The sequence below is a fragment of the Onychostruthus taczanowskii genome, unplaced genomic scaffold (assembly GCF_017590055.1).
Source record: "Onychostruthus taczanowskii isolate IOZ18803 unplaced genomic scaffold, ASM1759005v1 scaffold58, whole genome shotgun sequence".
Classification (NCBI taxonomy): Eukaryota; Metazoa; Chordata; class Aves; order Passeriformes; family Passeridae; genus Onychostruthus; species Onychostruthus taczanowskii.
In genome coordinates, this window is record NW_024503457.1 from 7,342,015 (window position 1) to 7,414,103 (window position 72,089).

General features: G+C 40.7%; 2 protein-coding genes across 8 annotated transcripts in view; both read right to left on the reverse strand.

The window, feature by feature from the left end:
- LOC121343206 (interleukin-1 receptor type 1-like) overlaps window positions 1-2,474 on the reverse strand; it is a 21,650-nt gene extending 19,176 nt beyond the window's left edge. For all 4 annotated transcript variants that reach the window (XM_041418176.1, XM_041418179.1, XM_041418177.1 and 1 more), the window contains exons 1-3: window positions 2,354-2,474; window positions 1,567-1,642; window positions 492-761 (exon numbers count right to left, since the gene is read on the reverse strand). The gene's annotated coding sequence lies outside the window, so the exon portion shown is untranslated. The remainder of the gene's footprint in view (window positions 1-491; window positions 762-1,566; window positions 1,643-2,353) is intronic.
- An 11,926-nt stretch (window positions 2,475-14,400) lies between these two features.
- IL1R2 (interleukin 1 receptor type 2) lies at window positions 14,401-56,960 on the reverse strand. 4 transcript variants are annotated; one of them, XR_005953666.1, is made up of 9 exons: window positions 55,282-55,408; window positions 54,929-55,187; window positions 52,669-52,843; window positions 51,091-51,265; window positions 49,923-49,988; window positions 49,044-49,179; window positions 46,698-46,843; window positions 17,488-17,589; window positions 14,422-14,473 (listed from the first exon to the last, which is right to left on the reverse strand). XR_005953666.1 is itself a non-coding variant. In XM_041418182.1 (9 exons), the coding sequence occupies exons 1-9, from the start codon at window positions 56,946-56,948 to the stop codon at window positions 45,286-45,288; spliced, it is 1,248 nt and encodes a 415-aa protein (XP_041274116.1). In that variant the 5' UTR covers window positions 56,949-56,960; the 3' UTR covers window positions 43,976-45,285. The 4 variants fall into 4 exon arrangements, 3 of the variants coding, with proteins under 3 accessions (XP_041274115.1, XP_041274114.1, XP_041274116.1); XM_041418182.1 differs by lacking the exons at window positions 14,422-14,473; window positions 17,488-17,589 and adding exons at window positions 43,976-45,413; window positions 56,917-56,960 and having other exon boundaries at window positions 55,282-55,412; XM_041418181.1 differs by lacking the exon at window positions 17,488-17,589 and having other exon boundaries at window positions 14,401-14,473.
- Between the last annotated feature and the right edge of the window lie 15,129 nt (window positions 56,961-72,089).

The window sequence follows — 72,089 nt, forward strand, 5'->3', positions numbered from 1 at the left end:
AGTCAGACACAAAAAAAAAGTGTCCAAGAATTGTAGTTTCAATTCACACCTCAGGTCTTTTTTTCCGTTTTCTCCAACAAAGACATGACTGAATGCATACCCACTACTCTCATAGCCCACAAGTGGCTTCTATGAAACTCTAAACCTTAACCAAGTCCTGCTTCCCTCTCAGATACACCAACATTTCTTTGGTAAGGTGTCATCAGAGATCTCCCTAAGCTTTCTACTGTCAAACAGGTGGCAAACAATTAAATCCTTCCCCTTCTGGCAGTCATTGTAGGCTAAGATCTGCACATTCAGTGGCCTTGCCTTTCCTCAGCTTTTGATTGTTTTGCATGCTGCTGCCTCTCTCTAAAGCAAGCTGGTTTCACATGTAGCAGTCCATTGCAAAACATTTATTGCACAGGTCCTAGTTAATAATTGCCTTCTACCCAGCTACAAATGGCAAGAAGCAGATAAGTTATTCCATGAAAAAGTAAGCCATGACTTACTTTTATATCCAATGTAATTCACTTCAGTTGCAAATAAGCCACAGCAGTTTCTTCTTTTGAAGCATTTCATATGCAGAAGTGCTGGATTATTAGTGAGGGTCACACAGTGCAGAGCTCAATAATTTAACATAACAGCCTCCAGGTAAATAGCTCTTTTGGACAGTTCATCTGGCAAAACCCTCATACCACAGTCCTTATTTAGTTGCCTTGTATGTGCTTTTCCTGTGACTTGCCAACGAACAGGTCATCATTTTTGGAGTTTCAGTTTACCTGTAAAAAGCAGAGAAAGGGAAAAAACATTTTACAAAACATATCATTTGGACAGCATACACATACAAAACTAAATTTTCTACAGACATCCTAAATGTAAAAGCAAGAGCATGCCCCTGTACATTAGAGTAATGACTTGAAAGAGCAACAAAACTTGAAGTAGGGACTGACCAAGAATTCTAGCAAATATCTTCTGGAAAAGAAGTTTCTCTCAGAAACAACACCATGTTACACATCTGTCAAGCAACTTTGTAAGACAGGTTCAACGACTAAAAGGAAACAAATACTTAAATTTAGGGCAAGACAATAATTAGCATTATAATAAGGGTATTCTGATTTTGACACAATGACCACAAACTTTAGTCCTTGTGTCTCCTTTCCACACAATCCTGCATACCACAAAACTACAGAAAAGTTGTATCTTTAAGACAAACCCATTAACCAGGGCATTCTGGTGAAGCTACATCAAAATGCCATCAAAGAGTATTAACAAAGCCTGCAATAGTTATGTCTTTGCAAGCTAAATTCCAGTTCAACTTTGAGACAGTATTAACTGTTCTAAATCTGAACTTGAAGAAAGTGTACTTCAAGTTCAGGTAACTGCCCCAACTTTTACCAAAGAAAAGCAGGAAGGAAACAAAAACAGTATCTGCAGCTGTACATAACTGGCCATCACTGGTTGACTCTACAACACTGAAGTGCTACCTATTCATTCTATTCCACATCAAACTGGAGACAATGAGTTTATCCAAACCCCAGAGAAAAGGGCAGCCTCATCAATATTCAAATAAATTGAAAACAGTACCTTCTTTCAGTATGAAGGAGTTAATTTCACAGTCCATACTTTGAATACTTTTCTATGTCATTTTAACTCCTGAAACCTGTCAATATGACGTAATAAGAATTTTAATGTGACACATTTTTTATTTAACTCCAAATTAAGTTATTAAGTTTCCAGTATCATTCTCAATGTACTGTTAGGAGGCATTTAAAAGAACCTGAATAGCTCATACAGACAAAATTATATTTATCAAAAACAGTGATGTAAAGTATTAAAAAAAATAATGTCTTAATCTCAGGAGGAGAGAGGAAACCAGTAATACCAAAAAAAAAAAAAAGTAACAGGTGTTTCATTTCTCACAAAAATGTGAATTAAAATATCTGAATTAAGGATTCTGCATTCTAAAATACTTTTGTGCAAGACCTTTTAGCCTGTTTTTTAAGGATCTAAACACATACAAATGTCAATTAACTGCACAGTGCAGTTAGAAAAACAAAACACATCCAGCAACTTGCTCAAGTCCCTAAAGAAAACACCAAAAACCTAAGAGCTGCTGCTGGAAGCACACCAGAGCCTTGATCCAGTAACTTTTAATGGATCTCTCCTACCAAGCTGTGGCTCCCCAGGCTGCTGCCAAGCACCATCAAGGCTGAGACCAGCACAGGTCTGGGAGCAGCTCAGTCCTGGGTTGGACACAGGCATCTCTTTCACCCAAAATCTTGCTCTTGTCACACAAGCAGTTAATAAAGAGCCCGTCTGATCATCGTTATGCAATAAATACAGAAATAGTTTTTGACTACAAAAACTTTACCAGGTCAAGAAGATTTACGGCAAGCATTATCCCGCTTCCTGTTACAAGTACTTCAAAAAATGTGGCAGCGTTAGCTCTCCTACAGCCTTCATTTGTACCTGAGCTTGTACAATGTGACACACAACGAGGAAGCAGACACAAAAACAAATAAAAAATTACTTCCACGGAAGCTATTTGGGGCCAGAAAAGCAGAGAAACCAGCAGTCACAAAGACTGGGAGACTGCCCGCAGAAACATACGCGGTCTCAAAACAGCTGAAAGCAACAAACCCATGGGTCGGTGTTGGTTTTCTGGAAGCCGTCAGCACTGCCCCTCACCTGGCCAAGGCACCCCGATCGCCCGGGGGCGCCGGCCCGGGCTCCCCCCAGCCCCGCTCCCACAGCCAAGGAAGGCAAACGGGCCCCGGCGCGGCAGGAGACACGAGGGAAGGAAAAGCCCAGCCGGGCCCAGCCTGCACCCCTCAGCCCACCCAGCCTCCCTCCCCGCCGCGCAGGCGGTACTAGAAGTCGAGCGGAGCGGAGCCCAGCCCAGGGACTGAGCGAAGCACGGTCCCCACAACACCCACCGCCCTTCCTCACCTCCCCCCTCTCTCCGCCGGCTGCCCCTGCCCGCTCACACTAACAGGGCGGGCAGGCAGCGCTCCCCACTTCGCCCCGGAGCCACAGCCACCGCCCCCAGACCAGCCCCGGACCGCCCCTGGACCGCCCCGGACCGCCCCCGGACAGGCCCGCCGCCGGCTGCCCCTGCCCGCTCCACTAGCGGGGCGGGCGGGCAGCGCTCCCCACTTCGCCCGGGAGCCACAGCCACCGCCCCCAGACCAGCCCCGGACCGCCCCTGGACCGCCCCGGACCGCCCCCGGACAGGCCCGGGTCCGCCCCCGGATCGGCCCGGCGGAAAGGGTCGGGGCGGTGAACGGGAGCTGGGAGCCGGCAGTCCCGCCGAGCCCCGAGGGCGTGCAGGACCTGGCACGGGGCGAGCTGATCGTCACGGTGGCCTCCTGTATGACCTCCTGCGAGGCATCTCCCCGCAGCTTGGCTAAGCCCGTTTTCTCGGGCATCAGCCCGCTCCCTTTGGCCGTCGCTCCTGGGTTTACCTCCCCTTCAGGCTGTGATCCCAGGGCATGCCAGGCTTAATCATGCCTGCTCTGGGAAACCGTCACACAAGAGAAACCAGTCCCTGGCAATCCATCACCCCACTCATGAAGTGAGTCCAGGCACTGTCGCCTCTGTCTGGTATCCACCAGAACAGGCAATGTGAGTGTCTGCTGCCACCTGAGGTTGCTCACCCTCTCTTTTTAGAGCAGAGCTCTATTTGCTTTTCATCATGTAACCTGAACTTGGAAACAGATGATCTTTAAGATTCCTTCCAAGTCAAATGATTCTTTGATTCTATGATTCTAAGTGTTTACCTTTTTTCTGGTTTGGTCAACTATCCCTTCCACTGTGCCAGGATATCACTTTTTTTGGTTCAAACAATAGTTTCTTCCTCCAGGTTTGTGTAGAAACTCTATACAGTTCTCACTGTTTAATCTGGTGGTAAAGCTAAACTTATTCAAACAGAAACTGAATTTTCCAGGGTGAAGTTTCCCTGGAATTGTTTCCTTGTCCAAAGTTTTCAGAACGCTTTTCCCCTGTGCTTGCCTTCATCTCCTTCATTTTGGTTCCCACAAGCTTACTTTTATTCACTCCTCAAAGACATGACTGTAGGGTATTCAGTTTTTGCGTATCCCCCTATCTGCTTTTGTTCAAGATCTACATTCATTAACTTTATTTGCATTCTAGTTGAAGTAAACATACAATTTAATAGGAATAATAAAAATATTGTGTAACAAGAAGCTTCAACTCTAGGTTTGAACAATTTCCCAATGAGTTTGAAAGGACTGTCAAGCTGATTATGAGTTTGAAAAAATGTGGGAAGGCATGCTTTTACTTCTTAAATGGTAGATAAGAACTGTGATCCAGACTCACAGAAACATTACTCTTTTCCAAGTGGGAAGCTTGGACTTTTTGTAGTAGAAGGGTTTTCTTCCCTCTTGGTTTCAACACTAATTCGAGGAAAGAAAGGATTCTCATACTGCTTCTTCCATGTTTTCAGTATCAGGATGAAGGGCTGGCTTGAGCAATGAAGCTCTCAGGGAGGAAAGCTGTGAAATGTTTACCAGCTTATCTGATAATATAAATGGGGAGAAAACCCTTTATGAACTAAAGGAGTAAACTTCTATTCCTGTTAGTGCGTGTTTGTAAGCCTTTGCAAACTCTATTTTAGCTGCACAAAATATTTTTTCATCTGCTTTTGCCTTCACTGGTTTTGAGTCAAGTCTGATGTTAAGGTGACTGGCTCTATTGGGGAAACTTCACAGGATATAGAAATTTAAAAACAAAGATTTTTCTAAGTGTTTATCTGCCCAATATGTTTCTTCACAATATCTAACTAGAGGATAACAGCAATGTTCAAATTAAGCTGCACAAAGTTTGAAAGTTGGTGAGTGGGGGGAGTCAGAAAAAGAAGAGTCTCCCAGTAGCCAGCAATGATCAGGAAAGCTCTCCACCATGTAGCAAGAGAATAGGGAAAATGCCATCAGTCTCAAAGTGTAACAACTTATATAGTGGGTGTCTGGAATATTTGGTAAATACTAGATAAAATGGTTATTTGTTGAAGTGCCACACATCACTATGTCCATATTCTGATAAGTGTCATGACCACACTTTTAAAGTAACTCCCTAAAGTACTGTCTGGCACTCATTTTAGAGAAACTAATCACTGTGAACTGAAAGTACACTTCTGAAAGAACGTAACAAGCAGTACTGCCAAACTGTGATTCAGGAACAAAGTATGCATTTTTCACAGAGCAAAGGATCTTTCCTAGACTTTTTTAAGAATTATGTGAATGAATCAATCGTGAAACATTAATACGATTCCAGTCAGAAATCAGTAATTTTGCAAATTTCTGCTCTTCTTCCACTGTAGAGCTGTTTTCCTCAGTAGTTTTACAACCCAACCTGTTACCTCAATTGCTCCATCAGTTGTCTGAGTGTACTGTGTACTGAACATGTGTACGTGTTCACATATAATTGAGAAAAAAATGTGTCATTGCATCCAGCTGCAGGCGTCTGAGGTCTCAGACCTCTGGACCAATGCCTGTGCTTCTATCAAGACTTCATTGCTGAGAAATCAGTCAGCACCAAGAGACCAGACAGAGGTTTGTGTCATTCAATATTCAGGAGAAACTGTCCAGGGTGAACTCCAGAACAACACAGTAAGACGTTCCAGTTGGCCCTGAAAGGTGCAGCTCCTCTCCCAACGCATCAATCGCTGATGTTGTAAGCAGTGACTGTGTCACAGGAGTTAATTCAAGGACTGCTTGGTAATTCCACCAAAGTTCTCCATGGGGCTCTTTTGACTTCTAGTTTAATATAGGTTATTGTGGAAAGCAAGCCAGAAACACAAATTTATGTCAGAAGGACTGTTTATAATTTGTTAAATCTTGCTACAACTTGCTGCATCACCAAGAGCTACAAATCATTGGAAACACAAACCAGTTCTATGCCTCCTGCAGTCTGAACACACGTACTTTACCACAACAACAGAAGTCGTGGCCACCAAGATACTCATTCTGGAAAATCTTAAATCTGGTAGTGGTTGATTTGCTTATTATCCAAGTTTAAAGTCAAATCAAAATTGGCTACATATCCCAGTAAATCCCATCCATTAATGCCCTCTTGTACAAAGCTCTCTCTTCTTAGAGAGGACAAGGTAGCAACAGAAGCATAAGAAGAGATGGTCATAACAGTGCTTTTAGCATTACTCCTGCAAAGGCACATCAGACCTATTTTTGGACACATGGCAGTAACCTAAAACAGATTATCGTATATTGAGATTTGTTTGTGTAGCATTTCCACATGAAAGAAGGAAAGAGTTCATATTTGATCAGGTGCATCCGTCTGCACTTACAGCATATTCCTACTGAGCAATAGATCTCAAATTGACATTTTAAGTGAAAAGCATGAACATACCAGTTCTCTCAAGAGACAGCTTTTGCAATTAGAATCTGGTTAAAAATAAAAAAATAATCAAGGATTAATTTTCCTTTTTTAAAAAAGCCAGAAAATCTTCCACCAGTTGCACATCATAATCACTTCTTCACATCTTTGCAAGTGCAACTGCTGCTTAAGCAGTTGCAGAGGAGATCTTGGCAGTTATGTGACTGTCACTGCCACACCTAAGCAGGAATGTATGCCAGGAGCTCCTTTGTCCTCCTGCGCCACCCCAGCTCACTTTGGATTTCTTTGCAGAATGCTTCTCTTCTATCCATTCTGTGACTCTTTTCCATGAGTTCTGAGAAAATTGTGGGGAAGTTTTTGGTTTTGCCTTCAACACACAGAAGCTCTATAGCTTTGTTCATTCCCATTGTGACTAAACAGGCCCAAAGTTTTACCACATTACTGCTTCAGTAAATCAGCCATCCTTGTATTACTGACATTACCTGATTAGTTCTGGTTTGAACCAAAGCTGTTCTCAAGGCAGATCCTGGAATGGCTTCAAGATTCTCCTTAAAATTTCCTTGAGGTGGAGACAGTTTTTTGGCACTTACAAAACTCATCAGAGCCAAAGAAAGTAATGCCTTCAGTAGCCAGTAGTTGAGTCATTGAAATGAAAATCAAGTTTCACAACTTACACATCCACCTCAAGATCTTATCCTGCTTTGTGGGTTAGAGCTCTTGGAGTCAGCAGAAGTGCAACTAAAAGGCCGTAATTAATTTGCAGTGAGGTGTGTAAGACAAATGCTGGGGTTTATCCCTCATGTATAAGTGTATATATATATATACACACAGTGAGTTTAGAATGTTCCCATCTGTTAATAACCAAGTCTGTCTAAGTCTGTCTGCTGTTATCATGGAGCAGCTCTCTCACTTCTGCTTTCACAATTTGCTCCTTAGTTTGTACAATGTGTGCTCAGAAATTACTCTTAAATATTGTACAGTAAGGCCAACATGCAGAAAAGAAACCTAGAACTGTGGGCAAAGGGTTTCAAGATTTAGCCTTCTCACCCAGCCAGAAATATACAGCACACAATAAACTCTGGACAAACTACAATGGCTGCATGTCTCTCATCAGATTACCCAGCATCTTGCTAGAGTACCACTAAAATTCACAGAATCATAGAATGGTTTGGTTTTGTAGTTCCAACATCAATACCATGGGTAGGGACACTTTCCACTGGACCAGGTTCCCCATAACTCCATCCAGCCTGGCCTTGAACACTTCAAGGGATGGGACATCCTCAGCTTCTCTGGGCAACAATAAAGATTTTTTCCTAATATGTAATCTAAACCTACTTTCTTTCAGTTTGAATCCATTCCCCCTTGTCCTGTCATTACATGAACAAAAGAAACAAGTAAACTGGAGTAACAAAATGGCCCAAGGAAAGCCATACAAGACTGTTCATCTTTAAATTGTTAGAAGAGCACAAAAGGGACATCCACAATTAGAGCAGACCCTGAAATATGGTAGCTGAAACAGAAAGAATCGTTAAAAGCAGGAACTTGCAGTGGATAGAGCTTTGAAAAATAAAACTTATCTTAGCAGACGCTAGGGTGTGTTGGTGATTTCACTCTAGGAAGGGTTAGTTGCCTTAGAAGCATGTAGAAATTACTGTACCGCTGCTTTTTTCTTCCACTGTAAAACCTCAGAACTGTGTGAAACAAAGGAAATCAAATTCAGAGCTACTTTTGCCTGAGCTTTCACATTCCTTTCAGCTGAAAGGCAAGAAAATCAAAGTAGCAGCTGTTTGGAATATAACGCTTGTGATAAACTAACTCATTATCTGTAGACATTGATTTTCCATGACTGGAGCATAAACCCTTTGTCTCTGGAGAGTATTCTGCTGTCTTTCTAAGGCTGAGCATGAATCACTATGCTAAGTGCTGCCTCAAATGTTTCCAGAGCCTGGGCATAATAGTTCGATTAATGTTTTTTGGGAAGTAAATTTTTTTGTCTACTGGATACATATTTCATGGTCTTGTGCTGGCATTGCCACTGTGCTCTTGCAGATGCCTTGTTTTTGCTAAACTGTTGTAACAAATAAATAGCATGGCCATTGTTAGTCATTTTTAATTGATTAGTCATCAGAAGCTTTGTGCACAAGGTAAATAGGGCTCTGATGCTAAACTAATTGCAAGGAAGTCTTAGGAAAAGCCTAAGTACTTTGGAGTGCTGAGCACAGCTGGAACTACAACATGCTCATTCACTCAATAGTAAGTTATCCTTTCTAGTTTTTTATTTCTCTATTAATAACACCTATCCACTATTCTTTAGTACATGATCTTTAAGGTCCTTTCCAACTCCGTTCCATGATTCTTTGACTATATGTTGTAAAGTCTAAAATACATTTCTTAGCACAGCAATTTGTTTTTGCAACCACTCTGTACCAAAACTACCACAAACCTAGGATGCAAAATTAGGAGCCATGGACAAACTCGACAGACAATAGAAAGAGTCTGATCAGAAATAAGAAGTAGAAATTGGTTTGCAGTTATCTAATTAGCAGTACATGTGGAAGAAGATGAGCAAAATCAAATCACTTTAAACAGAAAACTGCTGTGGCTGTGTCATGACATAGCTTTTTCTCAGTGCCAGAATATTAGGCCTAATTAAGATTGATCAGCCTTTAAAATGGAAATATTTAAAGCCTATGAGACAGATTTTCATTTCCATCCCTGTATTTAAACCAAAAAACCTTACCTGTGGCATCCCTGTAATTCATTGTAAGACACTGATCAGAAAAAACAGGTTTCTCAGTAGGCTTTTAGTGACCAGCAGCACTCTCAACACATAACACTACCAGATGGTTTTGCTTCTTCCCTTTTCCTTACATGTCCTTCAAACACTAACATTAGCTCAAATTTCATAAGAGTCATTTGGAATTCCCTCATCTTACCCAAAGGAGACCAATTCCTTTCAGCACAACAGCTTCTCCTGCATCCTATTCTTGTCCTACAGCCCTCAGCAGGAAATAAAACAGTCTCCAGCTTTCCTTTTGTCAAGAGTGCCCTCTGCCACACTCTTATCCTAAGATCTTCCTTCTTCCAATTCCCCAGCTGCACATGTCAATTCGTCCTTATAACCTTCCTTTCAGGGCAAGCTCTTCAGACCTCTCAGCTCCCAGGTCTCTCAGACTTCCACAAAGCCTGACTTAAGCACTTAGAGTTCATCTCATCAGACGAACGATCTGTGGCCCACAAGAATTGTGAGGAGTAGTTCTCTGCACTGCTCCTCTCTGTCTGCTTCAAAATTATCTCAGCCATAGAAATGTATCTGTACTCAGAATCTTGAATCTGTATGCTGGGGAAGATGAACCCAGTCCTCAGACATTCCTGAGCAGTCTGTAGGATCTCTAATAATTTCTATGGATTTATTTTAATTATTTGTTTTATGATAATTCCTTTTATTGGGTCATGTTACAGAAGAGAAGGAAAACAATTTCCCTTGTGTGTTGCATTATGTTTTGAGATAGTAATTTCTTGTTGCTTCCAGAATTTGTGAGAGCATTTTTTGTTCTCCTAGGAAACTTTCCATTGCCTGAAGACCTGGCAATTCTGCTCAGCCAAAGGAAAGCAAACAGTAATGTGGACTACAGGAGCAATTAACGAGCTGGTTTTCTGTGAGTGCAACCTTTAAAAATGAGTTAGCAAATGCTGGCAGTGATGTTAAGCAATCCCAGCTCTCACTAGTATTATGTTTTCTCCTTAGAGCTGTTCACTATGTGTGTTTTCATTGCTATAAAACACAACTGGACCCCAGCTATAAACTGGCTTTTGAAAATAAGGGGGGACAAGAAAAAGAAAAAAATTAAAGAACAGTCAAACAAATTCCAATACTGCTATTTTCAAGAGCCTCGGGAGCTTTTCTGCTCATTTTCATTAAAATGTCTTCATTTTTCCTCTTGGCATGCATGCAGGGACTGTCTTGCTATGGGAGTAAAGAACCTTCTGTGTATGCTTTTGTCCAGCTAGTCACGTTTTTTCCTGTGATCCTTGATTAATTGTGTTAGCAAGTGACTTGTGATATGAAAGTTACAGTAAAATACTGGTGCTCTGTTTATGGAGCTATTTGGCATGGATAATATTTGCCTGGATTTTGGTAATCAAAGTTAGGTCTCCACTAATAGGAAATACAGCTGCAGATGGCACACTAAGCTGCTACATTCCAAAATAAATGAAGTTAATTTTTTAATTCTTTGAATTTGAATGTTTTTCTTCTCTAGATTTCCATGTACTCTTTTTGTCCTCTATCTTTTCTCTAGATTTGGTGTGAGTACCTACAGAGATGGGCATTGCAGCAATTCCTGCCTGTCAGGGGGTTACCTGACTCATGGGTGTGTAAAGATGGTGACTGTGGCATTCTCAGGATTTGGCAGTAAACAAGGACACAGAATTCAGGAGTTCTGTGCATTTCTTTTTTACAAATTATAACAAAACTTTTACTAATAGTAGTAAAAACAAATATAAATATATGCTAGAAGTCACTACAAAATTACTATGAAAACAAGTATATATATTACAAGAGTAAAGCAAATATAGTTATATTAGAAGCTATTGCAGAACTCCAAAGAGTGAAACAAGTACATACTCACAAAATTTTACCTGTGTGCATGCCTGTAAATATATTATACAGGATGCTACCAGTATGACAGTCACCAAGCCACTCTGAAGAGTGGGTCTAATTGACACTAGAGAAGAAGTTTTATTTCAAAGATCATCCATGTGCATCCCCAGTCTAGGAAATCACATGCAGAAATAAGTATTGCAGAGTTAATTTTGGGTAGGCAGCAAGTTACTTTTTATACCTTTATGGCATAAGTATCTGTGTGTAGCACATCAGTTCCTACAACAGCTGTTACTGACTCCTGTTTTCATGGAAGGTCAGTTTTTGTCCTGCACCCATCAGGGATTATTTGTTCTGCTGACTGCTCCCCATCAAGGAAGTTTGGACTGAGTTTGTCAGGGTCTGAGTTTATCAGGGATGTCTTGGAGCTGCAAAGTGTAGAGCTTAATTAATACTGTAGAATGCAACAAAAATTCAGGTGCTGGAGTCCCTTAATTACACATCTTTCTGATTCTAGTGTCTCTTGCCTTTTTAATTGAGCTTTACCATTATATATATTATTTATAATCATGCTTTTTATAATATTGTATCCCAGTCATGTCTTGTCCCATTATGCAAAGCAAGGCACAAACATCTGTGATGTACACTTTTGCCCTAAAGGGCATGGAATACATGTAAAATTAAATTATATTACCAAGAGATTTATATGGGAGGACAGCCTTGGTAATAACAATAAATGAGGACTCTTACCATAGTCTCCCAAGGGAGACAATGCAGTGTGTTCCAAATCTCCTATTCTGAAATAAACCTCCTTATATTTTGATAATTTTAATTTTATAGGAAGTATTACTGTCTCAACCTTTGTCTTAGACCTCCAAAGCTTATCAGACCAGCCAGACTTATATAAAGAAGAAAAAAAGTTGAGCAGGACCTACACAGACTATCAGAGACAGCCTCGTCAAAATTTTGGTGTTATCATGCTGAGTGAATGGCAAGAAGAGAGTTTGCATTAGTAGGAAGAAAGGAGGGTGAGTCAGATTTCTGACACCACATCTAAAAGCAAGATTAAAAAAAGTGAAGTGAAATATTATTACAAAGTATGGTAAGGCTTGCTTGCAAGTAGAGAAAGGTTTCTTCATTATTTCCTGCAAAAGAGCAGTCAAGAGCTTAGAGAACATATTTGTGACAAATATTTGAACTGGAATCCTTATTCAAATCCATCATTCAGTGTTCAGCATGCTGCTGTGGCAAGGGGTGGAGCAGCATGAACAGCAGCCACAGCTTTGACTCAGAAGTTAACCACTGTTTTACCAATGTAGCTGGAGAGAGAGAAATGTGTCACGCTTTCCATTTTTGTTCATTTCAACTGTACTCTCTGGATTTGGGGGCCAGGGTGTTATTATTTGTCTACATGAGGTATCAAAAAGTTGTTAAATAACCAGGAGGACCAAATGGGAGCAAATATTGTTTGAGGAGTCTTGACCTTATTTATAGCATTCAAATCAATCAAAAAGAGATCATCATTGATGTGGATTTTTGGGGGGCTTCTTGTCTATGCTTTCGCAAAGAAATATTGTGACAGTAACCTCATAACCTCCAGTCAACTAGCTGCTTTCTTTCATGCCATATAATTGCTTTCTTTTACTGTTTTTATGAAGTCCACTTTTGCTGATTTTATTAAATCAACTTTTGCTGATTTTGCTTTTTGCAATACTGACTTGAATGAATTCAATGTAATGAATTCAGACCCACCTCATTCACCACTGCTCACAGCAGCCTTGATGTTTGTCCTGCTCAAAGTAAGCACACTGAAATGTGAAGGTCGATGCCTGTGAGATTGAGCAATATAATCAGTTTAAGAGAACATGCTGGTCACATCAAAGATTCCTCCTTTGGGGCATTCCCTGAAACTGGTATTAAACTGTCTGAGAGGCTGTTAGCTTGACCAGAGTATGATGCAAGAGGAGACAAAAACCTGGATCAGGGTCTAGCATTTAACTGGAGTCACACTTGTAGTTTGACCTGATGGTAGTGTAAGCTATTAAATTGGTAATATAAGCCTCTCATGAGTACTAAGCATGGAGTTTGAAAGTGAATTCAAGTGGACAAAGCAGCTGTGTTTTTTTTCAAGGCTTTTTTAAAATGTATTAAAAAGTTTGACTTACTGTAGTGACCAGTTCCATCCACACATCCAGAATGGCCTCTCCAGGTAAAAGAGTGGCCACGCTTTGAAGAACTGGGAAGGTGATACCGTGCAAGGAAGCATCTCTTCCATCCTTGGAGCAAACAGGAGCAGCAGTTCTGAGCTCTGAATGCTCCCTCCTTATGGCCTCCCTTATGCCAGCAGGTGATTGAACTTCACATCCTCCTGATTTCAGTTTTCTGAGTTTCAGCCTGAAGTGGGGGAAGAAGAGTCAGACCACAGCACATTGCTGGGTTTTTTTCTTAAACAAGTATACACCAAGGGTGGAATTTCACATTACATGCAGGCAAACTGGAAACAGTCATTTTTGTTCACATGATTCAACTGTAAGCGCTGTCTTTATTTCCCCAGCCTTTGTCTGTGTGTTGTTGCTGTGTTGCTCAGAAGCATTGCAGGGAACAGTTGTAGGATGATGGTATACATGGATGGAGGAGCAAACAAGGCAAGGATAAAAAGGGCTGCAAGGAAGAGAACAGAGCTGTGGTTGATGCTTTGTGGGGGGCCCCTGGGACAAGTGAAGAGCTCTGAATCTTGACTCCATGTTTCAAAAGGCTGGTTTATTATATTATGATATATATTATATTAAAATGATATATTAAAACTATACAAAAAGAATAGGGAGAAAAGGATTCATCAGAAGGCTAGAAAGAACAAGAATGGAATGCAATAACAAAGGCTTGTGACTCTCAGAGTCCAAGCCAGCTGACTGTGATTGGCCACTAATTAGAAACAACCAACATACACCAATCACAGATGCACCTGTTGCATTCCACAGCAGCAGACAGTTATTGTTTACTTTTCTTTCCTGAGGCTCCTCAGCTCCTCAGGAGAAAATCCTAGCAAAGGATTTTTCATAAAATATCATGGCTACACAGAGCTAAAGGAAAGAAGCCAAATCTGTACTTTAGAGAAGCTGTCTCCAACATAGCTCTTATTGTAGAACAGACTTTATCTCAATTTTCAGAAAGTTAAGTGCACAGATTCAACAAGTTACACAATTTGTGTTTTCCATTGTTCTTTTACTTAGCAGCAGCTTCTCAAAGCTTTTTTTGCTCTGTTTAGAACAGCTTCTCAAAGGCATTTTTCAGTTTGCTGAAAACATTATAAATCTGACATACTTTTGTGCCGACCAGATGAAGTTGTGTATCCGACATTCAAATGCATCCGGTGGGGAAGGGAAGGAGTGCGATTAGCAGGCTGTGTTCCAGTCAGAGGAGGTCTCCTGGCCTTCCAGAAGGTTCTGTGCGTGGTATGTTCCTCCCTGGACCTCCCCATGACCACTGCTGTCCGTCCCAGCTGTTAACCTCAGAGATCTAATAATTAGGAAAGCCACAGCAGAGAAGGGAAAAGAAACACTGTAAGCAGAGTTGTATGGTGGCATTGATAGAGTGCTGTGAAGGTGCTACTGTTAAAGGAAACTTTCAGAGGGTTACACAAAAGCAGTCATGTCTGTCACATCAAATATAGGACACAGTAGCAATCAGTGCAGCACTAAGGCGGATTAGACTGCAACTGCAATGTTTCTCAAAAGGTGCCAGCACACTGTGCTTGGTCCTCTGTCGTTTGCCAGGCTTCCTGTCCTCTCCCTGTAACACTCAGTAAAGGAAGAACTGTCATGGTCATAAACAGTAAAAGGATCATCAACACTTGCACATGTTTTTGTTAAAGGAGTGCTTTAACATTATCCATTTTTTTTCAGTTCAACATTTTCAGATATTTTATAGTATTTGTCAATCTGAGTCAAACAGGTTGCTAATTTCCTGGTTGTCTACAATAGATACAAGTTGTTCACAGCTATGCTCAACTCTGGGCCCACATATGCAATATGAATGTGACCCATGTGCAGACTAGCAGCTGGGGCCCTTGGGCAGATACTGCTTTTCATTCCTAAAGTCATATTTCTTGAGCATCCCCCATTCTGAAGAGATGGGAGCCACTTGTACTCTGTGAATTTCATGTATCTCATCTTTGCTTGGCCTTTCATAATTTTTAGCGTTTAGTTGATATTAGGTTTCTTGATGTCAAGGCATACGAGATAGGTAAGTTTTACTGGCAGGTTTATGGTGTGCCCTTCCTTTTTTTTTGTCAGTGTTGTCAGTAGCTATAAAGATGTATCCAGCACAGTAGACCACAATTTCTTTATTGAATTGTAAGTGCCAGTTCTACATTCAAAATTGTGTAGATATAGGCTAGATTATTTTTATCTGTATGCATTATGTTACATCTATCTACATTACATTTATCTGACCTTTTTTTGCCTACTTTCTCAGTCTTGGGAGATGGAGATTATTATCATAGTCTCTGTTTTCTTTGATTTCTAATCCCAGTCATAGTCTTCTTTCATGTGCAGTCTCATTCTCTCCTACTCCAAAGCAGGTGTCTCCAGTCTCCCTGTTTCTGGATTCTCCCACAGTACAGCTGTCCATGAGCTCCTTCCTCCCCGGTGACTATCATTCCAAATATATCCAATCACCTCCTCCTTCAAACAATACCTTCACCACACCCTCCCTGTATTCTCACCAGTTCACAGTTTCCTCTTCTCTAGTTCCTACACACATTTATTTGTCTCCCAATCCCTGTATACCTGTCTCCTGTCAAATTCTCCCCATGTTGTTTCTGTCTACTTACAAAAGTGGCTAATACCAGTCTCCCTGGCTAGACAATCTTCACCTGTTTCAAAAATTCATTCTCTTTACCAGGTTCTCTTTCCTAACCACCTTTTTTTTTTTTTCTGTTCCTTCAAACTGCTCACCAGAATATGAACCGCTTGGTCCTAACCCAGCTTTTATGGGAGTTAGTTCTCTCCTCAGTCTTAGGCTCCATATTCAGTCTGCCCCAGATCTCCTACTGTGCAGGCACACCCTTCAACCTCTTCTTTGAGATTCATCATGTACTTCTTTCACTCGTTTCCCTCTAGCCCAGGTGTAGGCCCCTGTGCACTCAGGGAGATTAATTCCTGCTGCCCACTTTCCAGCTGTGGGATTAGCACCAACATCTGAGGAGAGACCATGTTTACTTGTTTTAGTAGTAGTTTTCAGCTTGATTATCATGTAGTAAATACAAGGAGATGTCCACTTTTCTTCTTAGACTGGAAAGTCCTGTTGCTCTGCAGACTTTTTCTGTCTCTCAGCACTAAGAGTCATAAAGCAATGGAGCATGTTCATTAAGGTTGAAATCTTCAGAACTGTAGGTTGCTAAACCTCAAAACTCTCTTGAAAACCATATTGGGAAATTTCTCATTTTGTATAAAAGCAGTAATTTGACATTTAACATCTGACATCATCTCACCCTATTTCTCAAATACATTTCATACCTGAGCTAACAACACTGATATTTTGTGGTTTATTAGGTTCAAAGTTCCTCATTTCTTGTATGGATGAAATCAAGATTAAACAAGTCAGAGAAGAAGGGGAAGACAAACCTGAGGTAGAAAAGAAGAGGAGAAAATAAGTATTTTGAACTTGTAAATAATTGAGGTTATAAGTGTAGAAATTGCCATGTGTGCCTAGTTTTATCAGAGAAACAATATAAACACAGAGGAATAAGAATGGATAAAACAAAAAAAAAAAGTTTAAAGAAGTTACAGAAAAAGGTATAATTACAAGAAAAAACCCCCCAAAATATTCAAAATTTCATTAAAAATAGCTGAACATATTAAAGATGATGTTTAAAGAAGTTACAGAAAAAGGTATCATTACAAGAAAAAAAACCCCCAAAATATTCAAAATTTCATTAAAAATAGCTGAACATATTAAAGATGAAAAAGTGGAATTTCACTTTACAATTAAAAAAATAAAAGGGGGTAAAGTAGAAAACAACGGAAAAGAGGGAAAGTGATGACTGCAAAAGGAACATTGATGATGTTTCTGAAGTGTTTCAAAGTATTGCCTTAAAGCTGCAACTTTCTGAGAAGCCACCAAAGGACATGCTTGAAGAGGAAGCGAGGCATGTGCCTTTGTGGTTAGCTGACCCAATTAGTGATGGAAATTTTCCTGATTTAGTAAGAAGGATAGATGCCTTTATAAATCACTGTCTTAAATATAAGCAGCAGTTTACCCAATTTAACAACAGAGCTGTGATTCTTTGATGCTTGGTTGTACTTTCTGTTGAAGACAGCTTGTTGGGGCATCTTTCTCATACACAGTGCAAAGCAAGCTAGTATTTTTGTGTAAGTGCTCACTTCACAATATCTTTACTAAAAATAATTTACTGTTTTCACTAGGCAAAATGCTTTGTGAAGTCTTACAGATCAGATTCATTGTTCATTTTGAGCAGGTCAGTACTGAATAAACAGCTGAGCCATCTTCAAATGAAACTGGGTTCTTACCTTAATTTTACAACAAAATGCGATGAAGAATGGCATCATTTAGTCTGAACTCAGGAGGACAGCAAAAGTCTGCTCAAAAGGATTCAAAAGTTCTTCCTTTGTCTACCAGGGAGCATAAGGTCAAAGTTCCATAATTAAAACATAAACTAGGCAGTCATTTTAATCTAGAATTTCTTTCCAGAATTACATAAAATCACATTAGACAATATTTTTTGGCAAAGAAATTATATCATTTTTGTATAATATAAAATGCAGCTGTTCAACAGGGAGGGATTTTGTCCAGGTCATAATAGGCACTACTTAAATCATGCTGTGACGTTGCCAGTATTCAACTAGTTTTGGCTAAACCTTGAAACCTGTGCCTGAAATGATTGCCATCATCCCGACCCTTATATAACCTTTTCCTTCCCCACTTTATCCTTTTCCTCTCTCTTTCATGCCTTACATGTTATAAACCTATGCATAACTTAGAAATACTTATAAATCCATTAGAAGTTGGAAACTGTCATTTTCACTGTATGAGTGTATCAAATTATTAGCAGTTAAAGTTGTTATGACATTTGTGGAGATAGTGTTGGCTTTACCTCTTCACATTTCTCTCCCTCATTTCCAGGCAATTGGAAAAATATATAACAATGAAGGGATGTGCTGAAGATTCCTGTTTTATCTTCTTCTGTGTGTGGCTGGGAAGAGAAGATGCTGCCAAACCATCTTCCTCCGTTGTCAAGTTCTGCATATTTTTAGATTAGAACAATAGCATTCAACTTCAGAGCAATTCTCTAGCTGCCAAAAAAATTGCCAGTGTGCTTAAACATTTCCCTAATTCTCACAATATTTACATCCTTTGCAGGTAATTTTTTAGTTCTCTTACAGCTTCAGAATTGGAAAAGAGCCCCTTGTCTTCTCACACTGTGCATCTCTGCCCTAATGCAGGGGCCTGGAGGTGCCCCCAAGCTGCCAAGTGAGTGGCACTCCCAGGCTGATGCTTCTTCCCAGTGTGCATCAGCTCACTCTTCCCTGTAACCTGATTCAGCCCTGTGAGGGAAACAGAGGCTTCCTGAGAATTTCTGCCTCTAACTAGGGAGAATATTTGCACCTCCTAGCAGTTATATGTATATATACCTTACAAAGCTGAGCAAAAATCTCTGCTGTGTCCAATCCTGACAGAACTGACCATTCCTAGACTGGCTAGGGGTGGAATGTACTGGGTTTACATGGCCTGTTTTGGGGGTGGGGGCGTGCACAGAGGTGACTTCTGTGAGAAGCTGCTGGGAGCTTCTACCATGTCCAGCAGAGACAGTCCCTAGCAAAGATGGACATGCTGTTGGCCAAGGCTGGGCCAGTTAGAAATGGTGGCAATGCCTTTGTGATGACATATTTAAGAAAAAAATCAAAACAAACATTGTTTGTTTCTTCTTTAAAGAAGAGTGGTGTGAGAACATGTGAGGAGAACATCCCTGCAGACACCAAGGTCAGTGGACAGGGAGGGGGAAGAGGTGCTCCAGGTGCCTCCAGAGCTGATTCCTCTGCAGGCTGTGGTGATGACCACGGTGAAGGAGCTGTGTCCCTGAGCCTGTGGGGATCCATGGGGGAAGCAGAGATGCACCCACAGCCCGTGGAGGAGGTGCCCATGCGGAGCAGGTGGATGCCTGCAGGAGACTGTGATCCTGTGGGAGTCCTGGTGGAGAGAGGTGCCCCTTGCTCCCAGGCTGGAGAAGCCTGTCCTTGGAGGAGTTCCACCCCATGGAAGAGTGACCATGCTGCAGCAGTTTTGGGAGGACTGTTGCCCATGGGACACACTCATATTGCAGCAGTTTGCAGAAAACTGTTGCTTGTGAGATGGAGCCCCATCTGAGAAGTTCATGGAGAACTGTCTCCTGTGGAAGGCACCCCATGGTACAGCAGGAGAATGACTCCTTTCCCTGAGCAGCAGGAGAAGCCTTGGGTGATGATGACTCATGATAATGCCCATTCCCTGTCTCCTTGTGCTGCTGGGGTAGGAGGTAGAGCTGGAAGGAGGGAGCAGAGGGGAAAGGGGTTTTTAAGAGCTTATTGCACTTCTCATTATTCTGCTGTGATTTTGTTAGTAATATATTCACTTCATATCTCTAAGTTGAGCCTATTTTGCCTGTGATGGCATTTGATGAGTTATCTCTCCCAATCCTTATCTCAACCCATGAACCCTTAGTTAAATTTTAAGCACTTTTTAAAAAAATATCTGCTTCATTGCCCTGGTTTTGGGTGGAATAGAGTTAATCTTCTTCTTACTAGCTGGTAGAGTGCTGTGGTTTGATTCAGTGTGAGAACAGCATTGGTAAGTCCCTGATGTCTCAGTTGTTGCTGAGCTTACCCCCAGTCAAGGACTTTTCAGTGTCTCCTGCTCTGCCAGAGAGCAGGTGCACCAAAAGCTGGAGGGGGCCCATGGCCAGGATGGCTGCCCCAAACTGGCCAAAGGGATTTCCCTTCCACAGAACATCATTTCCAGTACATAAACTGGGGGGAATTTGCTTGGAGGGGCTGACAGCTGCTTAGGAATGGGCTGGACATTGGTCAGCAAGCGATGAACAATTGTATTGTCCATCACTTGTGCATGTTGGGGTCTATTCCTCTCTCCTTTCCAGTACTATTGGTTTTATCATCATCATTAAAAGTAGTAAATTTATATTAGTATTATTATATTAGTAGTACTAGTACTAGTAGTAGTATATCTCTCCTTTTCAGCACTGCTATCTTCATCATCACCAGCTTTTTTTTAATTATTAAACTGTTGTTATATCAAACCACAAGATTTTCTTTTTTCCGATTCTCCACATCCCACTGGGGGCGGAGTGGAGGAGCGAGCGATTGGCTGCTTGGCACTCAGTTGCTGACTGGGGTTAAACCACAGCACCCATTTATTCCATTTCCTGTGACACCATGTTTCAACTTATTTAGGAGTTTTTCTGCTAAATGTTAAAAATAACTCAAAGTGATGACTGGACTCCCTTTGATCACACAGGGGAGAGAGGGAGAGAGCATGGACAAGCAGGCAGCATTCTGACACTCAGTTATCTCAAAGAGTAATCTGAAGGAGTGGAAGTATAAAGCATGCAGTCACTTCAAGATTTGCAGGCATGTATCTTCTGTGAATCCACATGAACTGAAAAACTCACAAAACTCTGTTGAAACACCATTGAAAATTAGCAGAGCATTCCATGGGGCACTTCAATTTTCATTTTGCAACATTCCATACAATTTCTCTGCTTTCTTATCTTAAGTGCACTAAGAGCTTTATCTGATCTGTTCTGATTTTATCCAAACATTCATGGTTTTCCTTCTGAAAACATTCAGCAAAAAGAAGCCCTTGCTGTTCTGGCTTGCCATTGATTCTCTAGAGCCTGTACATGTGGGTTTTGCTCACAGAAGCTCCCACTGAAGAAAAGGGTGAAGAACAACTGCTTAAATGCTATTCAGCTTTTTTTGCCCTTTTATATGACCTTTGAACATGTTTTTCTATTCTTCTTGCTAAAATCTCATGGTTTTAGTCTCTCTCTTCCCCAGACCTTGTGCAGGATGCAGATTGGATATTTCCTGCTGGACAGAATGTGCTTAAAGTACTCTAATTAATCATCCTTGGAGCTCTTCCATCCTTTTTCACACTCCAGGTTCTGCAGTGTATGAACCACACAGAAAAATACATTCCCAGTCCATATGGTGAGGAGAGTTTGGTCCTTAAGGGGTCCATAAGAGCTCTCATCCATTCTGACTCCAGTTCCATCAGGACTATCCCATGTTCTGTTAACACCCCATGCTCCCAAATCCATGCCTGAATGTCCTGGAGGTCAGAATGTCTCTGATCCCTGCCAGCTGTCCTCCTGGAAGCCCTACTGAAAAGAGCATTCTGGAACTCAACGTTGACCCTTTTTGTAAGTTGTATTTTACTCACATATGGGAAGACTACTTTCTGCTGTCCCACAGTTCTGTGTCCTTCATCAGAAGAGAGAGTTGGAGCAGAGAGCTTTAGCAGAGCCCTTAGCAGAGCTTTGCAGCACAATGATGACTTTCAATTCTATGGTTATGTGCCACACACTATGTAGAAACTGTCACATAAGCAACAAGGCATAGAATTAGTGGAGCTCAAACTATCCAGAAGGAATCACAAAAGCTCTGCAGGTAACAATGTAGTGACAATGCCTGTGGGGAAAGGTCAGTCATCAGCCTTAGGAGGAATTTACATCTTCAGGACACTGTACATATTTTCTTAGACAAACAGATACAGCAAGTATCCCTTCTCTATTTCCCTGTCACTGTCAGCTCTATAAAGACAGAAAATAGTAAGTCAGGTCAACACTGCTACCTGAAGCCATCAGCTCCTGCAATCGATACCCCTCTTTGTCACTTGCAGGAAACATCTATAGCTCTTGGGATGCCAAATCATACTGGGTAAAGCAATACAGTTTATTCTGCCTTTTCTTCATTTGCATCCAATTGCTGGTGACTCCAGCAACAGTTTCAGTGCTGCAGACATTCTACTTTTCTGATTTTTGCTAAACAAAACACTGCTAGATGATGACTTGTACTTTTGTTCCCGTTGTTCCAGCATTATACAACACAGCATTGTATAGCAGTCTCGCTCCATAGCCTTGCAAAAGATGCTTTCCTGTTTTGAAACAATTTTCTGTGAGCCAGTTGGGTCAAAATAATGACCAGTAGTGACAGGTTTGTAGCTCTGCTTTTCTGCAAACTGTTCAAACACAGCAACCATCAAACTGAAGCTTGCATATGATATGCTTGCATATATGCAGCATATAATTAAACTAAAACAAGAATGCACATCCACCATTAATCTATAGTTCAAGAATAAATCTCATAAACTATCAAATAAAACTCAAATAAAGAGGATTTGGAGCTGTGAGTAAAAACAGTTTCCTACATAAAGCACTCTGTGGTGAGGAAATAAGACTTTATTTGCAAAACAAGAAGTGCATCAAAGATATCTGAGTCCATCATCAACCTCTCCTCAAGATAGAGACAACCCACAGGATGCTGAATTTTGGTTAACCAAGTAGGTCAAAAAAGCAACACAAGTGGGAGATTTTACAGAACATTTTGAGTTTCAAGAGATAAAGAGATCTTATGTCCCTTCAAACTGAAAAGGGAAATGGAAACAGTAACCCCATGAGGTGGCTCAGACACTACCATCATTCTGTGCTGTCTATTCCCAAGGGGTGGGATGCTTTTCCTCCTGCAAATAGCTTTTGTAATGCATCATTCTATAAGGTAATCACATTACAGAAACAAGACCACATAAGCCACAGGAAAAAAAATGTTTTGTTGAAACAGAAATTATTTCGTGTAACATGGCAACTGAGAGCACATTACAGCCCTAAGCATTTGAAGTTCTCTAAGGAATGTGGGCTGACCCTTTTGGGGACAACCACAATTTCTGAAAATTATTTTAAACCTACATTCTAACCATATTTGTCTTCCCCCTGCTTCCCATTATCATTTCACATTGGTTTTATGAAGACACTCATATCTTAACTTGCCTCTAGCGCTGAGGTCTCAGTACCCCAGAACTAGCTCCAGCTCCAGGCCTCAGCCATGCTAACAACCTCTTCGGGGAGGCACCTCAGAACATGGTAAGGACCCCTCATCCCTTGTTTTCTATGCAAAACAAACCTCACTTTGAGGGCTGAAATGATACTCTTCCTTTATTCAAATTCACAGTATAAATATGTAGAAACTGAGAATTAAAGGGGATGACACAGCACAAGCCTCCTTTGAGTCTAGAGGCTGAAAATGTTCGTTAATTAAGATTTCAAGTAGTTGGCCAAACTGTGATTATTATACTGTATTAAGTAGTTCACACTTTCATCCTTAGACTGAATAACTTGATGAAGACTGAGCACTAGGATAAAAAGTTTTAATTGCTTGTGAGATTGAACTCATATTGGCAATATCAGGGGCTTGCTCTGTGTATTTTAATAACACAGCTGCAAAGTTATGCTATATTGACAACTTAAACATAGAAAGCAGTACATAATAAAAGGAAAACAGAGCAAATCTGAGCTAACAGGAGGTGACCTATGTCTGAGTCATGCAGATCTGCAGGTCTGGACTATCTGGTGCACAACTTGGGATTTAAAATGATGCAGTTAATGTTAGATTTTTCCAATTACATGGTTTGTGAAACACCCTTGCATGGGCCTATCCAGCATCTCTGAAAAACTGTAAATCTCCTGCATCCTTTACTCACTAGGGTGCTGCTTCTAATTTTAGTAAGATGAGTCATGTCATTTGGTTTTCACTGGCCGGATGTACAAAAACCCCATTAACAGCTTCCATGTGTTTGGAGCAATGGTCTAAGTAAAGGACCTGGTCAGCAGCAGTCATTACTTGGAGGAGACAGTTTTACTCCAGAAGACATCATGGGGTATATCTGGTATAATTCTCACTATTCTTGCATTTATCTGTTTTTCATACCTCAGTATGGTGAACTATGGTTAATCTGCCTTTCTCCCTTCACAGGTAATAAAATTAATTTAAACCAGCTAGCTGTATATTCCTGTTATAATGCCTTCAGTAATGAGAAATCACTGGAGAATATAAATTCAACTGTGTATCTATATTTACACCTTGCAGATCTCATCCTAAATTTGTGGTGTGGAAGAGAAATCTACTGTCTTCCACCATCTTAGAAAGATGAGTTGAGTCATGTCAGTTGGTGTTCACTGGCTGGATGTACAAAAACCCCATTAAAAAGTTCCACTCTGGTTTAGCTCCTAGCCAAGATCCAGAGGACATCCTGTCAGCTTAAAAACACTCACAAAAATGTCAAATGTCTGACTAAGATTACCTAATCCAAAGATTGGTTTGTCACAAACAGAGCAGGATCCACATCTTTGCTTCATTGTTTCTTTCTTGCATGAAACATGTAACTTCTAGCAAATAATAGTGATCTGTGGCAGGTCCTTTAAAATAAATTAATGGCTGAATTCATTACAAAAGTCCTTTCATCAAAATATCCTGTGCACAAACTTGTGCAATTAGATATTGAAGCACATGGGCAGCATGATGTCCCACTTTTGTGGCTCCTAAAAATTATTGCTGAGTTTCAGAAGGAGTCAAAAAGGAAGAGAAAGCACTGTCTGGATGATAATCCCTTCATTATGATTCATCATTTACTGCTTATATCCTTTAGGGAGTCCAAACAGGAAACTAAGTAAGCAGCCTCCCTAAGGAGCCCCAGAAGGTGTCAGAACATTATGTTTTGATGACCAGGAAGCTGCACATTGTGTTGTCTAAACCCCATTCTCTTATTTTTCCACTAAATAACTCCGTTAGAGCCTGGTTTAGGCACAGACTTATGTCATTAATAATTCATGTCCATTTGAAACCTTTTCATATTCATCTCCACTGCACTGCCTTCCCACTTTTCTTCTTGTTCATATGTACAAATAGGGCATTATCTGATCTCATGTTGATGCTGTATCAGTTTATATTAAAAATCTTTTTTTTATCCAGAAGCCACTGGAAAAGAAAATACATTCCCTACATTTACTCTGTATTGCAACTTATGGTTGACAAAATAAAAGTATTTAAAATTTGCCACTTTTTAGAGGCAGTGTGGCAGAAGAACAAACATATAAGGCCAATGTGGCAGAAGAACAGATATATAAGGTCAAATTTAGAGGCCATACAACTCTTGGGACAATCTCTTGTCTCACACTATGGCCAGCTGCAGGTACTCATAAAAACAGCAGTTGAACAAGGCTAGTGAGGTTTTTATCTGTGTTTGTTATACTCTCCTATTTTCCAGTAATAAAATTTCAGGCATCCCGTCAGCAAAAGGTCATGGTCCCTGTTCAGTAGCTACAAATTAACTTTCCCTTCATAGCTCTCTCTAGTCTCTATTTAAACTTCTTATCTTTCTTGCCCTCACATCCCATGGAAATGACTTGCACATTAATCATTCAACACTAGCCACACACTATGATTAAAAAGGAACCCTTCTGCTTTTTCTTCATCTGCCACTCCATAGTAGCTGGGCAGCCTTCGCTCTGATTATGTGAGAAAGCATGAACACCTCTTCTCTTGCTCACTTTCTCCATCACCATTCGTGACTCAGAGGATCCTCTTTGCATTTCCAAGCTGAAGAACCTTCTGGCAAAGCCATCCCACACCACTAATCATCTGTGACACCCTCCTCTGTGCTGTATTTTCTTAGTGGTTGGAGGACTAGGATTATGTGCTCTTCCCAAGGCACTGGTGTGCTTGCTTTGGTGCAGCTACTTATTCTATGTACCTAAACCTACACTGAGTCTGGACCCTTTCAGTGCCATTCTCCATTCCTTTCCTAACAACACCAGAGAGCCCATCTGACAGACTGCTGCTCATCACTGAGCTGTTGCTTTCAGAGAACTAGTCACAGTGATAGCCATGTGAGAACATAGCTAATGAAGAGCCAGCTGTTTGGACAGTGATTACTGTCTTTCCAGGTACAGCTAATACTGGTTTTGCACAGGATTTCTACTTGTCTACACTAAATTTAAGCCCCTCATTTTATCAGACAGTTCTGTGAGAAGATCTAATAAGACTCTTTCACACCCCCACTGTATGTTTTAATGTATTTGAGTAGCCTAAGTAATTCTGAAATACATGCAAACTGTCACCTCGCCTTTTTGAGAAAAAACAAACTTCAGGCACCACCACAGAGCTCAGTAGAATCCCTCTGAGATCTCTCCTCACAGGTCAGCAGCATCAGTGACCTGGATCTGCATAAGGCAGTATGAAATACCATCATTTTTTACTTAACAGCACTCAAAATTGCAGACTAAAATACCCCTATCAACAGTGAGTGAGAAAGCAGATACTGCTCCCTTCTCTCCCTTGTAGATTGGGAAGGAGAAGGAGAAGGAGAAGGAGAAGGAGAAGGAGAAGGAGAAGGAGAAGGAGAAGGAGAAGGAGGAGAGGGAAGGAGGAGAAGGACTGATGCTTTCTCATGTTACTTGCATTCATCTTGCAGCTGACTCATATAAACAAGCTGGGTTTGATGTTGCAAAAGCTCCAGTTTCTCATAGTACCACTCCGAAGCTGTTCCTGATCTGTGCCAATAATGATCAAAATACTGCAGTCTATGAATGAGGAGGCCAAGTGAGTTGTGAAAATATTGTTCTCTCTTCTTGTCTTATCAGTACAGATTGAGAGGAAATCCAAAAAGATCTGTGGCAAGCCACACACTCCAATAGTATCTTGAATTTGCATATGAATGGGAAGTGTAACTACCAGAGTATTATGTAAATTAGTTCAAAAACTCTGTGGACTCTCACTCCAAAATCTAAAGGATTTATGAGGAAAGAAAAAAATCCTTTTGGTGAAGAGATCAAAGCAATGGATATTTCTTTTCTTAGCACATTGGTTTGAAGAAAAATTCTTTCTAAGTTTTTCACCAGAAACCTAAATAACATCCTAGTTCCTGAAGAAAAGCCAAAATTGCAAAGGTGAGAAAGATTCCATCTCATGCTTCACTCACTTTGGGATAAAGAATTCAGCCTGGCTCTCTCATGTACCAGAAAAAAAGATTCTTCACAGAAATTACTTTGGCCAAAATGAATTAATTTTTAAGATAAGTTTAGGTTTTAATAAATCAGTATTTTCCAGTAACTAAAGTTCTAATCAAGAAAACTGTTCTCAGTGAAGGAAAACTTTCTATCTTGTTTTATGAGGTTGTCTGATTAAGTAAATTCCTGTTTCTTTTTTAAAGTACTTGCAGTCAGAACAACTTTAATTTGAGCCCAACTATACCAGCTTACTGATTGCACTACAGACATAGCCAAAAAGTATCCTAACTACTTAAGCACTCACCAGCTGCTTCTGTCTTTTGCAGAGCATGTTAAAACTGAAAAGCCCTCTCTGTGTTTTTATTACTTATTTCATTTGACTGTGATATACAAAAGAGAAAAACACTTCTTCCAATGTTATTGAGATTAGTGGAACCTTAAATGAGCCACCACAAAACCATAGCTCTGGCTGGCAGTACATAAGCCCATGTTATGGCAAATGAAGCCTAACTGGAGCAGTGGTCACCTCTGCTGAAGGAAAAAAAAAGCTTTTATTCTCTTACTTAGCTTCAGTCTTCACATAATAGGAACTTAACAGTTAAATACCTAAAGGGTTGGTAAGGAAAACTGGGAAGCTTCCAAGCCCACATTTATAGGAGTACAAGTCAAGTGAAATCTTGCTTTCCTGCAACCATATTGTCACATATCTCACTCATACTCGAAATGTACCAACAGGGCAATTCTCACTGTGCATGCATGACAAGAGCTTTAACATTAGTGGAAGCCCTGCCATTAATCTGAGTGAGAAGAGCTTTGTACACTGCTGTATGCCTCAAGTATCACTCATCCCTTTAAACCACATGCTCCATTCAGGTTCATTGCAGCATCTACTCCTGTGTCACGCCAGTGACTGGGAGCAAGCTGTGCTCTCTGGTAGCCAGCTGCGTGTGCCAGTTATTGAAACAAACCTTTAAACCCCTACTATGCAAGAACTGCATCAGCACGCTGTTTCCAGCATGAGTCCTCTTTGTTCTGAGCCCTTTGTGCAAGAGTTTCGGGCAAATGGATTAACTGGAAAGGGCATCTGCAAGGCTCCCTTATCTCTCTTAGAAACAGGAAGAGCTGTCACATGTCACAACCAAATGGTCATATGGAAAATCTCCCACCCTGTCCCCCAAAGTGTTACTTGCTTTTTTACTTCACTTTTGAAAGCCAGTCTCATTGCACATCTTCTCTTTGCACAGGAAAGTGCCATGTATCCCAGTGAAGCATGCATCTCTTTCATGCAGCTTCTTCTGCTTGCAGACCTGATCTGCTTCTGACTAAACTTACTGGAGAGGATTGGTTACTTACAGGATGATGTTATGGAAAACTGGGGGAAAAATGGAGTTTTAAATAAGTTTGAAGAGACACAGATTATGCATATCTGTATAAAGGCAAATCAGCTTCTCTTTTGCTTCATATTCTGTGAAGTACAGAAGGCAGCCCTGATCCTGCTTGGGATACTAATATAGTAGAAATAATGAGTAACTGTCAGACTAGACTGCTTGACTACAATTACTGATGTATTACATTTTGTGCAAACTGCAGCCCACAATAACAATCCACAACTGCCTTTGGGAATCTCAGTCTCAGCTGGGAATGTGTGCACAGTTTCTGCTGAAAATGTTTCCACTTATTTTCAGGAATCTGCAGCTCTCACTCCTTACACTGAATGTTTTTCCTGACCTAACTTTTATAAGGCCATTTCACTTCTGGATTCAAGTTATCCACTGAGCTCATATACCCACTGAGCCCTTAACCTGAAGAGGAGCAGCACTCAAGCTAGGACAGTACTAAGGAAAAAAAATGCTAAAGGTTAATCAAACAAATATGGGTACCTATACTCTAATCATGCTGCTGCCAACCTGTCTGCCTTTTCTCCAGGCATTGACTCTTTCCAGAATCACAGCTTTGAATCTAAACTTTCAGAATCATAGACTGTCTCAAGTTGGTAGGAAACCATAAGGATCACTGAGTACAACTCCTTGCTCCTTCCAGGACTATCTAAACCTAAATCACAGAACTAAGCACATGGGCACTAAATTCAGTTTTGCTTTTGGATAGGGCTGGTTTTGTTCTGCCTGCCTGACCACATCTAGCACAATTTGCTCTCACAGGTACTTAATTAGGTAGTACTACCAAAGCTGTCAGGGTGGTATGTCCCTGTCTCAGCACCTTCAAAAATCATGCAGCTTCTTCAAAGCAACATCCCAAGAGCCTTCTGAGCTGTGCTGGGAAGGGATAGGTGCTTGAATGATAGGCACATTTTGGTCACCAGCAACTGGCAGACTAGGTATGAACTGAAATGACAGCTGTGTGTAATTAGGAATATGGGCAAGCTATACAAAATGAAGAAAGAGCCAATTAATCTCAGGCCTAACAGGTTTCAGCCAGATTATTACTGAACAATCTCTCTGAGTGATATGTCACAGTTCTATTTTTTGAAGAGAAAACTTGATGAAAACTCTAGGATTTTCCCCAGCAGACGTCACTGCCATCTGCATTGCTGAATTAAAAGCTGCTCTGTCTATCAGACCTTGTTTTTTCCACAGCTGCTGGTGAAGACAGCATCACAACATATTTGCCAATAACTGCAAATTTCACCCAGCCTTTGACTAATCCTTACAGGAATTTCAGCCCAGAGTAACACAACATGGATGGTTGCCAATTTTGGCTAGGTGCCAAGCCATGTACTCTCAGCTGGCACAGTTATGGTAGGTTCAGCAAGGATGTGCAGGTAAAATGTGTGTGGAATGGGAGGGGGTTTTGCTTTTTTTGGAGGGTCCATCTCCTTGGAGCCTAGCAGAGGCTTCTTGCAGCCTCCCAGTCCAATGGGCCAATTGCCACATGCAGGCAGGAGCTCATGGTTTGTGCCATCTGCAGCTTTAGAAGCACAGGCCAACGTCCATTACTTGACCCTCTTGGAAGCATGGAGGCAAAGCAAGGAAAAGATCTTCTTCCTTATCATATTATTATTTATTTTATCCCTAGAATATAACTTGAGTTGCTTCCACCTGATCTTCAACTTTGGCATATAAAAGTCCCATAAACCAACCAACTGTGGAAGAAAAAAAAGTGAGGGGAATAATTTTGTTAAAGGAATTTGCTTTACAATTAATTTTATTCGGCAACAATCTGACTAGCAATTATATTTTTTATGGTGAATAACCATTAGAAAGCTGCACATTGGCTATGACCTTGTACTTCTGAACTATACATTTCAGATCTACTTTTTGGAAGACATTTTTATTTCCTTTTTTCTTCTTTTTTATTTCCTTTTTCTTCCTTTTCTTTTCCTAATTTCTTCCAAGGTGTACCAGTGTTTTACAGTACCTGTGACTGAAAATGCAAATGCGCTTATTTGAGACTGGTTACAAAACTACCAGAGGACAATCAGAACCCTAATTCAATAGAAAAGCCTTGAGCAACTTTCACAGGCTGCATGATCAATATGGGTGTCAATGTGAATAACCAAACCTGTTTGTTAACCAGCTGCTGACGTCCAAATTCCTGCAGCCAAAATAGCTGCTTGTAAATCATCCAGAAATCAAACAGTGAATAAAGAAACTGCAATGTTTCCCTGGTTAAAACAAATAACATAGGTCAGAAGCAAAGAAAGAAAAAGAAAGAAAAGAAAGAAAGAAAGAAAGAAAGAAAGAAAGAAAGAAAGAAAGAAAGAAAGAAAGAAAGAAAGAAAGAAAAGAAAGAAAGAAAGAAAATCTGAATAAAGGTCCTTAGGTTCTTTTGGAAATGCAAAATCACAAAATTTAGTTATAGAGCTATATTGTTATTTGATCTGTGGGTCTGAGCTAAAATTGAAATGTGTGTTTATGCAAAATGTGTATTTCTGTCCACAGACTTAGAAAGACAGCATGAGGAAAAGGTGTTAAGGTGAAATTTGCATCCTGCTATTAATAAATGTCACTTAAGGCTTCCAGAGAAAATCTCTCGGATTTAGTGGCATACTGAGCTCAAACATTCAACAATGAAGCTCAACCTCGGATAATGAAAAGCAGACCCGGTATTTCTGTCAAGAGGTTAAACTACATCTCTTCCTCAAGAGAAGCAAAGGGAAAATTTGGTCTACTGGAAGGGACTCAGCTCTCACTTGTAGATTGAGTCTGGTTTTTGCTCACTTAAATTTTTCTAATTAAGGAATATTTCCAGCCTGCTCCAGGAAAAGGTCTTATGGATTACTGGGAGTAAAAAACAACAAACAAAATTTTCTCTGCTTCAGTGCAGAGAAAAGGTTGACTCTGAAGTCCATAAAAGTCCATAAAACTCTGATAAAGCTGTTTGAACTACAAAGAGAAGACTGACCTAACACGTTAAACTGATCATGTGTACATTTCTCCTTGCATGAGGGGGGAGTGACTCCATAAACCCTTACACAGGACCCTGAAGGTAAAAGTTGGGATGTAGCTTGGAAGGATGTCACAAGGGCATCTAATCTATGCTTTTGCCATGAAGTACAGCTGGTAGATCTGTAATATTCAGATGGATATTTAACATACTCATAGAGAATTCTTAGTGACCTTGTCATGGTTTAAATGCCACCTGGCTGCTCAGCCCCACACAGCCACTCACTTACTTCCCCAGCCCCACTGAGATGCAGAAGAAGATTGGAAGAGTCAAAGTGAGAAAACCTGTAGGCTAAGATAAAGACAATTAAACAGGTAAAGCATGCTAGCAAAGCAGAACAAGAAATTCATTCCCGACTTCCACTGGCAGAGACGTGTCCAGCAATCTGCAGGAAAACCAGGCTACTTCACAGGTAATGGCGACTTAGGAAGACAAATGCCATCATCCCAAACATGTCCACCACTTCCTTCTTCTTTCACCAGCTTTTATATATTGAGTATGATGCCATGTGGTATGGGATATCTCTTGGTCAGCACGGATCAGCTGTCCTGGCTGTGTCCCCTCCCAGCTCCTTGTGTATCTCCAGACTCCCCCTTCTTGGGGTGTGATGAGGGGCAGAAAAGGCCTTGATGCTGTGTAAGCAATAGCTAAAATATCCCTGTATTCACAGCACTGTTCAGCACTGTGAGCAATGTGCCCCATACTAGCTACTATGAAGAAAATGAACTCCATCCCAGCCAAAACAGTGCACAATCATCCCCATCATGGCCTACTTCTGACCTTAAACTAGAAAAACTTGCTGTAGAGTATCCCTAATACAGAACATAAATATTTATTTTCCCATGCAAAACTGAAGAGATTGCTCCTTGTCTTAATCCAGTTGACATAGAAAATTTCTGTTTGCTACCTTCTTGCCATTTTGGAAGTCTGCTACCATTTAAGCAGTATTGCCTTAGTTTTTTCTTATGCAAACAAACTCAGTGCTTTAAATTTGTTCCAAATAAATAACATTTTCCAAAAATCTTCTTCCTGGATATCTATTCTGGATTGTCTCCAATTTATGTGCATCTTTCTCAAAATGTGATTTTAAAACTCAATGAATTTTCAGTGCCTGATTAGGTCTTCCCAATAAGGATACAGTTGAATAAGTACCTCTCCTGCTATATGAACAAGAACCCTGTTACTTTTTGCAATGCAAATTGTCTTTGTTGCAACTGCTTTGCATTATTTGCCAACCCCATTTCTGGGTGATTTTGTTTTCCATATGCCTGGCAGAGCTGCTATTGCCCAATCAGTTCCCTAATCAACACTAATTTTTTTCCTGGTATTTTCTTTCTTGGATTTATAGTCATATACCCTCAACCCAACATACCAAACCCACTTTGACCTTTGTGGTTTGTCTCCAGTGCTTCCACCCTTCCCAATACCATCTGAAATATAAATTCATTAATTTATTCCTTAGTCTATCACTTACACTGTTAACCTAAATTACTGGATTTGGTAAAGTCAAGCCATTTACAGGAATTAAATTTGCAACATTGCCTTGAAATATCCCACATTTCACAGAAATCCATTGTTGACTCCTCCATGAGCAGAATTTGCTATCTGAGCATCAGCCTTTACATTCCCATCATCTCTATCATGTTTTCCAAGCTTACTTATGGCATTCCTCAAAACCCTTACTAAATCTGAGATATTAAATTACTGTCCCCTCTAAGCTGTTATCCTGCAAAAGAGGAAACAGGACTGAAAAGGCATGTTTTGCTCTTGGCAAATGCACTGTGTTTTTAATCAGCTTTTTGTCTCCTACTTGAGTTCTTGTTCCGTAGATACTCTTTGAAATGCCTTCTAAAGATATCCTCCTACCTCTCTGCCTTAATTCAATTCAGCACTTCCTTCCTTTATTTGGAACACTATTGTTTTGTAGTCGCCTGTAACTAACATTACTGGGAGACTTCTGTCTGAATTTAATTTCAAAGAGATACAATTACTGTCACTTATCTATTAACTTCCTCTGCCTCAGCAATAAGAAGTTGCCACTAACACATTCCCAGAACTTGCTGAATCACCCATGTCCTCCTCTCTTTCTTTCCCAACAGATATTTGAATAGTTGAGGTCTCCAGTTCTCACAAATCCTTACCTCTGTCTTGACCACAAGACTGATTATATACCATTTTTTATTTTTTACCTGAAAGCATCAAAGTAGTCTGTCTACCATCTTTTTCTGGACTTCAGAAGAATCATATACAATCAAAAAGCCGAAAACCATTCATGTGCCTCTCCCATACCCTTATAAATCAGCATGCTAGCATAATCTAGCTATGATATTAACTGGCCAGATTGCAATAAAATATCTCACACTATATTATGAAAAAGAAATAACATAAAGGATTATAAGAAACTTCAGAATATTTGTTGTGAATTTATAGCATGCATAAATATATATATTTATAAAATAATAAATTCAGACAAAATATATTTTATTTGAAGTAATGGAACATCAAGTCTTTGTTTTAAAGGGGATATTAACTACTACAGACTTTTTTAATGCTTATGTTGAAAGACTTTTCTCATGTGGAACAGATTTATCTCTCTGACACAACCTGTGAGCAGAAAATTAGCTAACACAAAGTATTTCTCACATTTCTTCCATTTTTTCTAATGATGTTGTTATGTACCAGGAATGATGTAAGTAAATCTGTACCACAAGTTCCGTGAAACCAGAAAAATCTTTGATCCAAAAGAATGCAATTAGCATACTACCCGTTTGGAAGGAAATCTGAGGCTTTGCTATGGAATAAAAAGGAACATGGAAGAGCCAGCAGCTGCAGTCAGAACTGCCAAAACCATCAGTCTCAGCGCAAAGGAAGTTCTTATGGTAAACAAGGACCAACGGATTTGCATAAGGTGCTCTCTAAACAGTTTCAAATGCAAAAGGAATTGTACAAGTGGATCAACAGCCACGGCTATAAATAAATAGGTCTCTGAATCCATAAAACACAAAACACCAGCAGACAGAGCTAGGTGCAACTAGTTTACTTCTTCATGTGAAGGAGTGTGAAGGAGATGTAAGAAGGGCTAACCCTTCTTCATCCTTCCCAAATCCTCCCCCTTCCAGAGAGACAGAGCCTCTCTGCCTCAATGCATTCCAGGAAATAGACAAAAATGGGCCAGGGGAAATGGAGACAGGCAGGGCTGGGGACCTGCACTCCCTGCTTGCTGGGATGAACCTGTCTCCTACAATTGCCATTCATCAAAAGCAACAAAGGTGCCAGTCACTGGAGCAGACACTCACATCCTGTCCTTTCCCCTGGCTGTTTCAGGCAGAAACAGCCTGGCACACTGCACCACTTTTCTGGGACAGAACTTCAGCTTTCTCACTCTAAAATGACACCTTAGATCTGGTCTATCCCTTTCCCAGGGGACCTATGGCTGTGTCAAAACCCAGATTTTCAGGCTGACCTCAGTGCCAGATGTGTCTCTGCAGAAGTCAGCAGATAATTGGCACAGATTTAACAGCACATCTTTCTGTAACAGTGCTCCTGTGTATGTATCAGCACCCAACTGTAGATACTGAGGAAATTTTCAGGCCATATTGAATTAGACCTGGGGTGTTAGAAATGCTAGAAATTAGGAGGTGGAGTTATTGTCATTGTCTTGGCTCTATAGACAAAGGTGCAGGATGTGCAGAATTTAGACATGCTGCAAGATCAGGGAGACCATGTTCACATGTAAAGAAAAATATGGTGTTTCAGTCCATAGGTGTGGTTGGCCTTGTTCAGAATGGAGAAGGGCAGATGATCTCTGTCTTGAGAGGTGCATGAGAAAACATATTTCAAAGCAGAACACAATCTCTCCACTTTGTATGTGCAGAGACATGCTGTATGCACTGTGTGGAAGGATGCAAGTTAAGATGCAAAGTACTTAATAGTTTCTAAAAAAAAACCAGCTCAAGAGCCCAATGGCCTTCAGCATTAGCTTATGTCTTTCCAGAAAAAGTGTAAGTTTGTTCCCAGACATGGTTCCCTATGGGAACCAAGGGGCTAATTTCCAGTTTAAGCAGTCATCAGCTGGCAGAAGTTTGTGGAAAAGCTTTCCTTCACAACTGGAGCCAGGAAAGCAGTACAGAGTTACTGAGTAAGAACATATGACACAATTTCATATTCTATCTTCTCACAGCCAAATTGCAAAAGACAGTGTGCCCAAAAACAGGAAGGAGAGATGCAAAGAATATCAGGGTGGATGCTAAGACTCAATGCAGTCAGAAGTGGACCAAGGCAAGTGGTTGAAGGGTCAGGATTGGTGGAAGAAGTAGTCACTTAAGAGGCAAACAGGAGAAATTACATCATAATTCGTAATTTTGAATGGCAATATTTTTGTGTCACTCACAACAAACATGTCATACACTGCAGTACTATTTCTCTAACTGACATCGTCCATCCCTTTGACATACAAGATACCTTACTTTTTTTTTTTCCACCTTGGAGAGCACAGAATGCCCCAAACCATGGAAAATAATCAGGCCTGTACCATGCAGGAGGTTGTTCATGGGAGGATTCCTTTCTTAATCACTGTAAAAGCTGGAAGTTAGTAAGAGATGAAGCAGGGTTTGGAGTAAAAGCAAAAGATTTTTTTTAAGGATGTGAATGTTTCCTTTGAGAATAAGATTTCATTTTTAGCTCTGCCACAAAGCTCCTGTGGAATGATAAGAAGTCACTTAAACCATACATGGGTGATTATTTCTTCTTTTGACAACCAGCTGGATCTTTAAATTATGTATTACAAATGTTGCAGCAAAAAATCTTTTAATTTATTGGTTAAACAAGATTAGCTGCATGTGTTACTGAGTTATTAATGGTTGTTATGTCCCTGATAAACTCAAAGACATTGCAGATAAGCAATAGTTTAGAATACCTTAAGAAAGCTTTCTTAAGGGGTTTTTCTTTCTTCTTCTACAGTAGTACTAATCAGAGTCATCCTGTTGACAAAAAAACTCAAAGCACAAAAAATTTACATAAATTTCATCTAGGTTTCATCAAAATTAGGAGAACTATTGGACATCTTGTTCTTTCCTTCCATTCTGTTTTTGTGTGTATTCACTGTGAAGTATAGGAGCACAGAGCCCATAGGGCAAACATAGCTTTGAAAAACAGTATTTGAGACCCTGCCTTTAAACTATGGAGAGCCACAAGTTCCAGGCACTGGGTTAAGGAGACCCAAGCCTTTGTGGTGTTCTGAAATGCTCTCTGGGGCTTGTGAGAGAGCAACAAATAGCTCAAGTTCATTATAATTTTATTTTTAAGAATGTGTTAAGCTATTTCACAATAAGTTGCAAAAGTCTATAATACTTCAGAGTGATGCATATATCCCTCAGGCTAATGGCATGCCAAGCTAAAATATTGAAGCTCTTCTGTTGTGTTTAGTCTAATTTTGCTATGTCCATGAATAAAAATGTAGGCAAAGTCAATGACTTTTGAATGCAAGAGGTCAACAGGTGAGCAAATAAGTCAAATGCAACAAAAATTAATTGTACTAACTTCAAAATTGCCCCTTTCTTCAAACAAAATATACACATTAACTAGTTGTCCTAAAAGCACAAGCTCAGATCAAGTGAAAAAAGCTGCAGCCATGTTAGTCACTACTTACCAACCTACTATGTATCATTAGGAGTCTGGCATTTATTTTCATGATCTAAATTTAGCTGTCTTACATGAATCCATAGTCATCACTCTTTACAGTGTTTTAATGACATGAGAAATGTAGGAGATTGAAAATACATTTTTATCAACATCTGCATTTAAAATTAATCCATTACAAATGCCTTAGTTCACATTATTTTATTGTAATATACAAATACTTTTTGAACTCTGAGCTTGTATATTAGAACTTTACTCAGCACACATGGAAGGGCTGAACGACAGCATAAGACCACAAGCGTCCATGGGCTGCTGACATATATCTGTTGGTGTCAAAAAAAAAAAGTATATATCCAGTTTTAAGTTAGATATATAGCAAGTAGCCAAAGACTCCCATCTCATGAGCTAATCTCAAATGGTCCAGCTCCAAGGAAAACATGCCAGGAACTAAATTCGAAGCAGCTGCACCTAAACACTCACACAGGAAGAAGAACAACCAGGCCTGAAGCACTTGGCTGGACATCACCTGAGACTTTGCTGGCCAAAGAAAATAGCCTGAAATTGAATACAGTGCCACAGAGGTAGAGATGTGCCACTGGTAAAACTGAGACAGGGTCTGGAGGGCAGGCAGGGTGCCCTGAGGAAGAGAGGAACCAGAAGGACTGCTGCTCACAGGTGAGCTGTACCAAGACTCGTCTCTTTCCTCTCCCTCTCCCCACCATCCTGAGGAGGCTCATTGTACAGTTGGCCCTCTTGCACCTACTTTGCTCAAATATATGCTACAAACATAGTAAATTAAAGAGAGATGGAAAAAAAAAAAGGAAATGCTGAAACTGAACCTAGAGAAATCTAGGAACAAGGACATTATCTGAAAATTAACTTCTGCTTATGCAAACAAGCTGTGGCATGCTCAGACCTCCTCAAAGTACTGCATCATTATAATTTGTTTTCAACAATAATAAGATTTAATTCATGGTCCACTTTTAAAAGTTATTATAAAAGGAGGATTTGATTAGTTTTCTTAATCAAAAAAAAACAGAATGAAAGCACATGCTAAATATCACAAGCACTAAATCTACAAGACATATACAGTCTCAGACTGTCTCTGCACAATCCCTGTGTCCCATACTGGGTAGACAATGAAAAACTTGAGTTACTGATTTAAGAGAGATTAGGGGATTGCATTTGGGTAAATCAGTATTCAGCTTTTATAATGAAGGTATTAAAAAACCATTGTGCAGGAACAGGCAAAAATTCTGACATGTAATCCCATAAACTATACAATAATTCTGACAAGCCTCCAGCAGTCATGGTTTGACAGCTGGTCTCTGTGTTCTAAAGCACTCTTCCAGGAATGTAAGGTGGATGCCACTGCCGTGTATCATTACTGCACTCTTTTCTCCCTAGCTCCAGTGACCTGACATTCACAGCAGAGACATCACTCCTGCTCTTGCTCGCAGTCTGTGAGATCTGCTGACCTGAGCCAGGAAGATCCTGGAACCCTTGCTGGGTCCATCTTGGTTCCCAGTGCATGGCCAAAAGTGAATGCCACAGAAGCAGCCATTAAACAGTACAATAAAATAAACAAACAGAAAATGACATTTAAGAGAATGAGTGGCAAACAACATAGTAGCATTTAAAGACTTCCTTCTCCTCCTCTGTGCATAACAGAGGCACTTGGGTCATATGAAGAGCTAAATTATCTCTTACATCATGGTTTTTTTAGAGACTGGATCACTCCACCATTAAAGCCAACTCTCATTAAGGGCTATTATCCAAGGGCAACTGGCATCTCCTGGCAGATTTTAAAAGACTAGAACTTTTGGACGTGTCCTCAAAGACATATCCAGCAATTGTGTTTAGTGTTTAATTCTTTTGATCTTCCAGCCCTTACAAGCTAGTAAGGTCTGTAAATATGAGCAAAGCAGATTTAACTGAGGAAATAATAATAGCATAGTAATTAAACTCTTAGATGGCATTTTTTATCTTCAGCGGTCCAGCCTTTTCCAATGGAGGTAAAGAACACAAAGCCAGAGGACATGACTCAGCCTTGCAGGAAGACCCCCTGCTGTCACACACATCAAATCCTATTCATAGCTGTTCCCAGCTCTAGGTTTGAAGTAGTTTCATTTCCTACCATTACTCCTGCTGAGATGCTCTTTCAGGACCTCACTGCTGCAATGACTAGAGGCATCTAAATTTTGGTTATGCATTTCTTATTCCAGTCTTATTATACCAGTCTCCTTCATTAGTGGAAATAATTACATGCCCTTACTTTTTTACTCTCCCTTTGGATGAACTTATGGGCAGTTATAATGGCCTGTCATTGCCTTTCCAGGCAGAAGATAAGCTCATATTGCTCATATTCTCACAAGTTCTCCATTCTCCCACACTCTTCTATCCATGTTTATGTTCTCCTATGCAATCCATATTTCCTAAATGGCACCACTCAATATGATGGTAGCAATAATCATCATCAACAAGACAGCAGTAATCATCATCAACATCACCTTATATGTTCTTTTCTATTAAGAAGCAATCAGTCACAGAGTTCTGCCACTCCTAGTTGGAGAAATGAATCTCAGTTCTTTCTCTACCATGCTTCTTCCTGCATTTTACTGGCTTAGATCCACCCAAAAAACTACCTATCAATTCTGATCAAAGGCAGGGCACTTCTTTCTTCCCTGAGCTGATAGGTCTTGTGTACTCACAAGAAGGGGACCGGTAAGAAAGCTGGAGAGGGACTGCTTACAAGACAATGTAGTGATAGGACAAGGGAGAATGGCTTTAAACAGAAAGAGTGTAGGGTTAGACTAGGTAGTAGGAAGAAATTTGTCACTGTGAGGCACTGTAACAGGTTGCCCAGAGAAGCTGTGGGTGCCCCATCCCTGAAAATGTTCAAAGCCAGGTTGGATGGGGCTTTGAGTAATCTTCTAATGGAAAGTGTCCTTGCCCATGGAAGGAGGATTGGAACTAGATGATCTTTGAGGTCCCTTCCAACCTAAATAATTCTACAATTTAATGATAAGGAGGACCAAGTCTCCAGCATTCACAGGCTAACAGAGTAACGATGGTGAGACCAAAGAAACCGCTGTGTCTTGCCCACACTCTCCTCTGGAGTGTTCTCAAACCAATTGAAAGATCAGCCATGGTAAGGCCCAGTCAAAGAAAAATAGTGGTAGTAACATACTGAGGGTACATGTAATCACACCCTTTAATTATTTTGTTCAGCAGTGTCTCCAGCTTGAAAGCCACAAGTCACTTGAGAGTCTTTTTTGCAAGTAAACAAACAGTATCAACTACTTCCAGTCATAGCCTAGCCCCCTCAGCACTTATGACGAAGGACATTTGGGAGCCAAAGCAAGCAAACATTATGATTCATTTATCCCACAGCTTAGCAGATGGATAGATGAAACCTTTATAACCAAGGCAGAACAAGGCCTCTGCAGCTTTAAATGAATAGCACCATTAAAGCCTCATGAGACACAAACACTGGCAATGCCTCATTATCCACAAAGGAATCAAGATGTGCATTTCTATAAAATTTACGTACATATAAGTGAAGTTCCTGCGGCACAACTCAAAAGATGACAAACTAGTAAAAACAGTGAGAGAGGACCTTCACTTCTTATCAGGACTGAGATACTGATCTTTTCAACATGTTACAAAGCAGTTTGCTGTTTACACCTGAAGTCATTGTCAGGTTCCGGGACAATTTAGACTGGGGCAAAAACTTAAAATTTATAGAAAGGACACACAACTATAAGAACCAAACGACACTTTGCAGTTAAAGATTCAGAAATGGATGAATTTCCCAAGTTCTAACAAGTGAGCTTTGTTCTACATGAGTTTTCTGAACTTTCCTCATAATAATAATAATAATAATAATAATTATTATTATTATTATTATTATTATTATTATTATTAGGGCCTGGCTGAAGAATTTCAGGAAGATAATATGTGCTTTTTGAAAACTGTCTGGAGTTATATTTCAGTTGCTTTATTAAGCTCTTTGCATTGTGTATACTAGGTAATGTATAAACTGATAGAGACTGTAGTTTCCAGCACAATGAACACACTAAAGCAGAATATACATACACATATATGTGTATAAGTGGTTTACTTATCAATGACATGAGTTTGTCCACTGGAGGCAAACTCGTTTATGATATTTCCTGTCCTATATAACTGGTTTTTCCAGTCTTCTGCTGCAGCCCAGCAGAGCCAGGAAGGAGCAGGCAGACACTGTCTGCCATGGGAGCTGAGCTGGCTGAGAGCTGTGGAAAGGGTGACAGGCCCCAGCTCACCTGCAGTCACTCAGCAGACTTCCTCCAGGTCCCAGCAGGGCTTTTTGTACTTCATCCATGCACACAGGACAGCTCTTTCTTTTCTTCCTGTAATAGCTGTGGAACTTTATGACCACACAATCTGTGAGCCACAAATGTTTTTCCAAGGCACCAGCTAGATATTTTCGGCCTCCTTCTTATGTTGAATTCCACAACATATACCTTTGGGCCTGCTTCCCAACCTCTTACAGTATTTTAATTTAGTGCAAGCCTGTGCTTGCTCTGCACAGAGCTGCCAACATTAAAGTAATTTCCCAAGAAAGCCCAGCAGCTTTGACTATATGACAAGGTGTCTCTGGGCTTTAGACTGATTCTTTTTGTAACCTCTCTGATAACCCGAAATCCAGTGATCCACAACCAGTCATTCCTTTATCCGTGAATCCATGAAGAATGGACTCATCTTACTTTGTCTTAAACTGGTGGAAAAAGACAGACACCTCTGAGATGCAACTCATCCCATTTATTTTAGGCACCAGAGAGAAGTCTTTCTCCACTGAGTGGAGAGGAAACATCAAAGGCTGTCTTGGATTACCTCTATTCCTTTAGGCTTTGCGAAGGCTGGATGAGAGGTACCCCACCCTAGGCTATCCTTAGCAGCTGCAAGGTTATGGATAGGGAGTTCTCAGCTCCAAAACATAAGAACTATTTTTTACTTTTTTTTTTTTTGCCCTGCTGGACCTGTTGGTTTATAGACTTGAGGCAGAATAATCATAAACACTTTAATTAGCTGTTCATACCTAAAACACTATTCCTGGCAATGATATTTCAACAAGGAGGTCCTCGTCCTCCTGCATGCATGCCTTCCCTCCCTAGCTACTAGAATTGAAAATGTAACTTTCTTGTCTTGATCAGTGAAGATCAACTCTATGCGCAGGTCAGCCCTTGTTTTCACTTGCTCCCACATTTATTTAAGTTTTGTTTGGGAACCAGCAGATGAAATTTTTTGGTGCTCTTCACATTATATTTAGGTTCAGTTTGGGTGCTACTCTGGTCAAACATTAGTTATGCTGCCTATTTAGATGGATAAATGACATCAAGATCACATACACTGAAAACTAGAAAATAGTTGTTAACTCAATTTGTGTTTCCTTAAAACAACTTTTGCACAAAAATCCTCTGTCCTGGATGCTAATTCATGCCAAGCCCATGGTACACCAATCTTTTCCTCTCTGAGGTGTAGGTGTGCCTCTGAAGTTGTTGAAGGTAGACTAGCTCTCTGGAAAATGCTATAAACCCACACAGTCCTAGGAACGAGGTATCCTTGTCCTCATTATATCCATAATTTTTCTGAAGAGAAACGTTGTGCAGAGCCCTGAATCCTTGATGTTCCCTAATACTGTACTTCTTTTCAGGTTTGGGAAAGAGCTGCCATCCTCAAAGAGACATCTCATGTCTCACATCTCTCTTCCCATTCCACTCACACACCAGCATTTTGGTTTATTTGTTTACCATTTTTCCACATAACATTTTCAAAACCTAGATAAACCATGTTGCCCTTGTATATAATGATGCAAATCAGTGTAAAGCATTTACATTATGTATATCTCTTGTTCAAATCTATCTGTAAAATATTTAGACTGTGTAGTTCAACTGAAGACATCTGCTTATGAGGAAAGCCTTCAGAATATTGTACTAGTAGTCAGAGAAGCAAATATAATTTCATAAAAGATAAGCCTTTGTTTTGTTAGTTTCCTTTTGTATTCAAGATGCCACCATGTAACAGTAATTCTCTAAATACCTAATTTTTATCTTATATTTATATTTTTTCTCCTCATCTGCCTAGGAAGGGTCTGAGATATTTAACTTTCTTATGGCATCAGTACTCTGTATACCAAAAGTTCTGTTTTTTTCCAGTACTTAGTGAAATCCAACCCTGCACCTACAGCCAGTTGTGTGATCACACTACTCCTGGAGGATACAGATGGAAAGGAAGAGGAAATTACATGTTTAAACATTACACTTATTGACAAACCTAATTTGTTCTCTAGGTATAGACCAGCAATTGCTTGAAAATAATGACCATTCCTGATGCTCCTAAAACATTTTCAATGTTCCTTCCAGTATTGGTCAGTTAATCAATAGCTTTCTCCCTTCAAAGAACAGATATCCAAGTGGACTGAGTCTTCTCCTTGCATCTACCTTCTTCCCATCTGCCCATAAAATACTTGTAGTCCTTATAATCTTTAATATTCTACACTTGGAAACAGTGAGTCCTGTGGTGTTCTCTGGATGCCCTTGACCTAAACTGCATCAGAACTCTAATCTCTGTGCCTGTATCTTCACAACAAGCGTTTAGAGTATTTAGAGGGAGACTTTGGTTTGAATCTCATTACATATGAATGTTCTTGCTAACAGAGTGAAGATTTCTTAACTCAGGCCACATCCTACTGTTCAAAATCCTTCCAAATATTTATTGGACCAAACTTAGAGCCAACTAAAAGTGGTGGTGGAAAGGAATAAGGTCATGATCTCTCCCAGATGGATGTGAGCCATTCACTTCTCTAGTGTGTTACAATTTGGTCTTTTGGAGCCAAAGTTTTTCCTGATTTTTTTCCTAGAGTTTGAAAATCATCTGGGATGATTTGTGTGAACAAAAAGCTTTATCTTTGGTGCCTGTGAAAGGTGTTGGTATTATTTTGGTATTGGTAGAGGTGTTGGTACAGTTGTGGATCTGTACTAATCTAGGCCTTAATGCAGGTTCTCTTCCCTCCTATACAGATGAAGATAATACACATTATATATCATGTAATGATTTCTCAGCTGTCATGAGTGGTATCTCTTTGAAGAGGAAGAGAGGAAGTAACCAAATAATTTTACTCATTCTGACCCTCAAAGTACAACATGGTCAACTGATTACAACTGATTACATACAACTCTGTGTACATTGCTTATTATTTATATCAAGACTAGAATGCAGCTAGGTTAACCTAACAGGCAGTGTTTTGCATCCTGTGTAACCAATTTGCATACTGCAATTTAAGGGACACAATCTGAATCTATACCAGACTGGTCACAAAAGGGCTGGAGGAACAAAAGTGTGAGACTGTTCATTATTACTGGCAATCCAGTCACTTACAGGAATAAAACTTTTATTAGTGAAATCACTCTCAAAACACTTAAACATCCTCCAATTCTTTCCTTGGCAAAGATGACAACACGTTACAGCTGCTTATAAATCTCTAGCTACAACATATTGGTAGATAAAACAGAACTGAATTCTTCTGTGTACAGTTTTCTTTTATACCCATGGAGTTATCTCTGGGGGAGGGATATTCTGAGACAGTCTATTTAAGCAAAGTGTAATCCAAATGGTGAACAAATTTAGTTTTTCTGTGGAGAAGTTCATAGATATACAGTTGCCATGACAACTGCATTTGGCTCTGAAAAAGGAAAACAAATGGCTCTTTTTAGACTCAAGTAATACAAATTTAGTCTGGTTGCATAGAAAAATTGCTTTTTCCCTCTAGTGTCAAATGGTCCTTCTGTAGCAAGCTTCCTTAGCTTCCCTTTTTAGATTTTAGGGGTTTCTTTTCCTTTTTTAGAAAAAAACAGTACAAGTGTTGGAATTACAAAAGGTGAGAGCACCTCCCTTTCCCTACCCTTCCCATATCCAGAGCATGATTTTGTGTTCCAAAATTCTACAGATTGCACCCTAGTTACAAAATAATAGAACCAGATTTCCTGCATCGAACCAGCTTAAAAATGCAAACTTATATTCTTAACTTCATCAGATCATAGAAGACTGGGAAAAGTGGGAAAGAGCTGTTGTTATTGTCTGTTGGGAATGCAGTATATCAGGTCTGAAATGCTTGCTGTGTCTGATGTGAAAAATGGCCAGGGTGAGTTTTTGTTCTGTTGGCAGTTGGACTTTAAACCTTTGGTATTGTATATCCTTTATCAGCTCTACTCTTCCAGCATTTGTGCATGCATATCCCTCCCACGATCAAACAGGCCAGCACAACAGGAATCATTGCAATGTACCAGGACAGACCAACCGCTGGAAAAGTAAACAAATTAAATATTAGAAAAACAGAAAAAAAAAATGAACTCCCAGGAACACAGCTCTCTAAGCTCAAGTTTGAAGAGGAGAAATGACAATAAAAAGGATGTCTGCAAGTTAACCTTCCAGCAGGGCTTATCACCTTTGAAAGGAAGAGATCTATTGACTGAGCACTCTGGGAAATGTGTTCATGAAGATAGGAGAAAGGACTGGAAAACAACAGAGAGTGAGAATTTAAAGTTCAATCATTGCATACACCCAATTTTCTGAACCCCTGATCAGGAGCAGCTGTGTGCTTTCTATCTTGGTTTGTTTAAAGCAGAGATATTCCAAGCAGGAAATTCAAGCACCTTGTGGATCATGAATACTTAACAATTAGTCCATCTTCAAGCTGAATAATTTTTTCCTACAGAGCAGCTTATAAATTAGTAACAATCAACCCAAGACTCAGAACTTCTTCTCAAATCAGCTAAATTCCAACACCAGTGTCTGTCCAGACCATTCTGGATTGTTCCAATGTACATTGCCTCCTCTGTAGTTATTCTGGTGTAGATCATGCAAGACAAGGGCAGCACGTGATCCAGCAAAATGAGTACAAATCCCTCATCATAGACTGCTGGAGTGAGTCATAACTGATAATGAAGTCTGAAAGTGTTCATGTGCCTTTCTAAGACGTGTGAGCAAGCTTTGGTGATTCACCAACGTCATGCAAAGAAACTATTAGCATTGCTTCACATTGTTTATACAGCTGGCTCTTGGCCAATGGTTTATCACACTGCAACATTAATTGTGCTGAATTTAGGTCTTCTCTTCCCATCACTAGGAGCCAAAGTAGCAACACCCATCATAATTTACACTTCTTGTTATTTTGGCAGCAGTCTGTGCATAAGGAAAAGTAACACTCTAATCATTTATTCTGTTATTGTCTTTTTTTTTCCCTACTTGTTGGGGAACTGGAGGAGATTTGGCCGTGCTGCAAAGAGAGTTTGCCAGCAGTCTCACTGGAACACTTATTTCACAAAATGTATCTAAATTGGAGTCTTATCCAACAAACAGATATATCAGCACAGACAGATCCTGCATAAAATGTCAGTAAATGACCTACAGAAGGTGCATTTTGTGAACAGGCTCTATCAAAGACTATTGGTGAGGAAGGCAATCAGATTTTCCCCGGGCAGTAACTTATCCCAACGCTAGCTCTTAGAGTATAAACAGATCAGATGCTAATTTAGCATTAGAATAATAATTATTATTAAAAAAAAAAGAGGTAAAAATAATTACCTTCCTGCTTGACCCTTGTTGGCAGTTCTTGGTATCCGTATCCATTCTGGGCCAGACAGGTAAAGTCTGTGTAAAAGTCCACTTCTTCAACAGAATCAAAAATCAGTGGTACTTCAATGAAGTTTTCACCATTTTCTACAATTTCTCTGGAAGAATAAGAAAGATTTAATGTTAATTATTTTAATAAGATGTTTTTTCTCTATTTGATGTGTTCATTCTAACAGCACATTGCAAGAAAATGCATTGGATATTGCTTCATTTCTGAACCAGCCCCTCAGCATTCAAGGATGCCTGTTGTCTGCAGCCCAGTTGTGCTATTTGAGTCCCAGTGCAGCTTTTGAAATCTAGAGGGAAAAAAATACCTGGATTTGTCTTGCAAAAATAAAAAAAGGGAGGGGAAAAAGGCAAGTGGAATTCTGTGTATCTTTGATACATTAGCATTGTGCAAGGACCTAATTCCTTCTCTGTGACCACCTAAGGTTAATTCTTACAATCAGCAGAGGACATATGGAGAACATAACCCTGCAAATGTTCTCTGAGAAAGCTGAACCACCATTTCTGTCTATCACATGCTCAAAGCCAATAGCTCAATACAAGAAACTGTCCAATAAATTTCCAGCTAATTTCAACATGATTATTTTAGGAATCCCACTATTTGAATGTGTTTTTTAAGCTGGAGTCAAACATTGTCCCTCGATACCTTTTAGCCATTACCAGAGCAGCTGTCCATCATGAGCCTGCATTGCATGGCAGCAATGGATTTCCCTGGGCACTCCTCCCAGGAGCTCTTTGCCAGAGATTTCTGCAGGGAATTTCTTTTCCCAGTGGCATTTGAGCTGTTTTGTCATGCTGCCATAATGAGAGCTTCCAGCAGAACTGGGGTCTCTCACACACTGTGGGTCCTGCAGGAACCTCATCTCTCACGATCCTTGCCCAGTTGCATGATAATATATAACAGGAGTAATAATAGTGATAAGCATAACAAAAACAACTTTTAAAGTCCAAGTAAAAAAGTGCTGCTCTATTCTAAAGCCTGCAGAGACTATAGCTGCAGCACATTTTTATGGTTCCTGGCCACAGGTTCAATGCATTTTCACTTATCCGTATAAACAAGATTATAAATTAATTTCCCCAGTCATGCTGTGGGGAATGGGAAAACACCTAAAGGCTTGGGCATACAGCTGAGTTCCTTGGGCTGCAGCATGCCTAGGCTGTTATCTGGCACTGGTGGCCACAAACTGCCAAAACCATCTCACATCCCTAACAGTTAAACATTCTTGTCCCTCAAAATATGGATGCCACATGTCCAGACTGTTGGAAATGGCCCCTAGCCCATGCTAAACCCTAATCAATAGCCAGAAATCCTTTGGGAAGGTGCTAGCAGGTGTGTGACCAGTTTAGCAAGTAACAGCAGAGGCAATGGCATCCCAGAGCCAAGGACCCTTCTGGGCTCTGTCCACCAGTACAGGCAGAGCCACCAGGCAAGAGTAATGATCTGTTTTGGACACTGATCTTCACGAAACAAGAAACAAAACAAGCTGACTTGGTCCTCAATTAAGATATTTCAGTCAGAAAGTTTAGCTCATATTTACAAAAACACTAGAGGTGTGCCTGGATGTAGTGAGTTACTCAGGTAAGACACCACAGGTGCAGAAAGCAGGTATCCTTCCCTTTCCTGGCGGGAAAAGCCTTGAGGCAGCTGAAAAAAGGCACTTTGAGACTGGGAGACACAATGAATCAGGGCAAGAGGATGTGGAACATCCTGTTTCTCCCTCCCACCAGCATTCCCTTCAGTGCTACCCTAGCATCTGTTCTAGCACTCAGCGGGTGTCAGTGAGTCAGTTTAACTCACTAATGTGGAAAAGAACAAGCTTAGGGGGGAAAACAGTGTTATTTAGAAATTAAAACAAAAACCATCAAACCACCAGATAATTTTCTGTTGTCTTAGTGTATTCTAAGAACCTGATGAATATCAGGAAGAGAACATTGCCATTTTGCTGGAGAGAGGTAAGAGAAGCACTGGGACGGATCAAGTCTCCTTGCTTTCGACTGCAGTCCGCCCTTAAAACAGCTCAGTTGCTCATGAAAATGTGCTTAAAGTTTGTCTCAAAGTTGGCTCATTTGCAAAATACCATGTTACAAAAAACAGAGATAAAGCATTTATTTCACTGACTGGGTTGGGCTTGGGGGTTTTTTGCTTGCCTGCCCTTTTTTTCCTTAGCTCTCACCTTCACTTCAGATCTGTCAATTTTCCATTTCATTACCTGGCATTCAAGTGCACTGAGAGCCCCTGTAGCACTGCAGGTTAGAATATAAGCACAAGGAAGTACTTTCAGCCAGACTTACTGTCGTTCCCCCTCTGTAACTCTGCTTTGTTTATAAACCACATCAACGCTGGTGTCATTTGCCAGCCACTCCACATCAGTTTGGAAATGGCTGCTCAGCCCAACAAACACTTTGCACGGGAGAGTCATCTTGGAGCCTGTCAAAAAAAAAAAAAATTATTGAAAAACAATTTAGACACGTATGAAGAACTACTCTTTCTTTTGGTGAAAACCAACAACTCCAGTGGGAGATCCCACACACGTCAAGAACCACTACTTTCAAAACTGAAGTTAATCTCCAGATTGCTTTTGATCCCCTACTCCTTGGCAGCAAGACCCTTCAGTGTGGCAGCCCTTCCTGCTGCTAACCAAATAATTTCCCTATTGCAACACTTACCAACTCTTGCATTAAACACATTCCCCAGAGGCAAGGCTGTGTCCCTGCAGCCTTGCCCTTTCTGACACAGTGCAGCCCCAAGGGCACTGTGTGATTTACCCCTCTGGAGCAGCTTGTTTTTAATTTAATGCTGTGCATTAACCAGCAGCACAACTTCACTCACAGATGCTGTGGGTGAGGACTTTCAGCTGAAGGTTTGCCCTCCAGGGATAAAGTGATTTTGCAGAATTTCTGAAATTTTTAATCGCTATAATTACTGTAACTCAGGGATAAGGAGATTCCAGACTGATGTGTGTCTATATTATCTGGAAGTATATCTATATACCCAGAAGACAGCATCTGGTTGTAGACGTTAAAAAGCAAAGAATAGTCCAGAACCAACCCTCAACTAATATAATTGAGATCAAAAACCGACAACAATTTATGCCAACAAGTTACACCATAAGAGGACCTGCTCTAGTTTTTCTCTGACTAAACGTTTCCAAATATGATGATGGGCCTTACCAAGAGCAGCTGATGTTGTCTTTTGGGCTGGATACACAATTATCGGGGTAATTCTCTTCTCTTGTTCTTGGCAGAAAAAGAGAACAGAGTCAGTGCTAAGACAAGAGAAAATGCGGGCATGGCCGCAGAACCAGAAACATGCCACTTCAGCCAACACCCGTGGTCTGCCAGGAAAGGGTTTGATTGCCAAAGCCGCCGGCAAGCAGCGATGTAGCCGCTCCCAGGCCGGGGCCCCGCGGCTGTGGGGACGGGCGGGCTCCCGCCGGCCTGAGCCTCGGGTGCGGCACGGGCTCCCCCTGCCGGCCGCTCCGCGCAGCAGCGCCCCGGCCCCGGCTCTGAGACACCGCGGCCTGTCCCCGCCCTGGGCCGCCGCCAAATGGTTGGTTGCCGAGCTCCCCAGAAGGCCTCGGCAGTGACACGCCGCCTCCTGCCCCCAGGACATCAATTATTCCGTTTAACAAACACGGGTACTTGCAGGAGAGACCCCCGCCCCACCAGGGGTGCTGTGGGAGCCCCTTCAGGGACAGGACAAGCGCTCCCTTGGCACGGCTGAAAGGCCGAGCATGAGCTCCTCTCAGGAGTTTCATTAGCAAAGAAGAGATTTTCTTATGTGCTGCAATATGTCGTGTGCATTCTTAGGTGCATGTAATATGTTCTTATGTGTTTTAATATGTCTATCATTGAATCATAGAGCCACAGAATCGTTTAGGTTGGAAGGAACCTTAAATGTCCCTAAAATCTTTCCTAAAAGGTTCCTAGGACCACTAATTCCATCCCTCCTGCCATGGGCATGGACACTTTCCACTAGACCAGGTTGCTCAAATCCCCATCCAGCCTGGCCTTGAACACTTCCAAGGAGGAGGGTAGGGGCATCCACAACTTCTCTGGGCGACCTGTGCCAGTGCCTCACTACCCTCACAGTAAAAACTTCCTCCTAATAGCTAATCTCATCCTGCCGTCTTTCCATTTGGAGCCATTTTCCCTTGTCCTGTCACTTCATACTCTTGTAAGAAGCCCTCTCCATTTCTAAGTCCCCTTCAGGTACTGGTAGGCCACAATTCAGTCACACCAAAGCCTTCTCTTTTCCAGGCTGAATAAACCAAATTCTTTCAGCCTTTCCTTGTAGGAGGGGTGCTCCATCCTTCTGATCATCTGATACTATACTTACCAACAGTCTCCAATTGAATTGTCCTGGTGATTTCATACGCCACACCTTCAAATGGAAATGACATCTTGCAGGTGTAATACCCTGCATCTGTTGGTAGCACAGATGTCATGATCAGAGACGCTGAACCTTTCAGAATGATGAATCTTTCATTGTCCTCATCCAAAGGCTGAGCATCCTGGAGAAAGGACAGAAACTGGTGTTATGACTCAGATAGCTACAGCCTGTGTAACTTTCAGACAAATTATCTCTGTCTCTCTGTTATTAGAAGTCCACTTATCACTGGGAAATCTGAGCAGTTCTGCTTTCCCACCAAAGCACAAGTTCTTTTAATGTGTATCCATCTCTAAAATGCCTTGTGGCACTATATGTGTGAAGTGTGAAGAATTGCTATTTTAATCTATCTATAATGTGTGTGCATAGCTCTTCCATAGTGCGCATTTTAAGATGGAAAACATATAACAGGCTCTTCCTTGAGTCATCTTAAGAGTGATCACACAATATTTTAATACTCACAGAGGTTTTCACAATGTTATCCATACATATCCATGTGTATGTATCCATACTTTCCATACATGACCACAGAAGAATAATATTCTAAGGCATTCTTTGAAGACAAATACTTGTAGTCATGCAGGACTTCACATAACTATTACTTACCCTATAGACTATTAGAAATTCCTGCTCTGTATCCCTAAGGCTCTGTTCACGCACGGTCTGGAGACCTGCTAGGAGAAATTATGTTCCTCCCTCATGAAGGCAGGGTAGGTCTTTCTTACATTTGTAACAAGAGCCATATTGAGGGGGGCAGCCTTTCGCTTAGATAAAGTGGGTTATGTTCCCACTTCTGAAGGGAGTCCTGAGCAGCAACATTTTGCTGGTATGGTACAGCTCATAACCTAGGCACTGCAAGCCAGCCTGTATATTGCATCCTCTGGTAAGGCTACAACTGCACAAGGCAGAGTGTGTGATCATAGCGGGAGAGTAAATAACAGCTAAACCAAGGTATTATGGAAATGGAAGAAGAATCCCCTGCCCTCCAGTGTGAAATTTAACAGCCAAGGATGTTGTATTTGGTCTTAGAGGCCAAACCAGGCTTGTCTACTTGAAAAGCAGCAAACTGGGCAGTTGGGCAAGAGAACACTCCAAGCATTATGTAATTCATCCAGTATTTCCAAATAGTGTATTCCACTTGATTAACAAAAGCTACCCCACCGGAACATGGAAGCAGTATCCCTGGGAGGTCTTACTTTATGGGTTTCACTAGAGGGGCCATGAAAAGAAGCACAGTGTCAAAGAGAAGGGCCTGATATCAGGTGGCAAACCCTGTAGTTGGGTAAATAATCTATCCTTATAACAGTTGCACTGCCTGTGAGAGCATAAAACGTGTGAAACACTTTATCCTGTGCTGAATGTTCCCCCGAGAACTTTTCTTAAAATGTGTACTTCTGCCCCAAAATTCCCAGTATATTACACTATGCTAGTGACTTAAGAAACATGATGTACAGGAGAAAGGTAAAGTGGATATTTATATGCCAATTTGGGGCGAGGCTATGCACAAAGAGGAAGTAAATGTTCTACCTTGTACCACTTGAGCTCCAGGCTTGTCCTATTTGGTGTAAAATCCCACAGGTCAGGACAGACAATCTTTCCAGAGGTGAAAGTGAAGAGGACCTGGTGATAGGCAATGTCCCGAGCAGATGTTTTCTCCACAACTGTGAGGTGGATGGAGACCTCGGCACAGTAGGAGGAGTTCCTGGTGACAGAGCAGGGAGAACCCCCAAGAGGGATGAGAGGAACTCAGTTGACACCCTTGGTTTCCTCCTGGCTTCATTTCCCTCCTTAACAGAGGCCAAGACTGAGATCACACCAGAAGGGATGCTGGAAAATCACTGGTACTGTTCTTTTGGCACAATCAAAACTTGTTGCTGACACGTGTCTGCCTCAGACCTTCAGTCTTTTCTTTTCTTTTGAGTACAAGTTTCCTGTGCACCTTTAGGCTGCAGCACGATTTTAACTGTGTCAGGAGGGGAAACACATTAACCTGAACAGTAGCAGGTGTGTCATGAACCCCCTTGTCCTTGGAAGAGGTTTTGACTGTGAAAACCCTAATGATTAAATAAAAAGCTTAAAGCATGCATTACAATACATCTGCAGTTACTATTGTACAACCATAGACGTCTCTGTGAGTACATATAATTTTCTGTAGCAAATAAGGCATTCTGGCTTTGAAAGGTTCACAATATTCAACTTTTCTTTCTGGCCTCAAGTGACAATCACTTCCAGTCCCAAGGAAGACCGCACTGGGAGAGATAGATGCTTAAATTCCATCCTTTATAACCTCTGGAACCCTCCTTCAGAGATGCTTCTCTCTGTTCAGGGCAGTGCATGATCCTTGAAGGAGCCAGTGAAGCCAGGAGGGCCAGGCTGCCACCTCCAGGAGAGCAGCTGTGAGCTGCAAGCAGACAGACTGACACTATTGCTAGGGCACTGTGGCCATCTGTCACATGCAACCAGATGCCCAAATCCAAAATATTTGCTACACAGAACACAGAAGCAGAGACCTGTGATAGTTTGCTGCTACCTTCCTTTTACAGAGTTGATAAAAAGATCTGCTGGCTTCCCTGCAGGATAATTTGTAAAGGAAATGTAACTTGCTTGTACTTTCAAACAAATTTCACAGCACTTTACTATATCTCTCAGTAACACTGCCATAGTGTTATATATTGACAAAGTAAGGCAGAATAGTTCAAAAATGGGTTTTAAAAGCACTCTTGAACATCTCAGGCAACTATTCTGCTCCAGAACAGTATTTACAACCTTTTGCTGTTTGGGCATCACTACCAGCACCTTCTCTTCTGCTCCACTACTGAAATTGCTGCTGAGACATGGGGAAAAGCCAACCTGACACACCGAGCATGATTTCTCAGCTTGTCCATCTCTTGTACTGCTGACACACATCCCAAGGTGTGCTGTGCAAGCAAGGAGACCATGCTGTCCACAAGCAGATCCAAGGATGTAGAGATATATTCTCCAGTATAAGCCCCAGAGCCAAGCGCCAGAGGTATACTGAGAGGTTGGCTGGCAGCAGGAGATGGCAGGGAACAGGAAACTGGAACTTCTTCAGAATTTCAGGCTCTAAGGGTGATGGGGTTTTTTGCCTTCCAGGTTCTGGATTTGTCCTCAACAAATCCAGAACCTGGCACCTCTTTTGACATGGCACAGTGCTCTGTCGGATTGAAAACACTCAGAAAAAAAATTATCAATAGGGCTGAAGAGAGCCATGGCTAAAGTCTCAACTCACTGCAACACCACAAGTCTGGTACTACCTAGTAAATACACACTAGTCTCATGAAAATTCTGCCAACAGTACCAAGTCAATCAAATTCTGGTTTAAAACGTGACTCAGAAGAAAAGTGAAGACCAGGGATATGGAGGTGGGAAGAGAAAAGCCACTGCAGAGCTACAATGCCTTCATAAGGCAATCTGAGGTGCAGCAAGTGTATTTGTGCTCAGCCAACGCGCTGCCTTCAGCATGTCCCACTTGTCATAGCACTGACTGGCTCAGAGGTAACTAGAAAAAACTCTATACACTATTGTCCTATGAGATTGTAGCCAAAGTGGCAACGCTGTTTCACCATTTATCCAGATTTCAGTACTGGTAGCTATAGGAGACATACAATACACTCTAAGGTCCTGACTTCCCACATTTTTTCTCTCTAATAAGGACAGCAAGGAAATTATCCAAAAATGTTCTGAATATAACTGGGGTTTACAATCAAGATAATGCATTTAGACATAGTCATTTGTTAGTGAACTAGATTTTCTTTTAAATACCTACCTTCTTGTGCAGATATATACTCCTGAGTCTTCTAGCATCACTGGTAAAAACCAGAGTGCATTTCCTTTAGCCCAGATTCTTGATTCTTCATCTCTTCCTGATATCATGGTGTTTGAACCATTTTTATACCATGTGATATTAGGGGTCAAGGCAGAGAAATCCAAATGTTTGTAACTGGGGGAAGGGCATTTCAGAACCACAGGTTCTCCATGCAGTTCATAGTAGTGTTTGAAATACACGGTGTGATCTGGGCAGTTTTCTATACAAATCAGAGATATTTTTACATTACTGTCAGAGAGGAACATTTAAAAGAATGGTGAGGGAAACAGAAGGAAAAAAAAATCTACACTTACCTGTGTTTTTTACTTGCTGGAGTCTGAAAGCAGTGGCACCTACTGTGCATGTCACCAGGACAAAGAAGAGCCCGTGCATTTTTTTCCACAGGAAATCAGAAGAAGAGGGTGGAAGGAAAGTGTTTTGAAATCTACAAGGAAGTGTATTACAAGACAGATTATATAATCAAAATACTCAACACTATCTAAAGAATTAACTGCTATTTTTCTCACTCCAGACCTGGGGAGGTTTGGTCCATTCTCAGAAAGCAGAAAGGTGCCTCTGTCCCTAGTTTATGGGAGCTGAACTGTGGAACCAGAACATCTGGCTTGGCACACACATATCACTTTTGGCACTTCCCTTTCACTCCAGAAGATGAAGACAGCATACCACAAGTTACTGCTGTCCCCACAGCTTTTCAGAGCAACAACTACGGGTGGAAACATTTAGCTCTGCTTATTTTACAGTAAGATGTGACTGAGGCACAGGTCAGCTGCATCGAGTGAGCTGTAGTGTAGTAGCTTGGGTGAACACAGGAACAAAGTAGGCCAGCTAGTGTGAATCAGGCTGCAGGAAAACTTCCTGCTACAAGCAGAGCCAAGCTTTCTTGTCTCCAACAAATATTTCTGCTGGGACAAAAAACATGGACTCCTCTGGCATGTATACTCATCTTGATGGTGGTGCACGAGTTTTCAGCATGGACACTATTACCATCTGTTCTAAAAAAAAGATAAGGAGAACTCTGAACAACCTGTCCTAAAAATCAGACAAGGTGGCTGCTAAGGGACAACAAAATTCTCCTCTGCCAGTCATTCATCAAGTGTCATCTGTACGGACCTGACACGGCCATGGCAGTGTCTGTGTACATCACTGAATGCTTCTGCCTCAGCTCCTGCTAATCAGTTGATTGATTATACTTTACCCTTGGTGTGCCATGGGCAAAAATATATAGAACATGCTGGATAGAGGCACTAGTTTATGCTCTGTATAAGGAATTCATGAGAAATACAGTACACATATCCACATGATACATTTCCATTTTATGTACAGAAATGGAAATTGCATGCATTTAACATTATCTTAAAACTATGATGAATATTAAATGACTGTACAACTATTTCAAATCAAAACCAAAAATAAATATTTCTACCAATATAACAAAGCCATATTCATAGGTATACACCTTTGGGCATCTTTTTGTATCCCATCATGCTCACACTTCCATCATGGTTTTAATCCAAATTTTTTCCTGTTCTAGTAGCTATACTTACCTGACATCTGACAGTTTGAATACAATAAACGATTTCCAGATTACTGTACAACACCACAAAACCAACCTCTTGCTCAATAATAGTCTTTCATAACCATGGGTCATCTCCCCTACTCTTAGGTCTGCCCGGGTTTCCAGGGAATTGGTATGGAGCTCTAGCCTCTCTCAGCTACAACTGAACCAGGTGCTAGAGGCATTAAGGGTTCACATCAATACCCTGTGGCAGGTGAGTTTCTCTCTCTTCAGATCCTTTGCCTGACAAAAATACTTGGTTTTTTTATTCAGAGCTTTCTGGTCCCTTTGGTTTAGTAACTAACAATCTCCATAAGACATTTGACGGTTTAAGGAAGGTTTTCATTCCCAAATTTCAGTCAGATTCACTTACCTGTGTTTTTGTAGTCTTTCAGCCATAAGCATCTCACAAAAAGAAGCTATCGGACTGAAAATTCCTGGTGAGAACCTTATATAGGGTTGAGCTCAACACACAGCGGAAATTTGTCTCTCATTGCCCAATCAGATTTGTGTCAAAACCAAATAACGTTTTAGACCCAACTTTCTTTCCTTCCGTAGAGTGAGGATAAGAGAAACAGAGGCACAGACAGAGAGAAAATATGTGTTTGGATTTCCCAAAAAAAGGGGAAATGACTGCTAAATATATGACTAATTTTCCCCTTTTCTGACGAATGGTAGCTTACATACACTCATGTCTTCACATGACTATTTCACACGCTACCTCAAGTAAAAAATTTCAAGGGTAACAAAAGGTGCACTGCAGCATAGTCAGCAGCTAAATAATTGCAATCTTCACATTTTGTGATTTATCAAGCTGTTCATGGACAACATAAATCTTCTGTGATCGTCTGTGATTTCCTGGTGAATCACAAATGTGCTGATTCCTCTCTTCTCATAACATCCATTTTAGTCTGACAGCCTGCATTAAGGCTCTCTTGCAATGGGGTATAAAGAAGTAACAGCTAGAAGCAAATTATGGTTTCCAGGCTCATGGGGAGGAGTAAGAAAAGCATTATGAATTGTGGCAATTTTGGCCTTTTAGAAGAGGGTAATCAAGTGAGGGACTGCAGTTCCCAGATAGACTAATATCCTCAGATACATCTAAGAAGGATCAACAATTTTCAACAGCTTTCTTCAGAAGGGTTCTGCTTTGACTGTCTTTTTATCCAGAAAATATCTTGATCACATGCAGCAGTCTCAGGACTGCTCAAGTTTCAGTTGTTCCTCAAGTTTCAGTTGTTTATCTGGAGGTGCAAAAGTCTGGTTTAGAATAACCCAGGAAGAAAGGAAAGATAGAGCAAGAATTTTATAATTTTTTTTTAGTAGATGTCTGCTGAGAAGGCCACATTGTTTTGTGGTTAGCTATCACTGAGTATTTATAAACAGAAATGTGCAAGTCTAGCAGCTATATATATAGAGAGACTCTCTTAGGGAAGCTGGTGTCATTCTGTGGTTTTGTTCTGCTGATGATTCATTGATACAGCTCAAGATGTTAGAGTGTAGCTGTGAAATTCCTGACTTGAAGACCAGACTATTCCCCATACGTCTCACTCGTTGCTCATCTCACTAGATAGATATTTCCCACACCAGGGCTACATGCAGTTCCTTGCCACAGTTGGGTGGATTTTGCTGTCCTTGGATATGCGAATAAAATAATCAAAATATCATTAAATATCTAGTCTTCTGGAAGTTCCTTGCAACAGAGATTTTCAAAGGGCCTCCACAAGCAAGGTGTGTCTGTCCATTATCCCTAGTCAGTGGAAGTCAGGCATCATGGAATGGGGATTACACCGTTTCTACAAGGGGCAGTAAATGTGCCAGGTTCTTGTAGCAGCTCCCAGGTTTTGCAGCTTCTCCTGGAGGAACTTACTCTGTTATAGTGGTTCTGTGGCTGATAATGTTTGGCATCCAAGAACTGCAATCCCTTGGACTTCATTGTTTATTCTGTTACCCAGTTTGGCTAAGCGAACTTCATGCAATTAAAAACTGAAGTAAATTTCTCTGGTTCACATAAGAATAAGGTGACAAGATATTAAGAAATACTGAATGTTGAAAGCTGACTGGCAAGCAGATGCGAAGTAAACCACAACTATTGCACCAACACATGTTCTTGGGCTTATTGATATGAGCAAACCTGTTTTTAATAATTTATAATACCCTTGTGCACAGTTCCAAGATGGGGTCTTGAGGAGCACAGAAAAGGAAAGAAATGGAACTCTTCAACTGGGACAGAAAGAGAAAAACTAAACAGAGGGATTAGCACAATGCACAACAGACTCCAAGAATACAGGAATTTGCATGCTTAGCCAGAGGAATAAGTGCTGACATACCCCAGTTGTATATGACTAAGTGGGAGAAAGAGAAAACGATGAGCCAAGGGATCCACTTTGTCATGAGGGAGCGCTAGTTTGGCCAGAGCAGCCACGGCTGGGTTACAGATTGTCTCAGCACTACAGGTTCCTGGGATTTCCAAAAACTCTTTCACTGCAATAGAAAGCAGGCACACTTGAAAAATAATTATACTCTCAAGAGCTGGAAGGGTCAGGGAGGAGGAGACCCTCAGTGTAGAAATGAGCAGGGTACAAGGGACAAAGTAACACCTAGAGAGGCCCAGAGTATCTGTGCACAGGCACACAGCCATAGACTGGTGAAATAAAGAAATTATTTCTGAAAAAGTGGGGTTTGCTGGATTTTATTTAAAGTAGAAAACCATCCCTGGGCACAGCCTACTTGATATATGATGCTATGTGGAAAAGCAGTGATGGAGTACTGTTGCAAAGCTGAGTTTGTTGAGAGCAGTAAAGTGATATTTATCTCCCTATAAACTGAACTGAGGAGGATAATCTAAACTACTAAATAGTGACAGTCTAAACATCAATGCATACTAGTGTATCTCTCAAATGACAATAAAAGTCAAAAAATATCTCTTACTGCTCTTCCTTCTCTTATGGATAAAATGGTGCATAGATACACTGGATTTTGGTCAGGGATATGGTTTGGGTTAGGGATCAGAGAGCAAAAGAGCCTAGGGCTCCAGGGACACTGGGAATGGAAAAGGCATGTCAAGAGGACCATAGCAGGGCTTCAACATTGCTGCCCCTATACCTAGAACCGTTCAGTTTGGGAAAAAACTCTATTATCAAGTCGAACCATTAACACAGCACTACCATCACTAAACCGCATCCCCAGGCACCCTATCCACATGCCTTTTAAACACTTCCAGGGATGATGATTTCACCATTTCCCTGGGCAGCATATTCCAAAGCCTGTCCATCCTTTCAGTGAATAGATTTTTCATAATGTCTAATTTTTTTCATGAGGTCTAAACCTTCCCTGGTTCAGCTACCATGCCTTAGTGCAGGGCACCAGGCAAGGCTGCAGCACCCACGGTCACTTGCCACGCCAGGGCTGGGAGGATGGGCTAGCTGGGAGCCAGCAATGCCGAGGAGAACAGCAAGCAGACATTTCCCACAGCTTTGGTGTCTTCTCAGACCATAGGCTGTGAGTCAGTAGGGGCACTAGGGACATGACAGGAAAAAGAAAGCTAAGACTGCTGACTAGCGTTTTCTTTTCTACCAGTTCCAAAATCATAGTGTTTGCTTGCAATCATGATCAGTGTTTTTTATATATGAAAAACCATAATGTGCTCTGTGGTCTTTCATGTGAGAAGTGTTGAGGGATTTAAAAACACAGCAGTCATTACAAAAAGCCCACAGTAACAGCAGACAGAGGAGGAACTGTGTCCAGTTGAGGATCATGAAATCATATAGAGTTACATGAGCCAGAACAACATGGACAAAAGAAAATTTCTAAACCAGTTGTGGTGCTTGACTTAAGCAGCCAACCCAGCAAACAGGGATTTCGGAGGCAAAAAGAAAAACAGATGACAAAGATTTTTGTTCATAATTGCCTTTTTGTTACTGAACTTAAATCTAGTAGGTAAAAAAGCAACTTCATAGCTATGAAAAACAGTAACAAACATCTGGTCTGTGATAAAGGAAAAATTGAGCTGGTACATATCATACATTATTGTAGGTGTACCAGGAGGGTAATATTAAACATTACTTTTTTATTACATGTTCCTGAATCAAGTATTTGTATCACCAAGAAGATGAAGTCATTTATGTAATGCTGGCAGTAAATCTTCCATTTGTCTTAGATTTACTGTCATTCTGAGACACAAGTATATTTCACACACCTGTTTTAAGCAGCAGTCATATAAAATACAGGTAGTCAATCCAGTTACCCAAGATATTTGTTCTCTACTCCACTACATTAATGTGTAATTAATTAACACAGGATTTGGAGGGGGCTGGGGTGGGAGACAACACATGCAATTGCATATGGTATAGAAAAAGAGACAACAAATTTGCAGTCATATACTTAGCATTCTCTCTTTGTGCTTGTCCTGTATGTAGTGTCACAATAACCAGTCAGCAATTCTGACTGGCATCAAGAGTTGCTCAAGAAACAATTGAGCAAGGCTTGCTCTGGATCTGTGAAATAATAGAAGAGAGGTTTACAAATAAATGAATAGCAAATAATTAGATGCAACATATACTGCTTCTAAAAGAAGAGGCAGGGGAAGAACCAGTGTGTGCAACAGCAGGAATTAGGAGAAATCAGATCAGTTCAGGAGAAACAGAGCCAATCCCAACAACACCATTGTTCCAAAAAAGAAATACAAAAGCAACCAAGTGATGCTGCAAGACCATACGTGCTTGTAATAAAGGGCAGGAAGGCCCAGTCTGTCTTTTTATTTTATCTGTTCCATTGGTGGACACACTCCGTGAAGCACTGAAGAAGGTCAGATTTTGTATCATTAGTCAGGTTAATGAACACATTTGTTTTAATAAAAACAGTTAACATCAGCCAAGCTTGGAGTGTTCTGTTACAACAGCTGACCACGTAACAAGAGTACAAATACACATGGGGTAACAAAACTGATCTTGGGAGGATTTCAGCCCTCAAATGCCCTTACTTATGCCCTTTTCCAGCACATAATGTTCTGTACCAGACTGAAAGGGAACTCATCATTTCAGCAACTGTTTTTAAAGACCTTGGGAGGATTTTACATAAAACAATATTGAATGTTATTTGTTTAAATCATTGCTATTGATCATATTTTGAAAAGAAAAAGAAGATATTTTAACAATAGTGGTGCTTTACTATGCAAATTTTCCTTAATTACAAGCTGGAAGAGTTTTCATTCAGACTTAGTTGATTGGAAGGCTTTACCATTTGCAGGAAAATTTGGGTAACTTTCATTAAAGTGTGCAAGAAACTGGTTGGTGAGTTTTCCTTCAAAACATTCCTGGATTGAGACCTTCCTTCTAAATGAAACTCAGATCCCTGCTGGTCCTTCTGGCTGTAGCTTCCAAGACCTGTTATCTCAGAGGCATTTATTTCACTGGAGACCTGCAGAGCCCTGCACTTACTTTAAGGCCAGTTCATAAGTGCTGAGCCATTCCCCTTGTGTCTGCAGAAAGCTGAAAGATCCCAGGACCTTTACAAGTTACTGTTTTGATTAATGCACGAGTTTTGTGAATAGACTTCCCAGGGAGAAGGGTTTCAGCAGGGTATATGAATAATGAATATAGCTCTTGGCTTGATACCATAGCTATGAGAACAAAAGACAAACGGGGAACTAAATTTAACCATTTCATATCATAATGATATGGCAGCAGTGTTTGGAACCTTAACCATTGCTGGCTGCCTTGGAGTTGCTAATGGCAGCTCTGCACAGCAAGGACACGGCACCCAGTGGTTCAGAGCTGCTGCCTGCTCCATGATGTGTTTATGATACTGGCCTGAGATGACAGGCTTGAAATTACACATCCCATGTAGAAGTCACAGGACCTTCTACTGAACTTTTAAATATCCAAGTGAAACACTGGAGATAACAGATCAGTAAGAAGGCACATACTTCTTGGCAACTCTCTCCATACATAGATTGAGACAAACACAAAGAAAAAATATATTAGAGACATGTTTGCATCCATACATAGAGAAATTCAGAGGCTGCCGCATGCTGAGAGGAAAGAGTCGTATTCAAATTGCAAAAGTCCCCAGAAGAAGTGTAGACAAGAAGGCCCTGCAGGATTTCTGTTCCTGCTCTGAAATCTGTTTTTCCATTGCCCCATGCAAAGTGGAACAGCTACAGGATGCTGGCTGTGCTCTGCAGGGATACCACAGTAATCTGGCCAAAACTCCTCCATGTAAACTGATTCATGTTTGTGATAACTCAAAGCTGTTTTATAACAAAACTCCAGTCAGAAAAAGTTTACTTATTACTAACATAGCTAATATAGCATTTCAGTGACGTTTACATGTGTAGGGAGAACCCAAGGGCTATACTAAGTATTTACTTTATATAGTAGGGCATCATTAAAAATTTCGGTAGCAGCAGTGCTGAGTCATTTTAGATCAAAATCCATTAATGAGTTTGCTGATGGTATTAGGGGCTGACAGTATCTGGCAGGGACCCTGCAGCTCAGCATTCACAGAACCATCAAAACTAGGATGGCACCTTCCAGATCTTGCTAAGATCACTTGTCTCTTTGCCTTAGGATAAATTTAGTTCTTCATTTTTTCAAATAACTACTATGAAAGAAGAGTATGATTTTTCTAATATATCTGTTGTGGTGAACTCTCCGTGTGTGGAGACACGAGGCTTGACTCCATTTCAGAAGGCTGATTTATTATGTTAAATATTATATTAAAATACTATATTAAAACTATACTAAAGAACAGAGAGATCAGAAGGCTACAACAAGAACAGAACAGAATAACAAAAATCCTGTGACTGCTCACAGCCTTGGCACAGGTGGCTGTGATTGGTCATCAATGGAAAACAATCCACATGCACCAATCACAAATGCACCTGTTGCATTCCACAGCAGCAGATAGTAATTGTTTACATTTCTCTCCTGAGGCTCCTCAGCTTCTCAGGAGAGGAAAAATCCCAGCAAAGGATTTTTCATAATATCATGGCTACATATATCCTCATGAAATCACTCTTATTTCTGAAGGCTTTGTGGAGCAGCGGAAAGGTCTGAAACTTTCTGGCACTGCAATCTGCCAAAGGGAGATTCTCAGTGTTTTCTTAACAATGTATGCAGCCAGCAGTTTTAACACTCTATTTAACTGACCCTTTCAAAACCTTGTAATGCTGTAATGAAGAGAAGCACCTGGCAAAGCTCTGCCCTAAGACTATACTTTCTGAGAAGATGAAGAAATACCACCTTGAGGAAAGAACTCTGTTAATGTGCCAAATTTGATGTTTGTGTAAGAGGGCTTTTCATCAGAAGCTGGTGCATAGGAGGAATAATGAACTGAAGAGGCTTTTAACACACCTCATGCCTCATTTAGGATCTGCCATGGGTAAGGTCATGTGCTTTGGGTTCAGCTGTTCTATGTTCAAAAAACAAAATGCAGAGTTTGCAAACCCTGTAGTACTTACGTGTAATGTCAAGCCCTTTTCAGAAACAAACCTTTCTAGATATGGACAAGTTCACCTGCAGCAAGTGGATGCAAATTCATCTACACCCTGAGACAACTTCTGATGTGCCTCTGATGCATGTTCTTGTCCATCTCTTAAACTGCTCTAATCCACAACCTTCACCTCTCTGCAGACCTGTGTCCTCCCCATGCCCTTGTCAGTCATGCCCAGGCTGCTATAACCAGACCAAATATTTCAGTGGGGGATTTTGTACAGAGGTAAATGACCTACTGATACAGCCACAATAAAAGGTAGGTCATGAGGAAATAGGCCAGGATGCAGGAAACAGACAAGGCACAGAGTGGTACAAATGCAGGAGAGGCTGTCATTCCCATGAGTTTTACTCCATCATTCTCTCTCCACCTTTACACCACTATAGAGAAGCCTCTCAGCCATGAACCTGGTTCATCCACGTAGGCTGACCACATTACAGCCAGCAGCTCCTGTGATATGGAGATGTTTCTCAGCTGTGATATGAAGATGTTTCTCAGCTGTGTTCAGCAAGGATCACAAGGATCACTGGTGCACCACAACAGATCTCTACTGTTCTGCCCTGAAAATGCATGTATAGATACATCTATGTACACGCTGCAGCTAACCCAGGAAATAGCTAACTCTTTTGCTATCAAAGGGCTTTGTAAGTCAAGAACAAAAGGTGTTCTGGACCTTTTGGACATCAGGAGAAAAAGCAACACATATATGTATGGGTAAAAGCTCGCTAATAAACAAAGTGATGGAAAGTACTTCCAGGTCTTCTTAAGACCATATAATCTGTCACAGGGCATCCAACAGCACCCACTTGCAGGAACACTGGAGTTGCAGGAATAATACTGGTGGGCCCAGAACGTCCTGTGCTTTGTAGGGCACTGTGTGGAACTTGCACGAGTTTCCTGAACACTTGTGGGAGCAACACTTGAGGGCTAACGAGAACACACAGCACTTATTGGCAATCCGTGCTCACGTGGGAGATAGTGAAACACAATCTCTGGAACCGATTGCAGAATAGAACGTGCTGTACATGCACTCCTCACAGCCTTACGCTGCCCCAGCTCGAGTGTGGAGCTGAAAGTGTAGATGGCAACATCATGTTTGAAAACAGTTCAGCCCTTGCACCCCCAATTCAGCCCACGCCAAACCTCATGCTTTGCACTGTGGCTTATGAAGTTGCAGGCCTTAGGTTTTCTAGGTGACAGAGGTAGCCATGAGGTACCCAGAGTTCACTGTACCAAGAGCATCCCATTACTACTCAAGTAATAGGAAAACACGCTTGTGAAATACGACCCCGTGACTGTGGTTACTTAGGCAACATCTCCTTGCAAGTATTCATTGATCTGCTGTCCCTGGGGGTTGTCCAAGATTGCGCGTCACCTGCCCTGTTCCGGAAGGATTGCCACACATCAAGAGGCTTCAACTTGCTTCCTCTTTACAAAATTGATTTTGATATGGTTGCTGGTTGTTTGACAACTCACCCTGGCTGAAATGATCCAGTTTTCAACTAGAGCAAGTCAGCAATGCTGTGCAATGAGATAAGGGCAGAGCTCCCGAAAACATTTAGAATTCAGTCCTGGAAATCCTTCCTGGAAGAAACCATGCCAAATGGCCATTATAATCACTCATGTCTTAAACTTTAATGTGTCCTGGTGATGTATATTTCAATTTTTTTCTGCAGTCCCTAGGATATAGGAGTTGGGGAATCCTAGCTCAAATTACTAATTATGACATTTGCAGGACATCTATTGCAACTAACATTACCTGCATAATTTTCTCCTAAAAAGGAGATATGACAAGGAATTTGTTCCACACTGTGGCATGCTTCCAAACTAATTTTTTTTCCAGGCTCCATAAACAACAGCTCTCTTTTCCATCTGTGATACCTAATAAGTATTCATTTTATCAGGAATCTAGAGGTTTTCAGCAGCACTAGAGACTGAAACAGCTGGAAATGTCTTCCCATTTAAATATTAAAGAAAAATATACTTTACACAGATTATGGCCCTATTGATTAAAAAAAAAAATCTAGTTTTCATCTTCTTTATTCTACAGGGTTAGCTGTGTTCAGTTGAAGCACATTCTTCTTTCTCAGTTCATACAGCATATCTTAGTATCTACCAAAAAGACAGCTGGTATCCATCTGTCTGTGCCCAATGACACTTACACTGCTAACTTTACTTTTTTAGCTACTTGTTCCTCCTCTTCCTTCACATATCACATGTTGTTCACTTCAAGGATGCGTACTTTTTTTATATATGCCTCAAATGCATCATTTCTTAAAATTAGTTTCCAACAGTGGTAAAATAAGTTTCAGCCCATCAGTTTAAGAACCAACACACCATCACAGACTTGAGGAGGAAAACAGGTCCATTCATGTATGGATTTACTCACACCACCTTATGCAACAAGGTTAACTTAAGAAGATCCAAACTGAGACATATGGCCTAAACAGCCTCAGACCTGGGCACTGAAAACACCTGTCCCTGTGCCAATACAATGCATTCCAGCACTGCAAAAGCCAAAGGTGACAGTGGGAGTAACTCAGTCAAGTATGGCCAGACCTGTTTGCCCAAGTCCAGTTCTTGAAGAATTCAGACATATTCTCTCAATGAGGAAGAGTCTAGGTCTCTAAGCAGGGTCTATTTACACAGCATTTTGATTTCCTTGTAGTACCTCTTAAAGATCATAAGTAAGCTTAATATAATTTCTCTTGCAATAAAAAAGCAATATAAAACTGTAATAAGTAAAGCAATATAAAAAGTGCAATGTATCTATGTGAAAAGCTACTGACATTTACACTTGCACTATTTCAAGATTAACTTGTGAAATTATACACTCACAGTTCTACAGTATTTAAGAAATAGCGGACTGCCAGATCCTGGGTCTGGAGATCAGAGACTTAGCAGAGAACAAAACATAAGATTGCTGTACCTCAAAGGGACCCCTTTGGTAAATGACAGCAAAATGGACTACAAATAAATTCAAACCTTGAAGAAATCCAACTACTGATGTGTTCTGCTGAATGCACAAAGGGCTTGCCAGTGTTTGGGTGTTGTAGTAGGCTGCGAGCAGCACATTAAGTCAGAATGTTACAAGATCGCCTGCTCTCTTGAGCAAAATTAGACACAATGCCTTTCCAAAATGGATGGATCTGCCACTCAAATCATACTCAGATGAAGCAGGCTGAAACTTTTAAGTGCAGTGAAGTGAGAATTTTAATCTTTTAACAGATTGAAATGTGTTCCTAACACATCTAAATGACAGCACTTAGACAAAACCTTTGGAGGTTTTGGTGTTTGGGTTTGTTTTTTTTTTTGAAGGGACAGAAAGAAGAATCTAAAGGAGAAGTTGAGAGGTTGTCTCCAGTCATACCCAATGTCTCTTTTAGAGGCTGTTCCCTACCAGCTTCTGCAGGCAGTGTTGTTCCACCAGTCTCAGACAAGTATGAAGAGAAAAATATCAAGGTACCACAAATGAATTAACCATTCATGGTTAGCAGCTTTCTTTCTTGAAATGACCTGCCACAACACATCTTAAAAACATGTAGCAAGGAGATGATTCCACCAATCAACTAGGACCATACATTAAAAATGTGCCATATTTCTACTGCAAAAGGATTTATTACTTTCTGTCCATTACTAGGAGTTTGCCTGAAATAATCATCGAAGCAGCAGTATAGCAGTGACACAGAAGGTTGTTCCAGGAAAAGTCTCCCTGCTTTAGGAAAACCACGGCAGAAGTTCCAAGTGCTAGAATTAATCAAACTGCTTTTTAACTGTAGATGGGTGCAATTTTGGGTTTCCTGGAGGCCTTTTTATAGTAGGCTTATATGTTAAAATTTACTGAATCTGAGAATGGATACAATCATCATTAAAACTTTCCAAGGTGAGATTCACAGCCTCTCACTATAAAATAGCAATGAAGCCTTCTTCACTTGAGATGTGAACTTCTTTGGATTATGGATTGAAGCAGGTTATCTTCACATGCTCATCCAAACAAGTGTAAAAAAAAAAAAAAAAAAAGAGAAATGTTTGTCCCATACAGATTATTGCAAGAACCAGATTTTTGGCATCACAATTAGAAGCATTTACATGCATAGCATCAATGTTATTCACCCAAAAAGGACACGGACACACTTTAGTTTTTTATCTCTGATCATGACACCTTCCAAAATATATTTACTGCCACTGCCTCTGCAAGCTTCAGATTTTTGAGCAGCTCCCAATCTACTGCCATTGCACAAAACTCCCACAAGAAGCTATGCTGTGTGTCAGCAAACACTGAGAGATATGAATTCATCCCAGATTTTACAGGAAAGAAACTGCATGCACTTTTCTGATGGCCACATCCTCACAAGAATTTGATGGCCACATATTCACAAGAATGTTTCCTAGGACGAGATTAGAACTTAGAAAATGAGCCTGCTTAATTGCACCATATTTCAAATCCAAAAGGAATTTCTAGGTCTCTGCATTTGGTGTGTGAGAAATGTCAGCAGAGACAACAGTTCCCGAAGTAGGGAAGGTGGCTATTACAAAATTCATTAGTCAAGCCTCAGAGTTACCACAGTCAACTTGAAACCAAGTTCAGCTGTGAATGTGAAAGTATAGCATGTGCTGATACACATTTTACAAAGAGATGGCAAATTTAGAAACAAGATTTAGATTTTGCCTGCTCAAAACCTCTTGGAATAATTGAACCATTTAGGCAGACAAAGACCCTTAAGGTCATTAAGTCCTACAATAAACCTAACACTGCCAAGTCAACCATTAAACCATGAATCATCATATTTATACTTCTGATGCTGAGCAAATGTCCCAGCTGCAGTTTCTAGGAAAGGTCCTCCTTTTTCTGCAGCCCTTAAGTTTTCTGGAATTTGCAAGGCAATTGCTAAGACAATGCTGCATGTAAACAGCCTCCAGGGTATGTCTTGGAACTGGATTTGGAAGAGTGACCACAATGTAAAGCTCAGCAATCTGCATAAAATCAAACACAATACTTCCATTTTCTGGTCCCCATCTCTTGCAGATTCCTTCCAATCTCACTGCAGATCTTGCAGGCTGTTATTAAATCTACAGAGTATCAAAACTTCCACAGACAAGAGGGAAACATTTTGCAGCTTCGTCCCTCCGTGAAATACTCTTTTGCTTGCAGCCTGAAGATGTTTGATTGAAAGCTGGGGTGTCTGCCCACCTTGGGACAGTTTGCACCAGGATATGTGCAGTCACACACTGCAGTGCAGAAATACAATCCCAGTACCACACAGCTGTGTCTTTGCTAGAGGTGGCAATAGCTGCATCCACTAAAAGAATTTCCAGTGTGTTGCTTCAACCCATTACTTTGCAAAACAAACACTGCATTTTGGCAAAAGAAGTATGATAGCCAGTTAAGGAAGGAAGGAAAGAAGGAAGAACAGATAGCAGGGGGGAAAAGGAGCTGATAAAAGCAGAAGGGAACAGAAACATTAACACTTCTTCAAATAAGACTGAATTTACAGCAGCTGCAAAAATACAAGCCTCTCAAACTTCCGAGAAGCTAATGAGTCCTCCAGGGCCTCAAGGCATTGTTGGCAGAAGGAAGAAAGCAGCATCTCCTGCTGCAGATTCAACCAGGTGGGAGAGGATCCTACACAAGAGGTCTCACCCAGCCGTGGGATCTGCTGGCAAGAAGATCCCCAGCTTGGCAAGCCCCAAGGTGCAGCAGCATGTGCAGAGCCTCACCAGCCTACCCAGACCCTGTGACCTCCAGCTGTGGGGCACAGCTGTGGGCAGCACCCAACCCCAGCCCCACTGGCATGCAGTTGCTGGCATATCTACTCCTTCTTCCAGAGGTCTCCATGGCTTCATCATGCAAGCATCTCACAGATATTAGGAAATCACGTTTTCTTTCTCCCAGAGCTGTTATCACAAAGGAATAGGAAGAAGATGTAAGAGTCCTTTAAGCCATCTAAGTTACAGGAATAGGAACACCATGGTCTTCATGACTAGAAACAAAACTGAAGCTAAAAGGGTTGGTTCTATTTACAGAAAAGGGGCAAAAAGAAGATAACAGCTTCATTTTGTTCACTGCTGCAGTGAATCAGCTGCAAACTGATCCCAGGGGAACAATATATTGGACTGATTTCAGTTAAGAGCCCAAATTGTGAGACATTCTCTGTGACAGTGTGATCAATGACAGCTGAATAAAGTCCTGTTTCATTCCTAGACACATGTGCATGTGCCACAGGAAGACAAGGGATCTGCTCCTTTTGCCCACATGCTGCGAGATGAGGGGTTATGCCCACCTCCCACACCATCAGTGATGCAATTCATTACCATTTAAAAGTCCCCAAATGGAATTTGCAGGAAGATCTCTTTTGTACTGTCTTCAGAAAATAAAGATCAAGGCCCCTTCTCACCTTTAGGAAGAAGACACGTGTTTAAAAGCAGTGAATAAATGCTCTTCCAAAGACAAGCATGAAAAACATATAACCAGAGACCAGGGACACATTGTAGGTACTGATTTTACAGATTAGCACTACAACACTTTTTCCTCATTTTAATCTTAAACCTCTTTCTGTTCTACTTGTTTTGGTTTTTGTTTTTTTTTCCCCCTACAAAACAACCAGCTTATATTTCCTCTCTAATTAAATTATCTGCCACAAGCTCCCTTGTCCCTCAGTGAGCTAGAGACACAGACAGCTAAACGCCAAGGACCTCTCACCGCTTGTGCTTAGTGCACCTGAGGAAGGGCTTGGCACAGTCTTTGAGTTTCCCCCTTCTGCCCCAAGTCTCAGTTATTGTAACAAAAATCAACATTCTGAGATACCTGCCCAAAATATGGGTGACTGGCACTTGTTTCTCCACAAGGCTGCACCTGAAATCTGTGGGTGCCACGGCCTGGCAGCAATGAGGGGCTTCTCCCCTGGGGCAGACGAGGCAGCTCAGGAGTGAAAATTTCGGCCAGCTGGACAGAACTTCACTTCAGTGCTTCATGTATCAAAATCACAACAGGCTATTGCCTTTTCCATGCTAGTCTTTTCCTTTTTAATCAGAAAATTAATTTGCTATTTAACTGATACTTCACAGGGGAAAAAAATGTTAGTATTGTGAAATAGATACTCTGGTCTAGAAAGTAAGAGGAGGTCAGCTTGACCAAGACAGAATATTTTGTTTGATACACCCTGCAATATTTAATCAGTGGCATAAAATTTTAAAAGCACTTTCATCCAGCACATGGGGTTTTATACATATACCCAACCCCTCAAAAAATGTAAATGTAACCTGATATAACACATTCCCTTGGAGACGAACTTTGTGAGTTGGGCTATGAGAGAAGTTGTCCATTCAAAATGTACTGCATATGGATAATGAATTCAGCAGCATGAAAATACCTTTAAAATTCAAATTACAGTTAGCATAATATCCTAGTGGTTATTACAGAAAGCAAAATATTATAGTTATTAGAAATGAAGAAATTCTTTTTGTCCAAATACTGCAATGTCTTCCTTTGAATTTTCTGAAACAAAATGCTTTTTAAATTCTCTTCTGTAAAGCAAAAAATAAATCTAACCTTTTGTTGTTTATTTCAAGTTAGGATAACAAAAAAATGCTTCTAACTCTACCTCATCAGGAGTGTAGAGAAGTTCATTAGTATTTTTGAACCACACTAAACTGATGTAATTTCTAAGAAGATAAGTACTTCAGATGCTATCAAGGTACAACATAAGGCTTCCAGCTAATTAATGATGATAAAGGAAGTTTTTGAATACTCTTATGAGGACCATCTGTTGTAGAGTGAATGTGGCTCTTCAAGATTAGTCTACAAATGCTGAGCAATAGAAAGAGGTGTCTGGATTAAGTTAGGAACATTAGACCCTGGTATATTCCAAATTTTCAGCACTTTTTAAAAATCCCTTTTTTAAAAACACATGCAGCAGCTGACAAGCCCTGCACTGAGGAGTTTAGTGTCACGGCAATCCTGCAAAAAAAAAAAAAACCCTGATGGGATGTGGGTACCTAAACCCAAGCGTGCAGTTCTCTTCCAGAAGTCCATGGTATCTGAGAGAACCCCAC

Bases quoted from the DNA above. Each gene is read 5' to 3' on its own strand.
- IL1R2 (XM_041418182.1), bottom strand. From the start codon at position 56,948: ATGCTTATGGCTGAAAGACTACAAAAACACAG. The intron at 49,989-51,090 runs GTAAGTATAGTA...TTTTCTGCCAAG, and splicing joins AATTCAATTGGAGACTGTTG to AACAAGAGAAGAGAATTACC. The intron at 46,844-49,043 runs GTAAGTCTGGCT...TTATTCTTCCAG, and splicing joins GTTACAGAGGGGGAACGACA to AGAAATTGTAGAAAATGGTG.